General features: G+C 37.0%; 1 protein-coding gene across 1 annotated transcript; it reads left to right on the top strand.

The window, feature by feature from the left end:
* Positions 1-51,909: 51,909 nt before the first annotated feature.
* LOC145099564 (uncharacterized) lies at positions 51,910-52,353 on the top strand. The gene has a single exon (XM_079037121.1). The coding sequence runs from the start codon at positions 51,910-51,912 to the stop codon at positions 52,351-52,353; it is 444 nt and encodes a 147-aa protein (XP_078893247.1).
* The last annotated feature ends 19,736 nt before the right edge of the window (positions 52,354-72,089 follow it).

The following is a 72,089-nucleotide window of genomic DNA, read 5'->3' as shown; positions in this document are numbered from 1 at the left end:
TATGTAATAGCATAGTTTTTCAGTTGAATTGCATTGTAAGGACAAAGTTTTTCTGCAATAAAATAAAATTTGATTTTGTCTTTTTATTTATCCTTGCAATGGCATGTATAAAAAATTGGTGTTTGAATGTTTCTACTATTAGCAATAATGGATTTGATTCTTAATTATGTTATTTGTGGAAATGTTGAGAATTTTCCAAATAAGGAAAAATTCTCATCACCCAAGTTTCAGTTGGACAAAAACTTGGAATCATACAACTTGGTTGTGTGATGAATGAGAAACTTTATATTTGGAAATTAGACTAATTCTTTGACGAAGTGTCAAACTGAAGGACTAGGAGATCAAGTACACTAGGTTGTGCGTTGATCAAGTCCACCACAAGAGTGGTAAAGATATTCGTCATGATTTACTAAAGTTTAGTAAATATGATTATACTTATAAGATTAAGTGTAATTATGAGTTGATTGAAAAGGTTTCAATTAATGGCAGAACGAATAAGAAGAATCAAAAAGGCAGAAAGATAAAAGTTTCTCCATTCTAAGAAGAAGGGAGAGTACCTTTTATTGTGTTTTATGATAAGTATTAATGATTAAGAACCATATCTCAATTGATCCTCTAAGTGAGTCTTAGTACATTTGTATGTCTAAGAAGAGGAATCGGGAATTGTGGAAATGGTTAAATCAAGAAGTCAATAATACTTCGTTCCAATATCGAATCTTAGAGTCATACTCCAAGATTGCGAATTGAGCACGTATTTAGTAGGTTTATAACACTCAACAAATGTGGAATTGGGAAAAGTTTTCTTATTCTTGTACATTTGAAATTGATAAGTTGTGATGTCTTGGATAAGACAAAGACCAACTAGGACCAGTTATGTGAAGTGTTATTCTTGATAAGATTTTGCACTAACTCTTGAATATTTGTTTTGTCAAGGAAAGTTCCTTGACAAGAGAATCATATATGTCAAGAAGTCAGTGGGAGTCTCAATTGTCTTGAAAAGTTCAAGTGCTAATCAAGAATAAACCAATAGTTAATCACTAGCACACGACATGAGGTTGGCGCCCTATCGTGTTGACATAATTTTGTTTATGTGCCATTCTTGATTAAGACAACTATGCAATATGAGTTCTATGAGTTCTCAATTGGATTGCATAAAGGCAAGGCACCCTGATCAATGGAAAGTATATTGATAAAGTAAGGGTGAGCTTGTTAACAACCTGGAAGCAATGATGGGCATTCATGTTGCCATAAGGCGAGCAATCAAGATTGAACAAGTTCAATCCATTTGATTTGGATTTGTCACAAACATTGTATTATGATTGTTGTGATGACAAATTCACAAGGATAGGAACACATACACTTTAAAATCTAAGTGTCATGAGGTTTCCCTCCTTCATGAAAATGATTGTAAGGAAATTCTTTCACTAAGAGAGATTTTAAGAAGATTGCAATTGTGAAAATTGTATTCTCAAATTCGATTATGATTACGGCATCCCTCTTCATAGTTCGAATTGTGAGATTTGGCAATTAGTCTGAACATTTGGGACTCAGTAACATAAGTTCTGAATTTCTTTAGACACACATGTGAGCTTTCTAAGGCAAATGTGTATGAGGTTAAGAAGCTTAGATAAAGGCTTATAAAAGCATCAGGTATTTAGAAATATGAACTTAAGGAATTCAATAAGTATTGTTTTCTGGAAGTTCAGATGTTTTCTAAATATATGTCAAAGCTAGTGGGAGCATAAGTGTTATGCTTGTATGGAAATAATCATTGTATTAGTGGGAGCATGATTATTAATTTAAGTATTGCAAGTTAGCAATATTAATTATAGAAAACAAAGATTCACTTTGCAAAGTCGCATGGGTTGAAATTTTTTTTTGCTATAATTAAGGGAGAGAATATTATACTTCATTTCAAATCTAAAGGCTTAGATTGTGGAATTTTAATCAAATTTAGTCAAATATATATGAATGTTGTGTTGGAATGGTTCAACATGAGGAAATTATATATATGGAAAGGATAATTGCATTCTCAAAATTTGATTATCATTACGGCATCCCTTTTCATAATCAAAATTGTGAGAACATGGCAATTAGAAATATTATAGCAGAAGACTGCTAAAGTATCACGTCTTCATGTGAGACATTATTAACCATGTTCCATACGCTTTGGGTATAGGATCGATTGCATATGCTATAATGTTTGATCATTCTAAAATTTTCCAAATGCCTAGGGAATTAAGAGGGAAAAGGGACTAGAACCAGTTTTGACTAAAAAAAAACAACTATCAAAGGACGATCCAAAGTTCGCTGAAGACTGGTTGCTTGTGAGTAGTTGGAAGTATTGTATTGGATGGACCATATCAAAATTATTATGAATAGATAAGATTCTATTAAGAATGAGTTGTCGTATGGAAAATATGGAAATGTTTCCATATTGGGAGTTGGATATTGAGAGTCTATGGCCAGATTAGAAACTTTCATGCAAGAAGGATGTTCAAAGGAATCTACTTTAAATGTGAGACTTCGCGTCTATGGAATTGTCTTGTAACAATTTCCGATAGAATACCTTGGAATTTCATTAGCCAAGTCTTGGTGACTTTTGTGCTATGACATTATGAAAGGATCGTTGTATAAAATGTTAGAATCTGACATATTCCAAAAGTGGCAAGAATTTGGTATTCTTACACTAATGATGAGGATTGGGAATTGTGAAATGAGTTTCATTGGAAAGGTTTTCAATTGATCTATTTTACAAAGTAAGGATCATAGGTAAAATAGTGTGCATGCTCGGAGCATGGGACAACTATTGTTGTAATTCAAGTAATAAGTTGATTATCCAAAACATTAGATAATGAAAAATAAGTAGTCAATATGGTGTTTAAATAAAAGTGTTTTATTTATGCTCAAAAGTTTTGGGGCCATATAGGATTAAGTATTATCATTGTGTTTCATTTTGCATGTTTTGACTTCCAGAATAACTGGGTTATTCGAACGTCCACAGTCGGTCATACGTTGGAAGTAGGTATGAAGGAAGACTGTCATCAATCTGTCTGAAGATTGTCTAAAGTGTTTAGACATAACACAAGTTTGATGTAGAGTTCATGACTGCTTTGATAAGATTAAAGTATTGGATTAAACCCATGCTCAATTTAATCACTTCATGGATTTATCATGGATGATTAGTGAGATGATAACACTGTATATTATTGAAACCGAGACGTGTGAGTTGTTATTTGCTGGTCGGTTGCACATTGATGATAAGTAAACGCACCAGTAACTTGGTGTTATAAAACTTATTGTTGTGTGTGATTCGATTAGTAGGTGAAAGCAAGCATTTGAGTCAAAGTTTATCCATTCCTTTTACCTAAAGTGGGATAAAAGCGATATCTGTGGGCCCTTTGATGATTTAGTGATGACATCCTAAGCGCTTGGCCAAGTCGGGACTAAGTTGATGTGTTCAATTGTAGTCTGTTGTCAGTCGTCATAAATCAGATGTCGGAAAACAATACATAGATAGAGAGAATGATTTAAATCCATGTCTCGTTTCTATACGGTATCTTGAGATTGGAGGAATATATAATCCCTTATCTAAAGGACACGCGTATCTGATAAGATCAGAGTTGACAGCGGCTTTTGAAAGCTAAGATTGCTGATCATGTTCTGAAGTTATGCAAAATAGTTATTAGACTTATCCAAATGGGAGACTGTTGGATTAGTGTCTAAGTCCATAACTATTTTGGTATGTACTTGACTCGATTATGAGCATGAGCCTTTTGGGTTGCCTTCACCATAGCAATATGTAGGTTGAATTAAGGAGAGAAAGGTCTAATTGCAATTGGGCTATGCATCACCTTGGAATAATAGGTTGGACGAATTCTATGGGGAAGCCCATTAGAAATCGTCCAAGGAATGTTCCAGAAGGGGTCCATGGGCTGCTTAGGGCTTAATTAGTCAAATTAGGGTTTTCTTGTTAGTTAACCCTAATTGCCTACCTATTTAAGGAGCCCCTCAGCCCCAAAAACGTGGCTAACACTTGGATTAGGGTTTCCAGCCGTTTTTGGTGTCTTCTCTCTCTTCTCTACTTCATCCAATTGCTTAGTGGTGTTTGTGACTCCATTAGAGGTGCAACACTTGAGGCGCTAAGCTTTCTAAAGCCAATGATTGATTGTTATTGCTATATAACAATCAAAGGTAAGATCTAAACCATAATTTTAGTTATAGTTTATTAGATCTAGGGTTTATGGCTTTGGATTATCAATTGCATGTTGATTAGACAAACTAGATCAAAAGCTATTAAGGTTTGCATGTACACCATAGGACTGATGTATTGCTCAAAACCTATCAAAAAGTTCATACTTGTATTAAAATTTATTGTGAACTACATAATAAGTTTATTATATTACTTATTTGACATAATCACATGTGATTATGTTGACCTATTTTGACTGGTGTTACATGTTCGACATAACAATCCAAGACATTATCAATCCATCACCATGAGCCTTATCATCATCATCATCATCTACCCAACCAATAAAGTCACTACGTGGTCCCTGTCAATTTCAAAAACCTTAATTAAAATACTCACAAAAGCAAACAATCGCATAGGCCAACTAGGGGTACAATTCCAAAATTTCAACTATAACTTACCTTACCTAGACATGTGTAAAATAATCTTCCTGGATTATTTTAAGTAGTTAAATTCCAAATCACAACATCATGCCTACAATTGCATTTCACCAATTGCGATTTAAGCCCCAGTCGTAAGTGAAGTTGTGAAGAACGCGTAATTGATGAATATGGAGAAATATGAAATGCTAACTGATAAAGGAGTTTTTCAATCCCTTTGCAAATGTATAATGGCAAATATACCCCCAGATTGCAAGGCACGTGGGGTGTCTAACAACTTAAATTGACGGAACATTATAACAGAGACTGTGCATGTTACAAAATAAAAACATGAGGTTGGTCCAAGTTTAAAAAAATAACCAAATGTGCAATTTATACTAAACAACAGAGACCGTTCGTGTAATTTTCTCTAAATTTTACTTTTGAATATGTCAATAATATCATTCTAGCCTTCCACACCACGTATATTAGATCCGACTAGTAGCCCCAAACAAATAAAAGGATGATTCATTAGAAAATAGCTCGTAATGATAGCCAAACATTCAACTTCAGCCTAAGTAACAACTAACAACATCTTTTATTAATCATCTCATTATAAATTTTGAATTTTCCACCTCATATATATCTCATTTTATTTATTTTGGGTTTTCCAACTTCTTTATTTTCAGTCCAAGAATCAATAATAATCTCTTTAAAACCCTCCATCCCCATCCAATAATGTTACATCTTAATTAAAAAGGGGTAGGCTCGTAATCCAAGTTCTCATCTTTAAGAATAATTCGACCATAGACCGGCCACTTTCTATATTGGAGATGATAACAACCCTTTATGTCAAAATGATGACAGATGACAACTCTTCAACTGATTTGATTGACGTCTCTCCCCCCCCCCCCCCCCCCCAACACTTCCTCCTACTAGATCATTACAAACTCATAATCATTTTTATTATCTTAAGGAAGATCATTGTAACATGGTTGTGAATTAAAACATGCATTCTCAATGTCGATATCATTTGTTTGATTTTGATTTTTTATGGATGTTGATCTCCCACCTATAATGTTGACACGTCTACTTTGTCTACTCAGTGTGAACCAAAAAATTACAATGAAGCGGATAAATCAATGAAATGACATGATGTTATGTATGATGAATTAAAGGCCTTAGAATTGAATAACACTTGGAAGATTATTCCACTTGACATTGATTGAAAAGTCTTGGTTGCAAATAGGGATCCCAAATCAAGAGGGTTAATGGCTTGATCATTACAATGTTACAAAGCCCGATTAGTAGTCAAATACTTTAGTTAGCAAGACGGTATTGATCTTCTTGATACTTACTGGTTTAGAAATTGATCCTGTAAAATCGTCACTCACCTTTGCAACTCAAAAAAGTTGGCATTTATTTCAATTAGATGTGAACAAACCATTCCTCAATGATGATCTCAAAAAAGTGTGTATGCAATTACCAAAAGGGTATAACGTTCAAAAGGAAAGTTTTCATAATGGTCCAAAGGTTTTCAAATTTAAAGATCTTTATATGGTTTACAACAAGCATCAAGACAACGGTATGCTAAATTTTCAAGTTTTTTTTTCAACAGTTTTTAAACAATCGAAAGCCGATTAATCGTTATTATATATGTTGGAGTTCCTCTTCTCTCCACAATGATTCTTTTGGAGAGACAATCTTGGGCTCCATATATATTTACATGGTATCAGAGTTGGTGTCCCGCACCCCTATGACTCAACACATCCCTATCCATCCTCATCGAGCCTCCGACTCTGAGGGGAGTGTTAGTGTATCCCACATCGGTGCGGCACGGTCTTATAGGTTACTATATATGTTGGAGTTCCTCTTCTCTATACAAGGGCTCTTTTGGAGAGAAAATATTGGGCTGAACATATATTTACAACTAATACCTAGATTCTTCATTAATTTCATTAATAATGATTGACTATCAAGTAGATTATCTAGTCGAGACACGCGGAGGTGGGACCATTTTGACATATATCATTTCTGAAATCTAACAACCAAACAAATATGCTCATCCTATATACCGTTCTTATAAGTGTACCAATCAAAATTATAACCGAAATTGATGATTAATCGTATACTTTCATAAGAACGGCTATGAATATATTCGGTTATAGTTAAGAGTAAGTGTAACTTACTCGAGTAACGAAATCCAAAAGATTATGAGCATAAATTCGATGCTTAGACTTTTTTCTTAAAATATTCTTCAACGCTTCGTTAGCGACACTAAAGAATGAAGAAATCAAATCACGAGCGACTGAAATCTTGAGGGTTGAGAGAGAAAGACGAAATTAGCAAAGAAACAAGAAAATGTTTGCTTGGTATTATAACTTCCAAAAACTAGGAAATTACCTGGCCCCTTATTTACCTCATAAATGATGTGGTTGGTGGTTTGGTGTTCGATTGATGTGTTAGAAATTGCTATTTTCTCGTTATCTTTATGTAATTGTAACTTTCTCATACAGACTCCGTCAACGTTCTTTATATCCATGCTTTCGTATTTTCATTTACTACAATTTTCCTTTAGATCTCAACAGCTAAATTGTAATATATTATCATGTAATAATTTTATGAACAAGACTCAACGTGCTGTATCTTTGAAAAAAAATCATAACTTCTTCATACAAGTTCTGTTTTCGATGGTCTTTATATCCACAAGTTCGTATTTACGTTTATTACAACTTTCTTTTTAGATCATTTCATCTAAATCATAATATATTTTTGACTTTATATTTTTATAAACAAAATTTTATACTTTATTTATCTTAAAAATAAAAACAGGGTATTACAACACCATTCTGAGTAGTCTGACATTATTTAGATTTAATCGACCGAAGTTTTCTTAAAAACAACGGAATCAAAAAATCAAGCAACTTATTGTAGCCCAACCAGAAAATCAACTTTAAATAACCGTAAAAAACCATGCTGATATTGAAACTCGGAACATTAAGATTGACATTGTCTAACAACTTGAAACTTATACCTGATACACACAACAAAGAATGACACACATTGAGTACTACCCACACAATTGTTGTTAATCCACATAAATAGATTAGCCACCAAGAAAAAAACTATATTACAACATGGATATATCTTTTATCATAATTTGTAATCCTATGAGAAGATGTATATATGATGGTTATAGACAAATACAGAACTACACGATGTGCATAAACTCATAAATATTAATACTAAGCTAAGAAAGCTTTTAGTGTTTATGATAAAACATCAAGTTTAAGGTAATAATAGGATTAAATCAGAAAAGAAACAATGGATCATACTAAATGTGTATAATATGGTTTGTGCTTTTGGACAACGTTGAATTCAAGCTAATGCGAGGAGGCCGACGTCATCGGAGACAAAGAATGGGTTAGGGTGTGAGATGGCGGAGAGGCACACGTTTGTGGAGAGGGCTAAATTCTGAAACGACATGTTTGTGATATCACGGTTGACGGTGATTCTTGAGGCGAGGGACAATATGGTCATTTAATTTATCTTTTAATTATAATGATTGTAAAATATAAATAACATAGTTATAAGATGTTTAAAAGATACTAAAATTAAAGATTTTGGGAAATATGATACTTTGTAAGTTTAAAAAGTGTAACTATGATATTTAGAAAATAGTTGGACAAATATGATATTTTGATGTTTAAAAACAATATATATAAACTTCTTTCATTAGTGGATTAGTTTATAACCGTATTAAAATGAAGTTTTTAAAGAAAATATTTCTAAGCTTTTTGATAATTAATTAAAAAATACTTATTAAAAAAAGTACATGAAATTTTTATAAGTCAGCTTTAAAAATTTATAACCAAACATTTCCTTTAATTATATTGATGATTTCCTAATAAGTTAAAACATTTATCTTTTTAAGCAACCTAACCTAACCAAATTCAAGCGGTCATTTGGATGATTTTTCAAAATAAGTTATTGATTTATTAGTTTTCTAAAAAACAAATAATTCAAAAAAAAAATTGATAGTCTCAAAAGTACTTTTTAAAATGACTTTTTCATTAGCTTTAAAATCCTTTTGTTAAAAGCATATAATTTTTTTTTTAGCTTTTTAACCATAATATCTTTAAATAGAGATTTTATAAGACAAACGTTTTTTTTAAATTATTTACTTATTGATTTTTGCCATCACAAAAGCTAATCCAACCATTTTACAAAAACAAAAACTCATTTCACCACAAGGTTAATAAACATTTTTACCCAAAAACCTTTTAAAGTTCAAAAAACAATCATCTTTTTATCTTTATGTTATCTTGTATTTGTAGTTTTATTGTATCGAACAAGATTGTTTTTGAAAATTTGATGTTTTTATCGTCGATTTTCGTACTTAAACTTCATAAATCACTATATATCGACTAATTTATCATTTTTTCTTCTAAATTACATTGAATCGATGATTTTCTATTATGTTTTCATCTTTCATCGATTTATGATATTTTTGTTTTCAATTGAGGGCAAATCATTTATTCTCTTAAGATTTTTATGAAATAACATTGTTTGATGTTTAATCAATTTACGTTTTATATTTATTGTTTCTTGTTTTAAATTTAAGGTTACTTTCATTGATTTTGTTTTATGGTTTTTATATTTTGGAGATTTTACCATAATATGATTATTATCTAATAATTTTTTTATGATTAATTGATCTTTATTCTTCTTGCTTTGTTTGTTGGGGTTTTAATTTTGTTATATGTTTCAGATTTAAGTTCATTTTATTAATGTTACTTATTAAAATATATTGATTTAGACAATCAATTATGCATAAAACAAGAAAAAACTCTTAAATTGAAACAGTGACATATTCATATGTGAATCAAATATGAATAAAATGAAGCATAAAGTAGTTTCGTTTTAGTATTGTTGCTTATTAAAATATTCTAATTTGGACAATTAAATATGAATAAAACAAGCAACAAAACTAAAATTAAGTTTAATGATATATTCATATATGAATGACATATGAACAAAAGAAGCAAAAAAAAGTTTTATTTTAGTATTGTTACTTATTAAAATAAATTTGTTTAAATAATCACCTAGTTTATATATTTCATCGAAGTTATAAATCCATTTTACAGAGTTTAATCATAAATGATTATAATATAGACATTTTGAAATGCAGAACCAAAGTGAAAACATGCAAGAAATGACTATTTAAATAAGTCCTTAGAGTTCATGGATGATAATAAAGGGATGTTTCATTTTGACTTAATGGGTTAAGCACTTGCCCTGGACAGTTTTACATGCTTGTTTATTTTTTTTCTTAATCTAGAGAAAATGACTTAATAGATTAAACCAAAAAAGCCATGCGTAATGCGTAAGACAAGAACTTTTTGTCTAATTTGCCTTTTTTTCCTCATAACTCCTATCACTTTAAAATTTTAGATATAAGGTAATATATTAAGTTTAAGTTTGCAAGGAAGGTTTAAGGTAATTTTGGTATGATTAGTGTTGTGCATAATTCACAAATATGAAAATCATTTCAGCGCTTATATATCACTACTCATTAGTCATACAATCTCTGAACTTAAAATAAACCTAACTGACTTTTTCCAAGCACTCTTGATTCAAATTGTTGTAATTTATAACTCAAATAAATGATAGTAAAAAGAGTAAAGTATGTTGGTACTTTTCCTAATTTACCCTAAAATACTAAAATCAAAATAAAAGTTTGTTGCTCTTCCAAAACATGATAGAAATAAGTATTAAGCTTTTCCTCCCTGTCATTAATCATATAATAGTTGTTTAGATTTTCAATATTCATATACCTCCATTATTATTTTTTAGATTTAAGGTTAATGTGCATAGAAAATTTATATAAAATAGTTTAAATGAAAATTTTAATATTATGATATTATATTATTATATATTAACATTTGAATCATATCAATGTTATATTCAAATATGATATTAAAAATATATTTCCATAGTATGCGATTTACATATAAATATTTAAAAGAAACTTGTTTTGGATTGTTTTATTGACATGTATTATAGATTATACTATTTTGTTAATTTTATAAATATGTGAATAATACGTAAATAACACAAGCAACAACATTGTAATTAAACATTCACATATCAAGATGTGAAATATATGTCAGTAAAAGAAATAACCAACAGTTCTTTAAAATCAAATATTATTCACATGTGATTAATAAGGAATATTTTTAGAAAATCGTGTGTTCCTATGTTGAATGTTGTATTCACATATAAATGAAATATTAAATCATGTCAATGAAACTGTTATCGCTTAATCTATTAAAATATGATTTATAATAAAATATTTATTAATTAAAAATCTTATTATAATCATATGAATGAAACATCGTGGTTAGTACATAACACATAAATAAAAGATATATTAAAATATGATTGTAAAAGCAAGACCTTTGATAATCATGAAAAATATTTATACTCAATAGTTATATTAGAATTATATTTTTAATTAACATATGAACTTAAAGGGTCACGGTAACAATAACTTGATATAATTGATTATTTATTAGATATTGACTTTAATAAATATTCATAAACTCTTACAATTAAGTGGCAAGTAACATAGTATATCATATGATATGATTTATTAGGTTATGTACAACATTTTAGACTAGAAAGACTATTGTCTTTTAGCTAAAAGTTAAAGTTTATAAAGTATAAACGGTTTGTAAGTATTTTTAAACTTCGATCTCTTTTTCTTTGAATTATCGTGAGCTAGTCAAGGATAAGAGAGAATGGTGTTTTGATTTGTTTAATCAAAATAAAGGCATGAATTAAGAGCATTGGGGAGACATAGGTTTTAGGTTCATGGAGTGCTTAAGGGGTTAAGGACTTATGGGTATTGATTTCACTTTAAAAATGGTTTCACTCCCTCATTCATGCATGCAAGCAAATATCGTATACCTCTCTCTCTCTCTCTCTCTCTCTCTCTCTGTGTCAAATTGCTCTCGAAAAGTGTTAGAGTTCATTTACTTTCTATCTTTAAATCATACGTTGGTTTTGACTTAAAGATTAAGAGTTGTGACTAGCATCATCTTCAAGTTGGATCATTGTTCTAAATCTAAGGAAGAGTTCTACTCCACATTCTACTTCAACTTCCAAGCCTCCTCTTGAGGAACCAAAGAGCTAAAAAGATTGTTATTTTCTTTTCCCATCTTTGGTCGTTCTTTTTTTCTTTCCAACTATTGAAGAAGATCCTTGGTGGGTATGAACTAGTTTATGTTATTTGAAATTTTCAAGTCTTTTGTTGCCAAATCATGAGTTTTTGAAACTAATTTTGAATAAAATCCCAATAATTTATATACTTATTACATATATTTTCTGCCATCTTCTTAACATATACTTTGATGGTATATTTGTGGAAAACTTTGATTTCATTACACATAGTATATGCATGTATAAGATTCCATAATGTTCGAATATCAAGCATATACCTTTAAAGATGTCTTCATTTAACCTGAAAAATATTAGTACAAGTGTGACATCCCCACTTTTATGGTAAAAAAAACCCGTTTATTTATGCTTATTTTAAAATAGAGTATTCTTTATATTGCGAAATTTGTCCCATAAAAGTATTTCCAAATAAATTTTTCGTTGATTATTAAAAACTTGCGATGTCATAACTGATACAAAAAACATAAGCATAAACGTAACCGTTACTAGCCATATAATATCTTATTATACTAATGACCTATATCTCCTTAAATATCTCATCATATCACTATATATGTACCTTCATACTGCTACCCGTGATACAAAGAAACTGAGTGGGTCTTGTTGGGAGACCTGGTAAGATACATAGGGCTTTTAATCCCACAATGTTTTAATAATATATATCTTAAAACATGTAAGATCAACTTTCATCATTAACACAAATATATCTTGTATAAACAATCTACCCATCATGTCAATCCTCACATATTGATCCTATTCAACGACCTAGACCATCTTCCTGGTTGAGTGATGAATGATTATACCTAATCTATACTCTTGAATCAGGAAAGAATGACTAAACCCAATCCATACTTTCAGATCATAAATGAATGACTATACCTAAACTATACTCTCATATCAGTGATGAATGATGATACCTAATCCATACTTTCGAATAAGTGATGAATGACTATTTTAGATCAGTAATGAATAACTGTACCTAATCTATAATCTCGGATCAAGAGTGAATGACTATACCTAATCCATATTCTTAAATCAGGAATGCCAGATTTCTACCCTCCATTCACATATCACACATACTCTTAATAGGATGTTACCCAATATCCAACTTAATTAAACTTAAACCTCTATTACAAGTCTTATCTTATTTCTCGATAAGACTTTAATGCTCAACTCCTAATACCAATCCCGCTTAGGCAATACTATCCTACCTCAGTGTACACAAAGTATTTAGATATAAATATACTTTTATCTTTTTCTCTAATAATACTTCTATTATTATCATCACATACTAATAGATATATATCTTAACTCAAATAAAACCATATATGGTTTTCATATCATATATCATCAAATACATTTCTAATACATATTTCAGGCAATAAGCATATAGTTCACACATAAACTCTTTGACAGATATTTAATTTCACGCCTTCCCCGTATGCTGATGGTACATAGATTACCCAAATCAAAAAGCGTATTGCAAGACTATAGACGAAACCCATCTATCTTCGAGCTGATAGACCTTCCTTGCCTTGATTACTCTATCCTAGGAACACATGCAATTTTTTGGAAACGTCAACTTGATGTTGGTGAGTTCACAATTTTTGAGATAAATGTAATAAACTCTTTTGAAAATTTTTTAGAATATTTTATGATTCTAAAATTCCTGGTTTCCTATCCTTTATTATATTACCTCTTGTCTTAGTCTCTTTTTAAGACATTCTGCTAATCACGTATTATTATCTCTATAGGATGCTTTACCAATCCAAATTTAATATCTTTGTAGGATATTTACCGATCCTATCTTATTATCTTTTAGGATATTACCGATCCAAATTTACTATCTTTTTTTAGGATATTTACCGATCCTATCTTATTATCTTTTAGGATATTACTGATCTTAATTTACTGTCTTTTATAGGATATTTACCGATCCTATCTTATTATCTTTTAGGATATTTTATTAATCCTAACATATTTTATCTACCACTCTAAGATGTCCCTCTTGGTAGTTGGATCTCTAAGGTGTTTGTAATGTATTACTATGAGCCCCCATAATCGATGTTGTTTGACTAGTGATTTCCCTTCCACGCCGCTTCATCGGATGTCGAATAGTGATTAATAAGAAATTTATCTTACTGGGATTGTAGCTAGCGAACGCAGGTGGGTGTGTCAATCCCTATATAGATGTATACATATATTTCTAGTTCTCGCATGATTAACAATTACAGGTTCGGGGTAGCTGAATTTAATCAGGCTAATGATGAATAATATCAGCTCACTAGCACATTAAGCTTAAGTATTTTATCTTTTATCTTTATTTCCTAGTGATTACCTATAACTACCACAATATACACCCCTTTAATTTTATATTTGATAATTATATCTTTTAGATCTCATAATTATCTAGTACATATATATATATACACACACACACACACATATATATATATATATATATATATATATATATATATTATTTGCCATATATATTTACCCAAATTATGGTTAATTTGAAAACTGGATATTTGGGCAAAGTAACAATTAGGTAAAATGCATAACCCTATGTTTGAGCAGCATTACTTCTAGGTACTATGTTATCCTAGGAAATTGACCATTATATGCATAACCCTATGTTTGAGCAGCATTACTTCTAGGTACTATGTTATCCTAGGAAAATGCATAACCCTAGGTACTATGTTATCCTAGGAAATTGACCAATATAAACCCCTTTACTTCTAGGTAAAATGCATAACCCTATGTTTGAGCAGCATTACTTCTAGGTACTATGTTATCCTAGGAAATTGACCATTATAACATCTAGGTAATATCTCTTCCTAGACTATCGGGTATCATAAATATGATGCATAATATCATAGCTTACAACTAGGTATAGTAACTATAATTACATTATCCTAAGGTTTCATGCTTTATAAATCGATTGATATTTATAGATATAAATATATTTTGATAAAGCAGTTTGATAACCATGTATTCCCCCTGTAAAACTTTTAAAATAGTAAAATGGGGCCATGGACTCACTCTAGTAGAATAATCTGAGGCATCCATGCTATTGCAATCGTAGCTTCTTGCCATTAGGAGGACTTCTAAAATACATTGAGAGATAGAGAGTGGGAGTTTTGGGTGTGAAGAAATCAGAAAGTGGGTACCTATATTTATAGTGTTTGTGTGTATGGCGCACTTCACACGCGCCGTGTACTCAACTCATGGCTCCATCCAGAGTTTGCTACATGTCACACTTCTGATGGTCTACGTCTCTCTAATCTCGATGATTTTGGGTGTCAGACGTGCGCATCGAGCATAGCGCATACTTGGCATGCACCTGTAAATATTTTATAAAAATTTATGTCTTCCATATATGAATCTTGTTTCTTACCCTCTTTATATATTTGTATAGCTCTCTTCTAGTACTGCAACTTTCCTTAAGATTGTCTTATCAAATTGTAACTTTTATTTTTAACTTGTATTTTATGTTTTTCTAAAAATCGTATCTCTTTCATACGAACTCCATTTTTGGCCTTTTTTTTCTTTTAAAATTTTTTATTTCTCAGAGTACAACAATTTCCATTTTAGTGACGTTAACCAAAACTTAACCGATTTCTTTATACCTTTTTGATGTTAATAGCATTATTAACGCGGTTGATTTTTTCTTTTTATAAAATCATAAATCCTCCAATCGGAGTTAGATTTTTACAAAGTTTATATCCTTCAGACCAGTTTGTTGTGTACTTCCCAAATACAATGACCATTGTTAAAAGTGGTGTAACTTTTTAGTCACTCATTTTTGACCCTATTATTATTATTATTATTATTATTATTATTATTATTATTATTATTATTATTATTATTATTATCATCATCATCTAACTGATCATATTTTTCCTGAAATATGAAATACTTTATTATCATCATTTATTGATGCTAATCTCTAATGTCGTCCGATGACATGGATTTCCCAATTGTCATATTCTCCCTCTATTTTAGGAATTTCGTCCAAAATTAGGACCTTATGGTAATCTTATTATGGGAGACTGTGTAACGTCCTAAAAGTATGACCCAAACATTTCATTTTTAATTTAATAAAACCAATATCTCAAATACATCATCATATAAATCCAGGTAAAACAAGTGTATCAAACATTACATCATATCAGAGTAAATCACAAAATCCAGAATCGAATGGTGTGTGCTCTGCAATCATCCCGATCTCTTCCTTTTTGATCGTGAAGTACCTGAAACATAAGCTGAAAACCGTAAGCACAAGGCTTAGTGAGCTCCCCAAAATACCGCATACCATACATAATGAACACATACTGGCCCTGCTCGGCATCGAGTCCCACTCGGCCTTGGGCCCCGCCCTACATCGAGCCCCGCTCGGATTACAAATATGTAATTCATTAGGCCCCGCCTGATGTCGGGCCCCACCCTCTACACATATAAACATATAACATATAATCATGCAAACACATGAAATAACCATATAGAGAATAGCATACAATACAGTCATTGGGCCTCGCCCGACATCAAGCCCTGCTCGGTATACATACCGACATTGGTGCCATCAACCCACTAAACCTAATGAGGAAACTCGCCTCACACTGCTGAAACTCACAGAAAAGTCTATGGCTGCTGAACCGCTAAAAATCTCCGCGCTATAATCTGAAAACATCATCCAACAAATAATTTGATCCTGAATCACCCTAAGAGTCCAAACCAGGGTTAAAGACCTTTTGACCCTTTCCCTAATCTATCCCAAGGCCAAGGCCCTATCCAATTAACCAAAAGCCCAAATTCCAAAATAATCTCCCAAAGCCCTAATATGGCCCAATTTTCCAAATTGGGACCAAACCCCTTCATGGGCCTTCAACCAAAAATCGAATAAATATCATTAGCCCAAAAAAAATCATAAGGCCCAACATGGCCCAAAATCTACGGTCCAAACCCCAACAGCGGGTTATCATGTTTTGACCAGACCATGGTCACGTCGTAAGGATTAACTCAACTCAGTCCTGACTCAACGAATCATCTCAACTTATCCAAAAAGATTCCAGTTCCCTTCATGACGCGACCCAACCTTGAGTCACGTTGTAACCTAATCTGCACAAAATAGATGGTGTGGCCAACTTCCTCACGACGTGACAGTCCGAAACCTAACGTCGTGAGATAAGAACTGCCCAGCTTAAAAATCAAGGCTTTTCAGTCATGCATGGAGTCTTCCTTAACCCAAATGAAGATAAAAAATCAAGGCTTTTCAGTCATGCATGTCCAGTGCATGAATCAAACTTTTACTAGACCTAAAACGGAGAAAATGAGATCTAGAATCAAACTTGGAGTCCCAAACTACACCAAAAATCAGATACAACGACTGTGTTGAAGAGAATTAGTCAATGATCCATAAAATTGCCAAATTTATGGACCCCATGCAAGCAACCCAACCCAAACATGAAAAAAGAAACTTATAACTTAGATCTAGAATGAAATAAGTAGAAAGGTCCGAGCTTTAAGACTTACATTAATCCAAAAGCTCCAAGAGATTGCAAGGTGAAAGCCCAAACACCAAGAGGCTACTCAATCAAGGTCATCTTCCACTATAAGAAACAAGAACCCACCAAAGAATGCTTCAAAAATCTCAAAAATGCTTAAAAGCTTCAAGAGGGTCGAGATTAGGGTTTTCTAGAGGCTTAGAGGGTGATAGAGGTTGAGGATGGATAACCCTTGCTTTTCATTCACTTAAATACTCGAAAGTTACGGTTTTGGGTCATTAAGCCACGCTCACATCGTGAGACCTTATGACTCACGCCGTGAGTTTCCAGAAATGCGGGTCAACATGTTAATGGTTCATCACGACGTGATCCCTAAGACCTCACGTCGTGAAGACCCTCATAATGCTAATGAAAGAATGAATTTAGTACCTTAGGGTTCCGATGTTACATTTCTCTCCCACTTGAATAGGACTTCATCCTCGAAGTCTGGTGCACCGAATAATTCCGGATAGTGCTCCCTTGTCTGAATTATGTTGGAAGATCGGTGCACCGAATAATTCCGGAGTTGCACCATTAGCAACTCCACATCCTTTTCCTCAAGGTTTTTGTATTCCAATTAAGAATCGTCACCGATCTTTCAACATAATTCAGACGGTCATCAACTTGAATATCCTCCAACAATACCACAGCAGAATCATCCACTAAGCACTTCCGCAGCTGAGAGACATGGAAAGTACAACGGATCTTGAGCTCATCTGGAAGATCCAAGTGATAAGAAATCCATCCCTCTTGAGCCAAAACCCTAAAAGGACCAATATACTTGGGGCCCAACTTGCCCCTATTCCTAAACTGGATGATACCTTTCTAAGGTGACACCTTCAGGAGAACCATATCCCTCAAATGGAACTCAAAATCTGAATAACGCTTGTCGGCATAACTTTTCTGTAGACTCTGAGTTGTATGGAGTCTACTCTGAACCTGCTGAATCAACTCAGTGGTTTTGAGTACCACCTCAGTACTGTCCATAACTAGCTGACCGATCTCGCACTAACAAATCAGGGTCCTACATTTCCTCCTATAGAGCATCTCAAAAGGAGGTCGATCAAAGTTGGTGTGATAGCTGTTGTTATATCAAAATTCCACTAATGGAAGATATGTATCCCAACTTCCACCAAAATCTAAAACACACGCCCGAGGCATATTTTCTAATGTTTGCATCGTTCGATCGCTCTGACCATTGGTCTGCAGATGTAATGTTGTGCCGAAATGGAGACGAGTACCCAACTCTTCATAGAATCTCTTCAAAAATATAGAAGTAAACCAGACATGTCTATCAGAAACCACTGAAACCAGCACCCCCATGACGTGCTACAACCTCCCTGATACAAATCTCAGTCAATTTCTCTACAAAAATACTCTCCTGAATCGGAATGAAATGCACACTCTGTTGGGTTTTGAGCACTATCACACTCCTATGGTGCACATGCAACCCTAAATGCTTTGGATCTATGTTTTCTCTAATTATACATGCATATTTTCAATTTTTCTAAAGCATTATCTTAACTAGCATACAAATTGCCAAATGAATAATACATCTAGTTAGATGACATACCTTTTAGAAGGACTACTAGTTCTTGACCTTTGAAAGCTTGAGCACCTCAAGTGTGATGCCTCTAATGGTTCACAAACACCAATATGCAAAAGGTGGATTAAGAGAATAATTTACTTAGCTCAAGAGAAGGTGTAACCGATTTTGGTTCATGAGGGTTCTATTTATAGTGTTGCACATGCTAGGGTTACACTTTGTAAACCCTAATGACCCATGACTTTCCACATTCTCATGCTCCATGGATTTAACCTCCGTGTACTATCCATGGATTATCTCATTGGATTAGCCAATTTAAATAATCATGGATCATTGGCCCACACTACAAGAAGCATTGATATACATAATCAATCCCCATATATTTAATTAGTCTCTTTTGACCACAAAATTAATTCCAAATTAATTCTTGATCAATACTAATTAAATAATTTCATATTAATATATTATACTTGTAATATATTAATAAACCATAAATAACCTTATTCTCAAAAGTCCATCCTATCAAATTGCAGTGGTAAAGGCAACCCAAAAGAACCATGCTACAATCAGGTCAAGTAGATCCCAGTAATAGTTATGGGCTTAGACACCGAATCCAAAAGTCTCCCACTTGGATAAGTCCAATAACTATCACTGCTAATGCGACTTCATGATCCGACTTAGCAATCATAAGCTTTCAAAAGCCGCTGTCGAACTCTGACCTAGTCAGTGACGTGTCCTTCAGATAAGGGATCATATATTCCTCTGTTCTTAAGATATCTATGCGGACAAACACATGGAATATTTTCATACTTATTGTCTGGCAATTTGTTCTCCGATTTCCGATTCGTATGACATAGAACATAACTGAACACATCAATTTAGTTCTGACCTAGCTCGACACATGGTTAAAATGGAATCATCGAGGGGCCCAATATATCGCTTTTAATCCTCTTAGGATAAAGGAACATATAAACTTCGACATTATATGCTTGTACTAACTACTCATCAAATCATGCACACCTACATGCTTTATAAGGTCAAGTTACTGATGCGTTTTCGTGCCATCATTGCACAACCAACTCATAGTTAACAACTCATATATCTTGGTTTGAAGACTATATGATATTATCATCTCACGATTACTCGTGATAAATTCCATGAAGTAATTTAGGTGAGCGCGGGTTGAATCCAATACTCAAATCTTATTTCAGGAGCACTCATGAATGGTGTAGCATACTCTTGCTATGTATAACTCCTTAGACAATCTACAAGCCAACTCATGACAATCTTATTTTATACTTACTTCCAACGTATGATCGACTGTGGAGAGTTTGAATAATTATTATTATTCTGGAAGACAAAACATGCAAAGTGAAACAATAGTAAATAATTGACACAAGACAGTAACTTTACTTATAAATAAAACTCCTTTTATTCAATCATCAAATGTCAATTACAATTTAAATATTACAAGTTTCTATTTATCTATCCACTAAAACTAATATTGTCCATTAGCCCAATTCCCCTTACATGCTGCAAGTGCTTAACCCTAGTCAGTCCCTTTGTAAGAGGATCTGCTGGGTTGTCCTCTGATGATATCCCCTTTACCATGAGGCGCCCTTCTTCTACTTGATGTCTTATGAAGTGGCATTGTCTGTTGATATGCTTGGATCTACCATGATCTCTCGGTTCCTTGGTTAAGGCAATCACCCCTTCATTATCATAGAAAATCTCCATAAGCTCTTTTATGAATGGAATGACTCCAAGGTCTCCGATGAAGTTTTTCAACCATATTGCCTCCTTCGATGCTTCGCTTGCTACTATGTACTCTTATTCACACGTTGAATCAACTACAGTCTCCTACTTGGAACTTTTCCATGTCACGGATCCTCCATTCAGGGTAAACACCCAGCCTGACTGAGAAAGGAAATTATCTCTGTCGGTTTGGTATTCGACTCATTTCTACTATCTCAGGCTCTATACCCGGACTCTGAGTCTTACTCAGTTTGGTATTGATTTGGATAGGTAGGTCACCTTTCTTGGAGTTCTCCATGCTGAAACATTTCAACACCTTGTCTAAGTAGGTACTTTGACTAAGTTCTATTAGCCTTTTACTCCTGTCTCTCAATATCCTTATCCCTAGGATATAAGGAGCTTCTCCGAGGTCCTTCATAGTGAAACACTTCCCAAGCCAGGACTTAACCTCCTACAAGGTTGGGATGTCGTTTCCTGTGAGCATTATGTCATCTACATATAATACCAGAAAGCTCACTATACTCCACTAACTTTGACATATACAGGTGACTCATCCTCACTTCTCGAAAATCCAAACTCTTTGACTTTCTCATCAAAACAAAGATTCCATCTGCGAGATGCTTTTTTAATCCATAAATGGATTTCTCAAGCTTACACACTCTATTAGGGTACTTTGCATTGATAAAACCCTCTAACTGACTCATGTAAACATCTTCAACCAACTTTCAATTAAGGAAAGCAGTATTGACATCCATTTGCCATATTTCATAGTCATGAAATGCAGCTATGGCTAGCATAACGCTTATAGATTTAATCTTCGCTACTAGTGAGAAGGTCTCATCATAGTCAATTCCATGAGTTTGAGTAAATCTTTTCGCAACCAGTCGCGCCTTATATGTGTGTACTTTCCGATCCATGTCGGTCTTCTTCTTGAAGATCCACTTGCATCTGACTGTCTTACGACCCGACACATTGTCAACCTAGTTCCAAACTTGATTGTCATACATGGACTGAATATCGCTGTCCATAGCCTCTTTTCCATTTTGCAGACTCGGGGCTTGCCATGGCTTCCTTGTAATTTTTTGGTTCATCCAAATTTACCAGTGTGCTATCACTGATAAATGTATCACCTTCAGTTATTATATGAAAACCATATAACATAGGTGGAACACTAACTCTACTGGAATGCCTCAGAGGTACGGATTCATCAATTGGCTCAACCAGAGTTTCCTCCTCGGGTTGAGTGCTAGTGTTTGAGGTTCCTTTACCGCTTGACTCTTGAAGCTCTTCAAGGTCAATTTGCCTCCCACTTTCCCCTTGGCATATGAGTTCTCTCTCACGAAAGACTCCTATCCTCGTGACGAAGACAACATTGTCACTCGGTCTATAGAAGAGATATCCAACGGATTTCTATGGGTAGCCGATAAAAGCCTATCAACCCCAAAATTTGATGTGGTCTAACGAGGGAACCTTCCCTGTCCAAATGTCATGAGGTGTTTTGGAAACCTTTTTGGTAGGGACTAGATTAAGGATATAGGTGGTAGTCTCTAAGGCATACCACCATAATGAGATAGGTAACGAAGCTCGACTCATCATGGAACGAACCATGTCTAGCAAGGTTCTATTGGGCCTCTCATCCACACCGTTAAGCTATGGTGTCCTAGGTGGCGTCAACTGTGAAACAATTCAACATTCCTTAAGATAGTCAAGGAACTTGATACTATGATACTCTCCTCCTCGATCGGATCGCAACATCTTTATCTTCCTGCCCAATTGATTCTCCACTTCTTGGTTAAACTCTTTGAACCTTTCAATAGTTTCTGAATTATGCTTGATTAAGTAGATATAGACATACCTACTGTAATCATTAGTAAAATTCACATAGAAGTATTTAGCATCCCTTGTGGCGGTTCTGAATGGTCCACATACATCAGTGTGTATGAGATCCAACAGACCTTCACCCCTTTCACAAGTACCAGTGAAGGGTGACTTGGTCATCTTTCCAAGTAAATAAGATTCACAAGTGTCATCCGACTTCAAGTCGAATGACTCCAAAACTCCAGCCTTTTGGAGATGGGCTATGCGCTTCTTGTCGACATGTCCAATACGACAATGCCACAAGCATGCCTTGTCCAAATCAATGGAAGAATCAATGTATAACACATTATTTCCTAAGTTATCTACAATTGAAAAAAGGGATGCCGTAATCCAATTGTAAAATATTTGAAGGTAGGTAAATGATGATTTACCAATTTCCATCATGAAAAACGAAATAGATTATTAAATTTTAATTGGATTGAAATTCCTAGATCCTTTGAGATTCATTGAACTTTTCAATGGCTTGTTTAAATCTCGATTGTGCCCTTCAAGTTTGTGACTGGGATGCCGAGGATCACAAACAAGGAGAGAATAACCATGCAAATTAGCTTGGTACACCCAATGTTACAGATCACCTAATCAATGTGCCGATTAACCACACACGCTCCCTTGATCTATGATTAACATCAAGTTACCCTTTGCCACACATTGTCAGTTCCAGATTAGTGTGACGGTTAACTACACACGCTTCACTAACAACTTAACAAGGGTTCAAAGTGTAATTTCATGGATTAGCGCCATTTTCACATTTTCCTAAACTAACTAAGATTGATAATTTAATAAAAGTTTAGTTACATTATTTTTTATCATTATACTTTTAATGAGGGATAATTAATGTTCTATCCTACCCGTTCGGCTAACGACCCTCCACCAGTCAAGGAAGCGGTGGGTTAGAGTGGACACCCATTAAACCACCATTTTATAGGCAGTAACCTTATACCCCCCCCCCCCCTTTATAGACCGACTTCGTGAATGAGGCCTACTAACGGTAAGACCGACTTGTCTTATACATACATATATATATATATATATATATATATATATATATATATATATATATATACACACACACACACACATATATATATATATATATATTACTATTATTATTATTATTATTATTATTATTATTATTATTAAACTTATACTATTATACAGTATAAGGGTTGAATTTTAACTTTTAAAACTCTAGGGTTTGGAATTAAAGTTTCATTAGCGTGCCTTACAAATTCCAAAACTTGAGGGTATGTTTTGAAACTTGTCAAAACTCTTCACATTCATAACTTATGAGTTTAATTGGATTTTAATGTATGAGACCTTTCATGTTTAATAACTTGAGGACAAGTTATGGAGGTCATTAAAATTCATTTTGATCATTTTCTAACAACAAAAATGATCACATAATTCATGGATGATTTAACCAAACTCATAAACAAGATAATTATAAGTCAACAATTTGCAAGCAACTTTGTTTATCATATAAAACAACAGTTACTTTTTAAATCCTTGACAATTATCTTTTGGTTGGATGAGTACAAGTACTACCATATCATAAAAAACATTTCCAATGATGCAAAACAGTTTGAGGTAGTGTTCCCAATCCAAACCAGGCCAAGAAACTCGAAATTCTGCAAACAAAGCCTTCAACTCGTCGAGTGCATGAACAGACTCGCCGAGTTGCTCTGTTACTGAGTGGACTCATCGAGTATGTTCATGGACTCGGCGAGTACGCCAGTCAGAGGCCAAAATTTTGACTTTTTCAGCTTTGAAAAACGTGTAAGCATCAAATATAATAGAAAACCATGCCAGGCTCTGATACTAATGTTGGGTTTTAGGCACTATAACACTACTATGGTGCAAATACAACCCTACATGCTTTGGATCTACATTTTCTCTAATTATACATGCATATTTTTAATTTTTCCAATCTATTGTCCCAACTAGCATACATATTGCCAAATGAATAATACATCTAGTAAGATGACATACCTTTTAGAAGGATAATTAGTTCTTGACCTTTAAAATCTTGAGCACATCACGTGTGATGCCGCCAATGTTTCATAAACACCAATATGCAAAAGGTGGCTTAAGATAATAAGTTACTTAGCTCAAGAAAAGGTGTAACCGATTTTGGTTCATGAGGGTTCTATTTATAGTGTTGCACATGCTAGGGTTACACTTTGTAAACCCGAATGACCCATTACTTTCCACATTCTCATGCTCCATGGATTTAACCTCCATGGACTATCCATGGATTATCTCATTGGATTAGCCCATCTAAATAATAATGGATCATTGGCCCAAACTACAAGAATCATTTATTTACATAATCAATTCCCATATATTTAATTAGTCTCTTTTGACAATAAAATTAATTCCAAATTAATTCTTGATCAATACTAATTAAATAATTTCATATTAATACATTATACTTGTAATATTTTAATAAACCATAAATAACCTTATTCTCAAAAGTCCATCCTATAAAATTGCACTGGTGAAGGCAACCCAAAAGGACCATGCTAGAATCGGTCAAGTACATCTCAGTAATAGTTATGGGCTCAGACACCAAATCCAACACACTCTTGGTCAACTCATCCATGATGAGCCAGATCCAATCCACTCCATGGGTAGTCTAGGGTAACCTCATGATGAAATCCATAGTAATATCCTCTCATTTCCGTATGGTAATCTCCAACGATTGCATCTTTCCGTGAGGTCACTAGTGCTCTACCTTGTCTTTCCTGCAAGTCAAGCATCGCTTCACGCACCTTGCCACGTCCCACTTCATGCATGGCCACCAATACTCAGGAAGAAGATCCCTATACATCTTCGTCGCCCCGGGATGAATGGAGAACCTAGATTTGTGTGCCACCTCCATCAGAACAAGACGCACATTGCCCCAGTACGAAACCCGAACCCGCCGATGCAGAGTCAACAATCTAAGGGTGTCATAATCGATGGAAACCGCCTAACCCACAATACACTCACTCTTCCGGTGATCTTCGTTCATAGCCTTGACCTAAGCCTTATGAATCCGCTCTAACAGTGGAGTGATCACGATCATGCTCAGACATATGTCCTTGATCAGAGTCGCGACCGCCTTCCGGCTAATAACATCGGCCACCACATTGGCCTTCCTCGGATGATAAAGGATCCCACAATCATAATCCTTCACCACATCCAACCACTGGCGCTGTTTCATATTCAGATACGTCCGGTCCATCAAATACTTCAGGATCTTGTGATCCATGTATATAGTGCAACGAACCCCATAGAGATCATGCTGCCAAATCTTGAGGGCGAAACTACATCTCCCAGCTCCAAATCATGCGTCGGATAATTTGCCTCATGAGGCTTCAACTGCCTTGAAGCGTAAGCGATAACACGACCCATCTGTATCAAAAGTACCCCTAAACCCATGATTGACGCATCACAATAGACCAAAAAGTTCTCAACACCCTCTGGCAGGGTCAGAATCGGTTCCTCAGACAACCATTATCTCACGGTCTGAAAAGTTGCTTGCTACTCGGGCCCCCAATGAAATGTAACCATTTTCTTTGTCAACCGAGTCAATGGATGAACTATCTTGGAGAAATCATAGACAAATCTCCGATAGTAACTGTTGGGTTCTGAGCATTTTAACACTCATAAGGTGTACATGCAACCCTAGAAACCTTGGGTCTATGTTTTACTATGATACATGCAAATTTGATTTTACCAAGGTTCTTCAACTATGGAACATAGCATGGGGAACTTTAAAACATAAATGCTAGAAGAAGAACATACCTTTTGTATTTTGGATTCCTTGAGAAACTTGTGAGCCTAGCACCTCAAGTGGGATGCCTCAAATGTCTCACACAACACTAAAACTCTTGGAATAGACTTGAGAGAAGTTCACTTAACCTCAAAATCGACTAACCCTCTATCTTGTACAAGTAGTCATCAATTTTGCTAGACTAGGGGTCTTTATATAGTTGTGGCATAAGTAGGGTTACACCATGTAAACCTTAATTTTCATGGATTTTCATATTCCATGATCCATGGGTTTGTAACCTTCTTGGACTATCCATGGAGCACCTTATGGATTTAAACCCAATCCATACAAACCATGGATCATTAGCCCACTATATAAAAATAGATTATTTACACAATGAAACTCATATATTTAATTAGTCTCCTTTTGATCACTTAATTAATTCCAGATTAATTCTTTGATCAATACTAATTAAATAATATTATTAATATATTAGAACTTATAATATATTAATAATACTTAAGTGTCCTTTCTCTCATTTAGTCTATCCAAGTGTTGCAATGCCATGCAACCCAAATGGACCATGCCAACCGGGTCGAGTACATGCCAAAAATAGTTATGAACTTAGACACCTAATCCAACAGTCTCCCACTTAGATAAGTCTAATAACTATATCTGCAAGAATAACTTCAGGAACCGATCAGCAATCGTAGCTCTTTCAAGGTCTCGCGGAACTGAGATGATGATGATACGCCATTTTAGATAAGTGATCATATAATCCTCTGTTCTAGATATTAGCCGGAAAAATACATGGAACAATGTCTTACTTATTGTCCAACAGTTTGTTTCCCGATTCTGATTTGTTTGACATAGAACTTAATTGAACAAATAAAATTAGTTCTGACCGGGCCCGGTACATGGGTCATCACAAAATCATCGAGGGGCCTAGATATCGCTTATAATCTAAGAAGGAACAGATAAACTTTGACTCATATGCTTGTTCTACTACTTGTTGAATCATACACAAAGGCACGTTTTATAACATCAAGTTATCAATGCGTTTACGTATAATCAATGAATAATCAACTCATACGCAACAAGTCATATCTCTAGGTTTGAAGACTTATATGATATTACCGTCTCACGATCACTCGAGATAAATTCCATGAAGTGATACAAGTGAGCATGGGTTGAATCCAATACTCAGAACTTATGAGAGCTCATGAGTGTTGTAGCACCACTTTGTCTAACATCTTAGACCTCTACAAGCCAACCCATGGCAATCATGATTCATATCTACTTCCAACATATGACCGAATGTTGATGGTTTGAATAACTTAATCATTCAGGAAGAGCGACTTAGTTATTCTGGAAGTCAAAACATGCAAAGTGAAACACAAGAATAATCGAATCAACTATGGTGTCAGAACTTATGTATATAAATAAAAACACCTTTTATTTATCACCGTATTGATTACACATTATTCATTGTATACTGTTTCAAACTATCAACTTTATACTTGAATTAAAACAATAGCTGTCCCATGTTCCGAGCATGTACACTATGTTTTCTAAACACTAGTCATGTCATACACCAAGGATGCACACTATGTTTTACTAAACATTAGTTATTCCATACACCAAGTATGCACACTAAGTTTGTCTATGATCTTTACTCTGTGAAATAGATCGATTGAACATAATTTCAATGATACTCATTTCACAATCCCAAATCCTTACCGCAAATGCAAGAACTCCAAATTCTTGCCATTTACCTAAATATGTTAGCTTCTAAACTTATATGCATTGGTCCTCTTGTAATGATTATGCACAAAGTCAAAAAGACTTGTCAACATACATTACATAGTATTCCAATGGAGATCAACTACATGGAACCAAATTCTCAAATTCAAATTATATTGCTTTGAACATCCTTCTTGCATAAAGTTCCCTAATCTTACACAAATTTAATCAATAATTTCCACCTATGGGAATATTTCCATATGCCCCTTATGACTATTACTCCTGAACAAGAGTTGCCTCTCTTCAGAGTATGTCAATATGGTCCTTCCAAAATTAACACTATACTTACAACTGTCCCTGAGCAACCAATCTTTGGTAAACCTTAGATTGTCCTCAACATTTGTTAATCAAATTAGTCATATCCAATTCTACTACTTTCTCCTCTTAATGCTCTAGGCATTTTTGGAAAAATTTAGAATAGATGAATGTTATAGCACATGCAATCGATCCTATATCCAAAGCATATGGGACATAATTCATAAAGAGATGATACTAGACCAGTCTTTTGCTATAATATTTCTATTTCTACTTGCCAAGTTCTCATAATTTAGATTATGAAAAGGGATGCCGTAATCATAATCAAATTTTAGAACACAAATAATGGACCTATATATAGAATTTCCTTATGTTGAGCCATTCCAACATGAAATTCATATATATATATATATATATATATATATATATATATATATCCTCGACTAAATATGATTAAATCCTCAATCTAAGGTTTCAGAATTGAAGTAAAGTATAATTTCGTCTCCTTTAATTATAGCAAAACAACTTTTTCCCAATTGAAGCCTTTTGTTTTCTATAACTAACATTGCTAACTTGCAACACTTATTATAATTATTATGCTCCCACTTACATGATGATTATTAGCATGAAGCTTATGATCCCACTAGCTTTGACATGTACTCAGAAATCAGTTGGACTTCTAGAAATCAATACTTTATTGACCTTCTTACCAAAGTTCATATTTCTGATACGAGATGCTTTGATAAAACTTTATCAAAATCATACACCTTTCCTTGGATAGCACACATGTGTGTCTAAACAATTTCATAGCTATGAAAAGGGATGTTGTAATCATAGTCTCAATTGTTTAGACCTTTTCCATTTCTCACAATTCCATGTTAGTGTGTCGGTTAACCACACACACTCCACTAACGACTTTGAGAATGCAAATATCACAATTGCTATCTAGTTAAAATCTACTTAGTGAAAGCGTTTCCTCACCATCATTTTCATGAATCGGAGAGAAACCTTATGACACTTAGATTTTATGGTGTATGTGTTCCTATCCATGTGAATTTGTCAAAATCATAATCACAAGACAAGGTTAGTGACAAATCCAAACTCATATGGATTGAATGTGTGCAGTCTTAACTTCTTGCCACCTGGCAGCACAGGGGCCTACCATTTCTTCCAAGATGCTATGCAACCAATTGAGAACTCTCAGAACTCATATGCAAACCCAACTTTCACTAGAATGGGCACAAAATTAGGAATATGTCAACACGATAGGTTATCAACCTCAAGTTGTGTGCTAGAGATAAACTATAGGTTTTTTTTTCCTTCTTGATTAGATCTGGAAACTTTTTCAAGATCTTTAAGACTCCCACTGTCCTCTTGACTTATAAGACTCACTTTACAAATATTCAAGAGATAGTGCGGATTCTTTATCAAGACAAACACTTCACATAATTGGCCTAAGTTGGTCTTTGTTTTATCCAAAACATCACAACTTACCAATTTCAAATGTACAAGAGTAGGACACTTTTACTCTTACATTTGACAAGTGTTGTAAACCTTTCTTTAGGATATGTCACTCAAGTTACCATCTTGGAGTATGACTCTAAGACTTGTTTTGGAGCGAAGTGTGACTCATCTTCTTTATTTAACCACTTCAACAATTCATGATTCCTCTTCTTAGCCATCAGAATGCACTAAGATGTCCTTAGAGAACCAATTGTGATAAGGTTTATTAATCATTAAGATGATCACTAAACATGATACTAAAGTACTCTCCCATCTTTTCAGATTTGAGAAACTTTTATCTTTCTGCCTAATTTGATTCTTCTCATTCGTCCTGCCATACATAGAAACTTTTCCAACGTTTCATAATTATACTAAAACTTGTAAGTATAACCATATTTACTAAACCTTAGTAAATCATGACGAATAATCTTATCGATCTTTTGTGGTGGACTTGACCAATGCACAAGAATGTGTACTTGATCCCTTAGTCCCTCACTTGACTCATATATACATGTGAACAAAGAATTAGTCTTAATTTTCCAAAGCTGAAAGTTCTCATTCATCATATTATACAACTTGCATGATTCCAAGTTTCGGTCCAATTGAAACTTGGTTGATGAGAATCTTTCCTTATTTGGTAAATTTAGACACTACCACAAATGAAAGAATCTAATTCATATTTCCATTATTGCTAGAAACGTATTAAAATCAATTTTCCTTAAAAGTCATTGCAAGGATATATATAAACTAAAATAAAATCAAAATTTTATTTATTTATATAAATGCGGAAATTTTTTTCCTTACAATGCAGCTTTAAATGAAAACTAAGCTATTACATATTTCCTAGAAATCTATCATAACTCTCTAAGTAGTAGCTCAAGAATCCGATCTTCGAACCATACGATTGAAATCCATCTTCGCGATCAGATTCAACATACTCTTTCTTTAAGTGTCCTTCCCTTTGCTTGATTCTGCCAAACACCAAAATGAAACTGAGTCACATTTTGTATTAAGAATCATCAATAAGGAACTTAACATAGTTAGATAGTGGACTTACCTGAAGCAGAGTCAAATCCTTTTGATTTTTTTCTTCTCTCTTCGATATTTCAGGTAGTTAGGGCAGTTTCGCAATAAGTGCCCCTTCTCTTGACAATGAAAACATATAGACTCTTTGGGAATGGTACACGGGACTATCACAGACTTAGCTTTTCCCTTTACCTTTTGGTCAACCGGGTTGACCAAGGCCGATCCCTTTCCATTGGGAAGAGAAAGCTTTTATGGACTTCCAGTGTTACCATTGTCAATGTCCATGGAATTTTGAGAAATAGACCTTCCACCCATATTTTCTTGACGATTGCGCCACATCATTTCTGACTCAGCAGCAACAAGCAAATAAGATAGATCTATTAGGGTCATGTCGTGATCTATCACATAGTAGTTCTTAACGAACTAACTATAAGATTCAGGAAGTGACTGAAGAACCGAGTCAATAGCCAACATCCTTGGAACAATGACACCGAACATTCTCAACATTCTCAACCATTGCGCCAACATTCTTAACTTATAATATTATAAAGTATAAGGTTTGAATTTTAACTTTTAAAATTCTAGGGATTGGAAGTAAAGTTTTGAAAGTGACTTTACATGTTCCAAAACTTGAGGGTAAGTTTTGTAACTTTTATAACTTTTCATCTTTCATAACTTATGAGTTAATGGTTTAATAAAATGAGTGACTTTTCATTTTATGTAACCTATGTGTTTCTTTAATGGAAATTAAAAGAATGACTTTTGGTAATGCATAACTTGAGGAAAAATTATGGATTCCATTAAAACACATAATGATCAAGAATTAAACTAACAAGTAACTTACAGATAATTCCTATGATCTTCTAAACTCATAAGTTCATGAACATGCATATCAACAATTTCAAGAATAATAAAATTAACCATATAAAACTTGTAATTTTGATAATAGCTATTGAAAATGGATTAGCATAACCATTACACCATATAAAACAAGTTTTATAAGACCAAAACAAGTTTTATAAGACCAACCGCAAAAGTCGAAAAACTGCCTTCTAGGGCTCCTACTCGTCGAGTGCAAGAACCTACTCGACGAGTAGGATGAGTTTATGCATGGACTCATCGAGTACCCCATGGAATAGACGAGTCCACTATCCAGACAACAAGTTTTTCAGCTTTTTTCACAATTTTGCATCAAATATCAAGCAAACAAGCCTAGGCTCTGATACCACTGTTGGGTTTTGAGCATTCTAACACTCCTAAGGTGTACATGAAACCCTAAAAACCTTGGATCTATTTTTTACTATGATACATGCAAATTTGATTTTCCAAGGTTCTTCAACAATCTAACATAGCATGGGGAACTTTAAAACATAAATGCTATAAGAAGAACATACCTTTTGTAGTTTGGATTCCTTGAGAACCTTGCGAGCCTAGCACCTCAAATGTGATGCCTCAAATGTCTCACACAACACTAAAACTCTTGGAATAGACTTGAGAGAAGTTCACTTAACCTCAAAATCGACTAGCCCTCTATCTTGTACAAGTAGTCGTCAATTTTGCTAAACTAGGGGTCTTTATATAGTTGTGGCACAAGTAGGGTGACACCATGTAAAACCTAATTGTCATGGCTTTTCATATTCCATGATCCATGGGTTTGTAACCTCCATGGATTATCCATGGAGCACCTTATGGATTTAAGCCCAATCCATACAAACCAAGGATCATTAGCCCACTATATAAGAATAGATTATTTACACAATCAACCCCGTATATTTAATTAGTCTCCTTTTGATCACTTAATTAATTTATGATTAATTCTTGATCAATACTAATTAAATAATATTATTAATATATTAGAACTTATAATATATTAATAATCCTTAAGTGTCCTTTCTCTCATTTAGTCTATCTAAGTGTTGTAATGCCATGCAACCCAAATGGACCGTGCCAACCGGGTCGAGTACATGCCAAAAATAGTTATGAACTTAGACACCTAATTCAACAATAACCATGAAGACCAAGGAAACTCCAAATCTCAGATGGAGACCTCGAAACCTTCCACATCACGGCCTCAACCTTGGCCGGATCGACCAGAATACCATTCTGGTTGACAAGGTGCCCTAGATACTGCACCACGCCCTACTAGAACTCACACTTGGAGAACTTTTCCAAAATTCTCTCCCTCCTCAACGTCTCCATCACTTCCCTCAAGTGCTCCTCATGCTGCTCTTAAGTCTTGGAATAAACCCAAATATCATCGATTAATAAAATCACAAACTGATCCAGCATCGGTCTGCACACGCGGTTCATGAGATCCATGAATGCGACTGGAGAATTGGTGATCCCAAAAGGCATCACCACGAACTCATAATGACCATAACGAGTCTGAAAAGTTGTCTTCTGTACATCCTCATCCATAAACCTCATATCAGGATAACCTGATCACAAGTTAATCTTGGAAAACCAAGATGCACCATCAAGATGGTCGAAAAGATCATCAATCATCGAGAGTGGATAACGGTTCTTCACCGTTACCATATTTAGCTCCTAGTAGTCAATTTACATACGATGAGACCCATCTTTCTTCTTCAAAAAAAAAAGATCAGTGCTCCCCAAGGCGAAGTGGCCGGTTGAATGAATCCCTTGTCTAACAGTTACTGCAACTGTGTAGACAACTCTTGCATCTTGGTAGGAGCCAACCGATACGGTGCCTTGGCTATCGGTGCCACACCTAGAACCAGATCAATCTTGAAGTCAACCTGTCTCTCCAGAGGCACCCTAGGCAATTCCTCTGGAAACACATAGGGATAATCCCACACAATCGACATATCATCAACGGTCGCCCTACCCTTATCCCAGGTATTCATCACATAAGTGACAAATCCTAAGCAACCCTGCTGAATATAGCGTCTGGCCCTTGCTGATGAACACAAAATCAATCCATACTGAGCTCCTTCTCCATGAACCACTAACTCTCCCCCACTTAGGGTTCGAACCCGGACTAACTACTGCTAACAGTCAATCACCGCCCCATTAGGGCTCAAAACAATCCATGCCCATGATAACCTTGTTCCTACACAAAGGAATGGGAACCAAGTCGACCGGATACTGCTCGCTAATAGCGGAAGATTACAATCTCGATGAACCTTCACAACTCGAACAGATTTATCATCCATGATCTCGACATCTAATGGACAATCCAGCTCCCCCGGAGCTCCAACAAACCTCTTGCTAAGAGCAAGCAATAAAAATGATCGGGTAGCCCCCAAATCAAACAACATCAAAGCAGATATACCATTCACAAGGAATGATCCTAAAATAAAACAGATAAATATAAGTAACAATTCAATATAAATAAAGTGATAAAGAGAAGATACTGTTGGGTTTTAGTATACTACAACATCCTATGGTGCACACACAACCCTAAATACCTTGGATCTATGTTTTCACTAATTATACATGCAAATGGTTTGCAAGGTATTAAGTCTATAACTAGCATGAAATTTGACATAAACAATACAAGATACTACTTAGAGTAGCATACCTTTTATGTGGCTTGAAGTCTTGATGTATTTGGTGTTGCTAGAAAGACTTTGGCCTTTTAGAACTTAGTGCCCCAAGTGTTGCACCTCAAATGGAATCACAACTCACCTAGGACAAAGGTGACTCTTGAGAGAGAATTCAATGCACCAAAACACCTCTATATTTCTCTAAGAAAAGAGAATAACCACAAGTGGCAATTTTAGGCAAAGGAACACATATTTATATGTGGTGGATTCCAAGGGTCATGGGTATAACCCAAATCCATACCCATGGGTTTTATGATCCATGGTTCAGGAGGCCCAACTCTTTATGTATCCATATATAAACTTGGTTCAACATGGATCATAAGTCCAACACATATAAATATAACTAATTACCATAATTAGTCCCCATAGATTTAATTAGTCTCTTTTGATCACAAAATTAGTTCCCAATTAATTTTCGATCAATACTAATTAAAACATATGATTTCCTACTAATATATTAGAACTTATAATATATTAATAAATCATATATAACCTTCTCTCAAGAGTCCATCCTAACAAATTGTCCTGGTGTTTTGCAACCCAAATGGACCATGCTACTCTCAGGTCGAGTACATACCAATAATAGTTATGGTCTTAGACATCTAATCCAACAGTCTCCTACTTGGATAATTCTAAAACTATTATTGAAAGTATGACTCAAAAACCCGACTAGCAATCGTAGCTCTTAAAAGCTGCTGTCGAACTCTAGCCTAGTCAATGACTTGTCCATTATATAATGGATCATATATTCCTGCATTCTAGATATCGTATGGACTGAGACATGGATTATAATCATTCTCTCTGTCCATGTGTTGTTTCCCAATTTCCGATTTATGACGACCGCCTAATTGAACAAATCAAATCAGTCCAGGCCCGGCCGAGCACTTACATTTGTCATCACTAAGTAAATGAGGGCCCCACATATATCGCTTTTATCCTTCCAAGGGTAAAAGGAATGGATAAACTTCGACTCAAATGCTCGCTCGTACATACTCATTAAATTACACACAACGATATGTTTTATAACAACCAAGTTATTGGTTGCGTTTACATATGTCAATGTGCAACCGACGCGCAACTACAACTCACACGTCTTCGTTGGAAGAATATAAGATATTATCGTCTCTTGATCACTCGTGATAAAATCCATGAAGTGATTCAAATGAGCGTGGGTTTAGTCCAATACTCGAATCTTATTCCAGGAGCACTCATGAATGTTGCAACAACTTTTGGTATGTCTAAACACTTTAGACATCTACAAATGATAGTCTTGATTTATACCTACTTCCAAAGTATGATTGGCTGTGGAGAGTTTGAATAACCTAGTTATTCGGGAAGCCAAAACATGAAAAATGAAACACAAGAATAATCGAATCCAATATGGTCTCAGCACTTATGAATATAAATAAAACACATTTTATTTATCACCATATTGGTTACACATTATTCATTGTATAATGTTTCGATTTATCAAGTTAATACTTGAATTAAAACAATAGTCATGCCATGCTCCAAGCATGCACCAAATGTTTGTCCAAACAATAGTTATGCCATACTCCAAGTATACACACTATGTTTGTCTATGATCCTTTGTGAAATAGACCAATTGAACATGATTCCAATGATGCTCATTTCACAATCCCAAATCCTTACCGCAAATGTAAGAACACAAGATTCTTTGTCATTTACCGAAATCTGTTAGATTCTAAACTTATATGCATTAATCCTCTTGTAATGACTATGCACAAAAGTCACGTAATGACTATGCACAAAAGTCACAAAGACTTGGCAACAGACATTACAAATATTCCAATGGAGAGAAATTCCATGGAAACGAAGTCTCAAATTCAAAGTACATTCCTCTGAACATCTTTCTTGCATTAAGTTTTCTAATCTTACACAGATTTAATGAATAACTTCCACCTATGGAAACATTTCCACATTCCCATTTTGACTATCACTTATGAACAAGAGTTGCCTCCTTTCAGAATATGTCAATACGGTCCTTCCAAAATTAAGACTATACTTCCAACTGTCCATGAGCAACTTATCTTTGGTAAACCTCAGATTGTCCTCGACAATTGCTTAATCATTTTAGTCATATCCAATTAAAATATTTTTTCCCTCTTAATGCCTTAGGCATTTTAAAAAATTTAGAACATATGAATATTACATCACATGTAATTGATCCTATATCTGAAGCATATGGGACACGATTCATGATGTCTCACATAAATACATGATACTAGACCAATCTTTTGCTATAATATTTCTATTTCTACTTGCCATGTTCTCGTAATTCAGATTATGAAAGTGATGTTGTAATGATTATTGAATTTTAGAACACAGATAATGTAATTATGACTAAATTTGATTAAAAACTCACAATCTAAGCTTTTGAGAATTGGAATGAAGTATAATTGCCTCTCCCTTAATTATAGAAAAACAACTTTTCAACCCCTGCAACTTTGAAAATTTGAAACCTTGTTTTCTACAATTAAAATTGCTAACTTGCAATACTTAACATAATAATCATTCTCTTATGGAGACGTGTTCTACATGGCCAGGGGCTACATACCAGTACCAATGTGAATCTAAGTCCTTTTCACTGATCATGGTCAAAGGTATTACTTTGCTATTAAAAATAGCGAATAAAAAAAATAAGATTGTAAAAATAACCTGAAATAAAAACACTGAAAAACACATTGCACATATAACACATAACATACAATTGTTCCTATATATTAAACTCACCTTGAAATAAGCGAGGGTTAAAATAGTAATTTGTGCAGCACTTCGTTACAATAATAGGGTTTCGTCGTTGAAAATTGGGAGATTTATTGAAAAATGGGCCTTGCGAGGGTAGAGCTTCAAACCAAAAAGATAAATTTCTCGGGCTTCTCGGGCGCTTCGGGGCGTGTTTTGGGTGTTGGAAATGATTATGGGGCTTCGTGGGAAGTCAGTATAATAACAATATTGAAAAATGGGTGAAAAATGGCAATTTCTCCAAATTACTCGAGAAATCTCGCAGGCCTCCCTTTTATAGGGCCGAAGCTTGGACCGGAGAGGACAGATGGCAGCAGCAGCGAAGCTGGATCGGACGCCAAACATCAGATTCGTGGGGTGGCCAGGTGGCTCGTCCGAGACTTGGACACGCGTCAAACCGAGGTGGGACCAACACTTCGGACGCGACGAACAGCGACACGCATCAACTGTTGCGCGGATGACTCATTGATGTCGAACACGCGGCGAAATCCGGAGAGGGTGACGTGGCCAGTTCCGGATAACACGAAATTTCTCGGATTTTGTGCCCTAATCTTCTAAAATCCATAACTTTTGCATACGTGCTCGGTTTTTAACGTTCTTTATATGCACACATAGGTAAAATTATGCTCTACAACTTTCGTTTGGACTCCTTTGGCTAATTTTGAATTATTTTTAATATTATTATTTTTAACAGACCGAGACAGGAAAATCCGTTAAAAATTCATAACTTCTTCATCCAACGTCCGTTTTGTCAGTCTTTTTTCCTTTGTACTACTATTGACGAGACCTTAGATTATCGTTTAGGTTGTTTTGGCTAAATATCGCTCGATCTTTATTTCGAGTTTTTAGCTGTCTACCGCTATACCGAAACTTAGAAAAATCATAACTTTCTCATACGAAATCAGATTCTGACGTTCTTTTTATGAAAATTTTTGGTTTAAAGAATACTACAATTTTCATTTAGATCACTTAGGCTAAAATGTAGTTTATCAAAAACTCATTTTTTATCATTTGGTGTCGTGCCGGTTTTGTCACGGATCTTCGATTGGTCATAACTTCTTCGTTATAACTCGGATTTTGACGAGGTTTTCGCCTACATGTTTCTAACGAGATTATCTACAATTTTCAATAATAAAATTTTACTTATTTCAAATTTTATATTTTCGCTAAATTTCACTATTTGGCTTTTAATTTGAATCTAATAAGACTTCCAATATTTTCTGAGTGATTCTAAACATAGTTTTACTTCGTTTTTAGTAAAAATATCTGTTAGAACTCAACACTCAATTTCACATAATATTTATTAATATTATTATCTTTTATAATTTACAATACAGGATTTCAAAACGTGTATGTTACAATACCTCCTCCTTTTGGGGATTTCGTCCCCGAAATCACAACATTTATAACAAATGGGGATACTTCGCTCTTATTTCATTCTTATTCTCCCAAGTATAATTTGGGCCTCGATGGTGGTTCCACTTGACAAGCACCAACTGCACTTCTTTATTACGTATATTAGTCGTTCATTCATTTACGATCTTTTCAGTTTTTTTTTTTTTTTTTTTTTTTTTTTTTTTTTTTTTTTTACATATCTTAACTTATTATCCAATTTCTCTTAGGATAACGAAATCGTTACATCATATACGCTCAAGCATTTGCACAGATAACTCACATGAAATACATCATGAATACCTGCCAAATCCTCAGCCAATTCCAAGCGGTATTCTTGTTTACCAATCCTTTGGATGATTTTGAAAGGACCAACAAATCTAGGACTTAGTTTTCCTTTCTTTCTCAAATTTCATAATACCCTTCCACGGGGTTACCTTCACTATCACCCACTTGGAATTTTATGGATCGTCTCCTCCATTTCTACACAGGTCTTTTGTCGATCCTAGGCTGATTTCATTCTTTCTCATACAATTTGATTCTTGTCGGTGGTATCTTGAATCATTTCAAGGCCTCCAAGGATCTTCTGTCCTATATCTTGCCAACATAACGGCGTATGACATTTACGACCATATAATGCTTCATATGGTGGCATTTTGATTAAAGTGTGGTAACTGTTATTGTATGGAAATTCTACCAGAACAAGTACTTGTCCCAGTTACCACCGAATTCCAAAACACATGTACGAAGCATATATTCTACGGTTTGGATTGCTCTCTCTGTCTGACCATCTGTCTGGGGATGATAAGTTGTGTTGAGAACAACTCGAGATCCCAATTCACGTTGCATACTCGCCCAAAAATGAGAAGTGAAACGAGTATCACGATCTGGAATAATCTTTTGTGGCACACCATGTCTCGCCATAATTTCATCTAACTAAACTTGTGCGTATTTCTCCATTAAAACCGTTGTACGTATGGCGAGAAAATATGCACTCTTAGTTAGCTGGCCAACAATTATCCAAATGTTATCATACTATATAGCAGTCTTTAGCAATTAGAGTAGCACCAGACAAAAGGTCAATTCGGAATTCTACTTGCCTGTGCGGGGTAGTCCAGGCAATTCGTCGGGAAGATCATCGAGATTTTCATTAATAATGGAAACATCATTTACAATTTTCTTCCCCTCTCTTGAGATATCAACTGCATTAGCCGGATAAGTAGAATATCCCTTCGATATAAATTTACTAGTTTTTAAGAAAGAAGTTATTATTTTCAACATAGACATAAATAGATTCCTCTTATTCGATAGGGATGCATACTATCTCTTCGTAGCACAAGAGTTTTGCATGGTTCTTTGACAACAATCCATGCTGAGAATAATATAAAAGTTGGTCAAGGAGATAACAATTAGGTTAGCAAGAAGATTATAACCTTTAATTCCTATGACACTATCCCTATAGACTTTAGCAGCAAGTAATGATATACTTCCTATGTTATCTATATGAATTGATTGGACAATTGCATAACAAGCAATTTAAAAAGACTATGTGAATTTATAAGGCACGAAAGAATCTGAGGTATCAAAAACAAATAACATGTGAGCAGATCTAGAGTTTACGAGAAAATTACTAGTCCCAACATTCGAGTCCTAACTTACTTCCTCTGTGATAATCTAAAATATACGATATTTAACTTTTTGTTTGCCAAACAATTGTCAAACTCTTCAAACTTCTTAGTTACTAGCGGTGCTCAAACCTGCACCAAATCATCATTCTCTATTGTGCCTTCAATCCTACTCTTTGAGTTAAAACTCAATTCTCATTGCAGACTCCTGCTCCTTCTTGGTTTATAGACTAAACCCAAGATAATTTCTTTGCTTTTGCTATAACAACTCGAATGGTCATATTCTAATGACCTTTGATTTTATAATACACAAGACACATAACGAACCAAACTCTTGTATTAGAATCAGATCGAATAAATCGAGCTGATGGAATAGAGAAAACAAAGAGAGTTTGATTAACATGTGGATGCTTCGGAACAGAAAGAATAGCACTGCGTATTTCTAATTCATGCTCGTTCTTTCGGGTATACACATTAGTTTTGTCAAATGACATAATATTTCGATTGATTAGGAAATCACAAATTTCATATTGTAATCCTTCCATGAATAACTAAGTTCTTCATCGTCTTCGTAACAGGTAACATTTCTAGTTAATGGTTGCTCAATTGTTTAATGAAGATCGTGATATTTCTATCGACCATCTCGACCATCTCCTTCTTGACTGAAGTTTCGTCATTACTGAAGACATGGTTTTCTAAACCAATCTACTCCCTCTTTGTAGATTTATATTAATCGGACTCAATTCTTTAAGATTTTTACAAAATCATCTTCTTAGTCATTACCGAAATGAAGGTAACGACACACATGAATAAAACGGAATCATTTACTAACTTCTTGGTAACCTTGTGACTTTACCTGATCCAAGCGTGAGTCATGTGCTTCCGATAGTACAAGCCTTTACTACCATTCACACCTACTCATACTCGTCCCAAGTATTGTCTCGTAGTTTTTTTTTCCAAGTCACCATTCAAAATCACAAAGCAACTTATCACACAGGAATGTGTTCAAACAAATACATACAACAATTTCTCCTAGACTCAACAATGGTTTTCGCGTTTCTATCAAACATATCTTGGATTACTTATACTCGTCTTTTAAAATTCTCCTTACGCATATGCTTGATATAGCATATTATAATACTTTTTCATAGGTCGATAGGGATTTTAGTTCCAAATCCTCACATAAGTTCTTTCTCGGGTAGTGTCTACTTTCCAAGACAAACGGTTTCCAACTACTTGCATCATCTTCTAACTCATGTAATTCACCATGCACATTTGTTCATCTCATTATCCTTCCATGAAATCATCATTCCTGTACATGAGTAAGTCTTCTTCTCAAGGGTGTATCTTTTAAGTCTACTTCATAGGAGTCTATCCTAGGAAGTCCGCATTATAACTGCATCTAAGCATAATCTACTAGCTTCAACTTGGTTCACTGTCATTCCTAACTACAAGATCTCTTCTCGTACAATACCATGGGTGTATTGCTTCTTCAACTAAGCATTCTACCTTAATTAAACAAGTAAGTTACTTAACCTTTTATTACTAAATGACTTAATTCACCATCCTAATCATGTATGTTAAAGTCGGCTTAACACACAATGGAACTTCCATAAGGATGTGATAGAAGTAAATCATCACTCAGTATTATTAAATACTATGTCTGAGCATCTTGTATAATGTTACTACTTGAACTACATACTACATCACAAAGTCTTGGCCTATTGAGTCTGAAAAACTTCATTAGCCTTTCCTTCGATCTTCATTTAATTCTTCTAAATCTTGTACCACATTAATTTCAATACTGTCGAAGTATTTATCACCAGCTTCGGTTCGTTCGACTCTATAACCAATCAGTGCGTCAATCTGGACAACGGTGGAACAACTTCATAGATTGCACCAAAACATTCATCTCATCCAAATGTACTTTGAACCCATAATATTCCTAAAAAGGTGTTATTATTTCATCAAATATAGTTTGAATGTACAATACCATTAATACACTATTTACGGTATCACTTAATAGATTTTATTTTATGATATCCTTTGACTGTTTATCGATGTCAGCTATCGTAAGTCACCTTATCAGTTTGAAAGTTTCATGTCAATTCTAATATGGAAACTCTTAGAATCTGGAATACATAAAATTTCTCCTTCCAGACCAAGGTCGGCAATAGACCTTAAACTTTCTCAAATAATAGCAATATAGGCATGCTATATTCATTTATCATTTAGCACATATTAGAATATAAGGAATATCTCCTCTTAAATATTCTAGTGCTTTTGTCCATTTAGGTATTAAACCTAAAATATACTAGATATGCATGGTATCGTCATTACTTACCAATTTAAGTTTAAGCCTAGAAATCCTTACCATTTCTAGTTCGCTTAAACTAATGCTCTAAAAATTTTGAAGTAGCTTAGTACTTAAAATATTAAGATTTATCATTATCTAATACTCCCCTTAATTATTTCTTATGGTTTGTATCCATATACTCCTAATGATTCCGTTCATATATTGAACTTCCAATAGTTTAAGTCTAAATACTAATCCGTGGTATTTAGTTCACTTAAACCACTGCTCTGATACCATGATTGAAAGGCCTACACTTTCATAATTGAAACTGTTATTATTCCAAAACATGCTACATGTATATTTATAAAATAATATTTTACATTGATAAAGTGATTACAAAATATTGGATACAAACCGACTATGTTTTAATATTTTACATAACTACCCAGGATATTGTAATTTTACACATACATAAACTGAAGTACAAAAGTAATAGTAAAATTTATTCTAGATCTTCCGACAGTATATAACCATACTGATCACTTATCTCCTGCAATTGTTAAACATTGAGAGGGTAAGCGATGACGCTTTGTGAGTTCAATAATAGATACAATATAACGTTATGTCATATATATACTTCAATATGACAGAAGCAAAGAGGAACAAGGAACAACAAGGGCATATGTGAATCACGTGACAAACTTTCCATATCAATCATTGATTTGATTCAAAGATATACAATCAGCGAGACATAACAATTTCCATACTTGATATACATTAATAAAGCTTTGACCCAAATGGCACAAAAGACATATAACTTCGGATTAACATTTTGGTAGATTTCAAGCTTATAGCCCTGTCTAACCTTCTGCTAATACCATAGAATAGAAATCATTCTCTTACGGAGACATGTTCTACTTGGCCAGAGGCTACATACCAGTACCAATGTGAATCTAAGTCCTTTCACTGATCACATGGTCAAAGGTATTACTTTGCTATTAAAACTAGCGAATAAAAAAATAACACTGGAAAAATAACCCGAAGTAAAAACACTGAAAAACATATAGCACATATAACACATAACATACAATTGTTCCTATATATTAAACTCACCTTGAAATAACCGGGGGTTAAAATAGTAATTTGTGCAGCACTTCGTTACAATAATAGGGTTTCGTTGTTGAAAATCGGGAGATTTATTGAAAAATGGGCCTTGCGAGGGTAGAGCTTCAAACCGAAAAGATAAATTTCTCGGGCACTTCGGGGCGAGTTTCGGGTGTTGGAAATGATTATGGGGCTTTGGGGGAAGTCAATATAATAACAATATTAAAAAATGGGTGAAAATGGCAATTTCTCCAAATTACCCAAGAAATCTCACAGGCCTCCCTTTTATAGGGCCAAAGCTCGGACCGGAGATGACAGATGGCAGCAACAGCGAAGCCAGATCGGACGCCAAACATCGGATGCGAAGGGGGGCCAGGTGCCTCGTGCGAGACTCGGACACGCGAAGGGCACGCGTCGAACCGAGGTTGGACCAGCGCTTCGGACGCGAGGATAAGCGACACTCGTCGGCTACTGTGCGGATGACTCATTGATGTCGGACACGCAGCGAAATCCGGAGAGGGTGACGTGGCCGGTTTCAGATGACGCGAAATTTCTCGGATTTTGTGCCCAAATTTTCTAAGATCCATAACTTTTGCATACGGGCTCCGTTTTTTACGTTCTTTATATGCACGCATAGGTAAAATTATGCTCTACAACTTTTGTTTAGACTCCTTTGGCTAATTTTGAATTTATTTTTAATAGTATTATTTTTAATAGACCAAGACAGGAAAATCCGTTAAAAATTTATAACTTCATCATCCGACGTCCGTTTTCGTCAGTCTTTTTACCGTTGTACTACTATTGACGAGACCTTCGATTCTCGTTTAGGTTGTTTCGCCTAACTATCGTTCGATCTTTATTTCAAGTTTTTAGCTGTCTACCACTATACTAAAACTTAGAAAAATCATAACTCCCTCATACAAAGTCAGATTTTGGCGTTCTTTTTATGAAAATTATTGGTTTATAGAATACTACGACTTTCATTTAGATCACTTAGGCTAAAATGTATTTTATCAAAAACTCACTTTTTATGTCATTCGGCGTCGTGCCGGTTTTGTCACGGATCTTCGAGTGGTCATAACTTCTTCGTTATAACACGGATTTCGACAAGGTTTTCACGTACACGTTTCTAACGAGATTAGCTACAACTTTCAATAATAAAATTTTACTTATTCAAATTTTATATTTTCGCTAAATTTCACTATTTGGCTTTTAATTGGAATCTAATAAGACTTCCAATATTTTCTGAGTGATTCTAAACATAGTTTTACTTGATTTCTAGTAAAAACTATCTATTAGATCTCAACACTCAATTTCACATAATATTTCATAATATTATTCTCTTTATAATATACAATACACAATTTCAAAACGTGTATGTTACACGCGTAGACTTGCAGGTCCCACTGTAGCTACCAGCAGGGTGTAGGATTTTCAATCCCGTATAGATCTATACACAAATTCATGCTCTCCCTCCAGGAGACTCTAGTTACAAAACGTGACACAACAGTATATTGCCATCCCATGAAGTAGTGGCTCATATTAATGTTTTAGTATTCTTGTGTTTGTATAATATGTTCTAGTGTATTGTATGTTTTCTCTGTTCTAGTATATAGTATGTTCCTCCATGTTTCTCTTTATAGTATGTTCTTCCTATTTCTCGTTATAGTATGTTATTTTTGTTTCTTGTTATAGTATGTTTGAACTGACTCATGTATGACATGTATGAACTGACTCTTGTATATTTCATTGTACTAGAAATAGTGAGTAGTAATCCTCTAAACTATACATAGTATAGTTTACTAGTAATGTTGTTTTAATGACTGAACATGTTTGTACACCTTTGCTACCCAAAGGTGTTGAACTGATGCAAGAAATTTTATATCTATACACATATACATAATATATAACTAAGATCCAAACGACACTCGGACAAAAAACCGATGCCCTAAGTCCACTACGAAACAAGGAACAAAAAATAAAGCGAGTTATCAGTCCTAAGCCCTTTCAATCTTATTTATATAACTATATCTATATAGACATGATTTTGACAATATATAAGTTTAAACGAGTTTGATAAAGAGTTTAGCATATAAAAGAGTTTTAACCTATACAGGAATTTTAACCATTTGAATTGTTATAGATGACTTGATGTCATTTTATAAAACGTTTTGAAATAGTTTGTTTGATAACACAGCTTTGAAGTATAAGAAATCCACTTGTTTGATAGTTATTAATCACATGTGATTGATACAATACCTATTATGTTTTCTACTTGTATTCCCCCCCCCCCCCCCTAATAAAAGTATTTAAAAATCATTTAAAAGATAAGTTAGGGGTATGAACTCACCTGTAGAGGGTGATTCGAATGTAAGATCGATATAGGATGCTAAGTCTCAAGTGAAGTCTCGAGCACAAACGGATCATATTAAGCAAATAATGACACATATATGTATATAATTAGTGTATAGACAACTAATAATGAAAGGGAACCACCTTAGGGACTAGGAAACACTTGAATTGAAGTGTTAAAATCACATATGATTGTTCTAAAGGTGTTCACGGCTACACAATAGGGTGTTTACGGCCAAGGTGTTTACGACCATGGGTGTTTACGGCCAAAGATGTTTACGGCCAACACAAGAAGAAGCTAGGGTTTACGGCCAAGGATGTTCTTGAGAACGGTTTACGGCCAAGGGAGAAGTTATAGCCATAAACTGCTGATGTTCTCGATGAAATGGTTGATTCTTGGATGTATTTCCAGAGATTCAAAAGGATAACTAGTATATGGAAAGGATACTTACGATTTGGAAGCTTGAAGGGGTGTTCACTGCCCAAAGAACTAGTTTGTGTTTTTGGTGTTCTTGGTGTTCTTGAAGATCTAAGTCAAAAAGAGATGATTTCAGGGATGAAATCAAGGGGTTTTTCTAGATTAAGAAAGATATCAACTAATAAATAGAAGAATCACTTACAAATATGTCGAGAAATAGAAGCGTTCTTGATGATACTTGAGAGAGAAATGAGTGTTCTTGAGTTGGAAGTGTGAGAAGTGAAGAAAAGTGAAGGAATATCTTACATATGGAAGGAGTTCATGGCCATACAAGAGATTACGGCTGTAATCTGTAGTTTACAGCCATAAACTCCAAGTGTTGGAGTTTTCCGGCTTGAATGTTGCACACTGAACTCAAGTAGATACTTTCTAACACTCAATCCTTGAATGTACTAGGCTTAGAACTCAAGTAGATACTTTCTAACACTCAATCCGGCTTGACCGTCGTGCATCACATAATGATTTTCCGCATATGAGATATTTGGGAGTTGTACAATTATTTTTCTTTGCTATGACATGTTTTGGTTATTGACATATTGGTTTGGATTATGATATGGGTTGGCACTATTGATGTTTTCAGACTACTGGTTTTTCTTATAATTACTTATTTAAAAACAAAACTTTTAGTTCTGAATTTTGGTACGTACAAGTTGGTATAATTGCCTTGGTTTGTGGGACTCGGACACACTTTTAGGGTGTCTGGACTCTAATCAAGGGTTTGAGAGGTTTTTACAAGAAAAAAAAAATTTCTAAAATTTAAGATTTAGGGTTTCGATAAAGAACAAGGAGTGTGATGCGCGCAATCGACCGAGCTCAAGTAAGTTTCCCCAAGATACCATACATGTTTGTTATGATATATGATATGATTATGAGAATTGCATGCTAGATTAGGGCTAAGGATCTAGGAAGTATGCCTTGTATTCCTACGGTATGTGTATGAGAATTGCATGCTAGATTAGGTCTAAGGATCTAGGAGTAATGCCTTGTATGCCTGTTGTATGTGCGTATTGAATTACATGCTAGTACTGATTGGTCAGCGATATGATGGCCTGATTAGGATATGCTTGATTTTGGTTACTCAATGCTTAAATGTTGCTTGCTTTGTACTTTTAGGAGTTCAAGTTATCTTTAACTAACTAGTAAACGAATACGCTAAGTTACATATTACTAGGACTAAATAATTCCAGAAGGTTAGCCTTAGCCCTATTTCGTAGCTCTCGTTTGAGTCTAACCGCTGTAGGGAGAGACCTCTCATTTGAAGAATTATATGGTCTTAGTGATATGTAATGGTATTCGAGAGCTGGTTAAGGAGAGGTAGCAGGGACTTCTTATGCAGCTGATGGTTGTGAGTGGGACGGAGATTACCCTAGGGTGAGCCTAGGATGAGATTATTGACATGAGTTATTTGATTACGAATTGCATGAATGGATAGGGAATAGATTTGGTGACCCAAGGTAAACCAGGAGGAGAATACGGATAGATGTGGAAGGTAGTATGGTCCCATACTACTGGAAGTAGAGGATCCATACTTGACTCTTGGGGAATTACGGGGAACCAGGAGTGGCAGAGTGTGAGATCTCTCGATGTTTATGTATGACCCTCCCGATTGTGTGGATTGTTTCATAATGGTGGTGACACGTGACAGAGCAGGGGGCTCAGGATCTAGGTCTAGTTCGGGTACGGGTTCAAAACCAATTCATGATGGATTGCGTGAGTTCATTGCATACGAGATTACGAGAGACATCCTTGAGTTAACCCCAATGATTTTTGGGTCGATTAAGGAGGGTATCATTGAGTTGATGGAGGGTCCCCTTAGGGCATTCAGGAGTGAAATGGCACCTGGTCAGTTTGGAACTCGTACGCTCTCCTTCAAGTATTTCAGGAGATGCGGAGCTCGAGACTTCTGTGGGGTGAAGGAGCCCATTATAGCTAGGAGGTGGATTGCAAACATTGCGTCTGCACAGATGATGAGCTTCTTCCATGAGGGGTCGAAGGCCAGGTTTGTTGTTGGTTGTTTGAGGGAGAGAGCTATAGATTGGTGGGAGGCAGTTAGTGACACTTTGGGAGCTCCAACCATTAAGGCCATGACCTAGTCGGATTTTGTGTCCATGTTCCGGGCGTAGCTTGCACCAGCTGTGGAGGTTCAACAGTTAGCCAGGGAGTTTTTAGACACGAGACAGACTATGGAGACAGTGTATGAGATTACCGCCAAATTCAGGGAGACAACCTTGTTGGTACCTCAGTACACGGGAGATGAGGAGATGAAGAAAACCCGATACCATGATATGCTGAGGGCGGACATTATAAAGTATGTTAGCTATTCGGCGTGCCTGACTTTGGATGATATGATAGCCAAGGAACGAGAGAGGGAGATTGATATAGAGCACCTTAGGAAGAGGAAGGCGGAGACAGGGCAGATGACTGGAGTTCCATCGACCTGCCGAATCATAAATGGCCGTCAGGGCAAGTTTATTGCTATTGTAGTGAGGAGCCGAGCCTTCCACTTAACCGTCGAGGAGGCGCATGTCGCACCAGATGTGGTGACGGGTACGGTTCTTCCCCCTAACTTTTACTATATGCCAGTTTGGTATATATATTCCATGTATTTTGTTTTAGGTTTGTTTCATGTGAACGGTTTCCCGATGTTGGTATTATTCATCTCGGGGGCTACCCGATCTTTCGTATCTCTTGCTCTCAGCAAGAAGTTTTCCGAGTCTACGAGCATGTTGGACTGTGCTTTATAGGTCGAGATTGCAGACAATCGATCCGTACGAGCTTCGAAGGTTTTTAGTGAATGTGTTCTGAGGATGTGTGACGAGTGTTATCTCGTGGATTTGGTTCCCATTCCTTTTCATGGGAACAGGGTCATCATAGGTATGGATTGGTTGAGCCCCAATGGGGGCAGTGATCGACTACGAGCGGCAGTTGGTTCGGGTTAGGACCCCAAGTGGGGGAGAGCTGCTAATTCAGGGTGAGAGACCGCAGTGTGGGCCGATCATGTGTTATGCAGCGAGAGATAGATGCTACCTTCATCAGGGATGCGCGAGTTTTGTCGCCTATGTTATGGATACTAGAGAGAAGGGTAAGGCGACCATGGATGAGGTACCGGTTATGCGGGAGTATCTGGACGTGTTCCCAAAGGATTTTTCTGGGGTACCTCCAGAGAGACAGGTGGAGTTCAGGATTGACTTAGTTCCAAGTGCGGCTCTGATAGACAAGACCCCTTATCGGTTGGATCCTCCCGAGATGCAGGAGTTGTCTACACAGCTACGGGAGCTATTAGACAAGGGATTTATTAGGCCGAGCAGTTCCCCTTAGGGAAAACTCGATTTTGTTTGTGAAGAAGAAGGAAGGGTCCCATAGGATGTGTATAAACTAGCAGGAGTTGAATAAGGTAACGTTGAAAAACCGTTATCTCCTCCTGAGGATTGATGATTTATTTGACCAGCTACAGGGTGCATCTTGGTTCTCCCATATTGATCTTTGATGGGGGGTATCACCAGATGAGAGTCAGGTACAAAGGTGTGTAGAAGACAACCTTTCAGACTCGATATGGCCATTACAAGTTCGTGGTGATGTCGTTTGGGCTCACCAATGCTCCTGTCACATTCATGGACCTCATGAACTGCATGTGCAGACCGATGTTGGATCGTTCTATGATAGTCTTTATCGATGACATCCTAGTTTACTCAAAGACTCAGGAGCAGCACGAGGAGCACTTGAGGGAGGTGCTGGAGACATCGAGGAGCGAGTGACTTTTCACAAAGTTCTATAAGTGCGAGTTTTGGTTGCGTGTGGTGCTGTTTTTGGGGCACCTTGTCAAGCCGAATGATATTCTGGTTGACTCGGCCAAGGTTGAGGTCGTGATGAGGTGGAAGGTTCTGAGTCTCCATCTGAGATTCGGAGCTTTCATCGTTTGGCGGGTTATTATCGGAGATTCATACAGGATTTCTCCAAGATTGTTGTTTCGTTGACCCGACTAACCAAGAAGTCGGTGACATTTTGTTGGGGGCCTGAGCAGTAGGCATCATTTGAGACTTTGATACAGAGGATGTGCGAGGCACCGATATAGACCCGGCCAGAGGGAGTTGAGGATTTCGTAGTGTATTGTGACGCGTCTATCACGGGTTTAGGCGCAATGTTGATGCAGAGAGGGTGCCCCATCGCTTTCACATCGAGGCAGTTGAAGCCTCATGAGGCAAATTACCTGACACACGTTCTGGAGTTGGGGGTAGTTGTTTTTGCCCTCAAGATTTGGCGACACTACCTCTATGGGGTCTGCAATACTATTTACACGGATCACAAGAGCCTGAGGTACTTGATAGATCAGCCAAATCTGAACATGCGGTAGTGACGGTGGTTGGACGTGGTAAAGGATTACGACTGCGAGATCCTCTACCACCCAGGAAAGGCCAATGTTTTGGCTGATGCACTTAGCCGCAAGGCATTCGTGGCCCCGATCAGAGACATCCGTCTGAGGATGATAATGGTTACTCCATTGCTGGAACGAATTCGGGAGGCACAGGTAGAGGCTATGAAGGAAGAGCACCGAAAAAGTGAGCGAATTGTAGGGAAGGTGGCTTCCTTTGATTACGATAGCAGCGAATTATTCACACTTCATCAGAGAGTGTGGGTTCCATATCTTGGAGGTGTGTCCTAGTTTCTAATGGAGGAGGCGCACAAATCTTGATTGTATATCCATCATGGGGCGACGAAGATGTATAGCGATCTTCGTCTAGACTATGGGTGGCCCTGCATGAAGCGGGATGTAGCCTGGTACATTGAGATATGCTTGACTTGCAGGAAAGTCAAAGCAGAGCACCAAAGACCACACAACAAAATGCAGCCGTTGGATATTCCTGTGTGGAAGTGGGAGGAGATCACGATGGACTTCATTACGAAGTTACCTCGAACGACGCACGAAGTTGACGCGATATGGGTCATCGTGGATCGATTGACCAAGAGTGCCCATTTATACTGATGCAAGGGAGTATTTTGGCCGAGAAGCTGGCAGACATCTACATCAGGGAGGTAGTAGGTCGGCATGGGATGCCAGTTTCTGTGATTTCTGACAGGGATGTGAGGTTCACTTCCACATCCTGGAAGAAATTTCATGACGACTTGGGTACTCGTCTACACTTCAGCACGACTTTCCACCCATAGACGGATGGTCAGAGTGAGCGGACCATCCATACCTTGTAGGATATGTTGTGGGCGTGTGTTCTAGATTTCGGTGGTAGTTGGGATACCTACCTTCCATTGATAGACTTTTCCTATAATAATAGTACCACGCCAGTATCGACCAGCCTCCATTCGAGATGCTTTATGGAAGGAAGTGCCGAACTATGATGCGTTGGGGTGAGGTTGGCCAGAGGGTCGTAGGGAGTATCGAAGTGGTACTCAAGATGACTGAGATGATCCAGCAGGTTTGTAGCAGATTCCAGACGGCTCAGGGTCGGCAGAAGAGCTACGCCGATAGACGCCGATTGGACTTGGAGTTTCAGGTCAGGGATACGGTCCTTCTAAAGGTGTCACCTTGGAAAGGTGTCATCTGCTTCAGAAAGCGAGGCAAGCTGGGGCCCAGGTTTATCGGCCCTTTCAAGGTTATAAACCGAGTGGGCAAGGTGGCGTATCGGATGGATCACCTAGAGAAGCTTAGCCAGATCGACACCACTTTTCATGTTTTGCAGCTGCAGCAATATATAGCTGATGAATCCACGGTGATTCCTTTGGAGGAAATTCAGGTGGATGACCGCCTGAACTACATTAAGAGGCCAGTAGTCATTCTCGACAAGAAGACGAAGGATCTAAGGAAAAAGAGGGTAGAGTTGATGAAGGTGCAGTGGTAACACCGTAAGGGCTCAGAATGGACGTGGGAGCCAGAGGACGAGATGAGGGAGCACTACCCGGAGCTTTTTTCCAGCAGCAGCAGACTTCGAGATGAGGGACGGGGCATAAGCTGGGCGTACAAGGTGTACGCATGGCGTACATATGTGCGGCGCGAAGCAGGAAATCCCCATGCGTATGCTGGGCATATGTGGGTCAGATGAAAACCTATTTAAGCAACTTACCGTCCAAGACCTTATCATCTTAGCCTCCCTTGTCCTCTCAGTGCCCAACTTGAACCCTAACCCTCTTGCTTGTATTTTGAGCTTACTTTAAGTTTTTGGTGTAATTTTGGTGGTTTAAAGAAGAAGGAGCTTGAAGTAGGAGCATGAGCTTGGAAAGGCTTGTAGATCTAGAAGGTTGGCATCATTTCGGAGCCATTGGAGGTATAAATCTTTCAACATGGATAGTGCATGCTTAGATTTGGTTTTTGGGTGTTTTATGTCACATTTTGGTCCCATACTTGAGGTCCTTTGAGTTTTGGTAGAATCTGTCCATAAGAGTTGTCCTTTTGAGCTCTTGGAAGCATTTAGAACCATAAAAATCGAACCTGGATGGTTAAGCCACAACCATGCCAGTGTTATATGGCCACAAAGTGTATTAATGGACTTAATGGGTGTCTTAATCCCCATCCACACATGCAAACAAATAAAGTTCATAACTTTATGGTTAAGGACGTTGTTAGGAGCCTAGATATATGTTCTGGATGTTGGGACTTAATGGATTAAGTCAAAAGAAGGATCTTAGGGTGGCTGGCAAGAACGTTGGGCGTACCCCCTAGTACACGTTCCGGGTCAGTTTCCCGCTTCTGGTTAAGGCTAGCGTACTCTAGGCGTAGGTGCTAGGTACGCTGCACATACGCATGCATTGTGATCAAGTGGTTTGTGTGCCTTAGGATGTTGGGCCTTAATTTGTTGGGCCTCATGACCCACTGTGGAGTAAGGCCTCTAGGCCTAGGAGTGGGATTTATGGTGTTGGGCCTTTTTGAACCTTAAAGCTTAAAGGAATGGATTTGGGCCTTAATTTGATTATGGGTTGGGCCTTGAGAGAGAGAGGCCCAATAGGGAAAGAATTAGGGGACCTTGCCTTGGGACATGAACTAGAAGTTGGGCCATTAGGGAGTCATACTTGGACCCAATAACTAAGTAGGGGATTTATTATGCTATAGGGAGAGGAGTCCCGATCCATCAGAGGAGTATGATTTTGGCACACACAGTTGAGGTGAGTTACCTTCTTTGTATGAGTGGGTCGAAGGCACCAATGTTGACCTACTAGTAGTTGTTTATAGTAGAGATGATTGTCTTTCTGATAATTGTCTGGTAAGCTACTATATGTTATGATTTATGTGTTTATTTGTTATGTTATTCTGTGGTGGTGGTAGGGGTGAAATAGACCCAGTATCCGGTTGAAATATACCGAAAGGGAGTCCAACACCCAGATATGCTCATGTGACATCCCCATTTTCACGGCCAGAAAAGACCGATTTTGTTTATGCTTTGTTTGAAAATCGGAGTAACATTTTAAATAAAAGTGTTGTAGAATTTGTCCCAAAACAAAATATGATAAAGATTTATCAAAAGCATTTCCAAAGAAATGTATTTCATTAAAAGACTTGGGATGTCAAGTTCGATACAAATCAAAATCATAAACAGTACAATATAAACCTTACTACATTATTTCGTATCTACAGACCAATATCCGTAATCCCTCATCCAAAACATCACATCTATGCTCATGCGCTACTACCTGTAATACAAGAAACTGAGTGGGTCAAGCCGGGGAGCCTGCTGAGCACATAGGGTTTTCATCCCACAATAAATAAGTTTATCAATTTCATCAATCAACAATAACCCGATAACCCGTTCCCATTATCCTCACTTTACGTCCCTAAACACCTATCATAAGGGACCTAGCCTAAGGATCATCATCGGGATGGACACTACTACTAAGGGGATTCCTCAGCAATAAATGTCCTTAAGGCAACCATGTGGGGGGATGGAGTACACCGGTGAACACATCGTTCACAAACACCTACAGGTTGCGAGCCTGCTAGTGTTCCACTGGACTGTCTAGAAGAGTCTGTGGTCGTCATCCATACTCCGTTAGATGATAGAATCAACAACATCAACATCGAGGCCTCTCATCATTTTATCACACATCACCTATTACATCTACCCATGTTTTACCCCAACATTTTCGTAGATATAAAATACATATACAATTTAAATCATTGAAAACATGTATAAAAATGTTCATCCAGCATAGATAGCAGGTATTCAAATAATATGCACACATAGCACGTAATTTATATAAAATACTTCATATCTATGTGTAAGCTGAAAGTAACTATGCACTCACCTGAAAGGTGGTGACTCGGCACTCAGACAGCGCTTCGATACTCTTAAAACAATTTTCCTTCGATAAAACCTAGTATCAATACCACTAGGGTTTAGTCTAACATCAACCGCAACTAATTAATAGTCTAGCTATTATTATTATTATTATATAAGCATTAAATAACACTCAATATAACTCATAATAATAGCCCAAATAATTATTTTAAAGACCTAATAACATTACTATAATTATTTGAAACCTATATTAAAAATTGTGTAAGCGTAGCTTACTTACAACGGATTTTAAAGAAAACCGGAACTTTATTTGGAGCAGCGTTTCGAAACCGAAAGACACTTTTTCTCGGGACTCTGGGAGCCTCGGGGCTTCCCTCGGGAGCTAAGGGGGTTTACCAAGGGTTTTGGGAGGCTTGGGGAACTTAGAGAGAGAAAGATTGTAGAGAGAGAAGTGCAAAATGGGTGAAGAATGAGGCTGCCCTCGGCCCCCTTTTATAGCTGCAAAGCCTCGGACGTACGCTGGGCGTAGTCCTCGGCTACGCGGGGCGTAGTCATCGGATAAGCATGCCAACGAGCCTCCAGTTGTCTTACACTTAGAGCAGATTAGAGCGAGGGTATGCGGGGCGTACCGGCTTCGGGCGCTGGGCGTAATGCGAGGACAGGTGTCAAGATCTGAAGCGAGGACCGTGGGGAGCAAGGTACGGCTGGGATCACGCCACGTCATCAATCTCGCACCATGTTTCGCATTTTCGAGCCCCAACTTCAAAAATTCGTATCTTACACATATGAGCTCCATTTTTGACGTTCTTTATATCCACGCGAAGGCGGGAATGTACTCTACAACTTTCGCTTAGCCTCCGTCGGCTAATTTTGACTCTATTTTAAAAGTTATATTATTAACAGGTCGGGACATGATTGGTCCGTTAAATTCACATTTCTTCATCCGACGTCCGTTTTCGCCCATCTTTTTCTCGGTTTGCTACTCTTAACGAGATCTTCGATTCTCGTTTAGGTTGTGTCGGCTAAAAACTGCTCGATCTAATATTCGAATTTCGGGCTGTACATTGCTAAGCCGAAACTTCGAAAAATCATAACTTCTTTATACAAAGTTAGATTTGGGAGTTCTTTTTATCGACGCTCTTAGTTTAACATATTTTACGACTTTCGTTTAGATTGCTAAGGCTAAATCTCGCTCTATCGTAAATTCACTATTTACACTTCCCGATATCGTGCCGGTTCCGTCGCGAAACTTCAACGGGTCATAACTTCTTCGTTATAACTCGGATTCCGGCGTTCTTTATATCCTCGAAATCCTTGTTTTGGCCAATACAACTTTATTTAATGATATCAGGCTTATCTCACACTTTAATTTTGATGCTTATTTTTATTCTTTATTTATAATTAAATAATAAGCACATAAATACACATAATTCGCATAATACTCAAATATTTCATCTTTATTACTTCAAAAAGAGTTACAAGAGTTGACCTAGACTATTAAATTGTCTAAAAATGCTTAGCCCTGAAACCCGGGCGTTACAACTTGGCAGTATCCAGTTGAAATATACCGAAGGGGAGGCCAACACCCATATATGCTTGACAATATCCGGTTAAAATAGACCGAAGGGGAGGCCAGCACCCAGATATGTTCGACAATATCTGGTTAAAATAGACCGAATGGGAGGCCAGCACCCATATATGATCGACAATATTCGGTTGAAATACACTGAAGGGGAGGCCAACACTCAAATATGCTCGACAGTATCCGGTTGAAATAGACTGAAGGGGAGGCCAACACCCAGATATGCTTGGCAATGTATTTGGTGTATGGTATGTGGTATGTTGGGGGAACTCACTAAGCCTTGTGCTTATAGTTTACAATTTTGGTTTCTGGTACTTCTTCTTCGAAAGGAAAGAAGTTGGCATGATCGTATAGAATCACACAATAATTTTCCGTATATGAGATCTTTGGGAGTTGTACTATGATTTTACTTTGCTATGACATGTTTGGGTTATTGACATATTGGTTTGGATTATGATATGGATTGGCACTATTGATGTTTTTAGGCTACTGGTTTTTCTTATAATTACTTATTTAAAAACAAAATTTTTTGTTCTAAATTTTGGGACGTTACACCAAAGCTGGAATCCTAGTCCGATTGTCCAACAGCCAGGGTAAATTCCATTTTACACTTTCCTTACTCGGACCAATATCCAAGATCCAAACCAATAGTACCAAAAATTCTAATATGGACCAATTTCCTAATTAGGCCCAAAGCCCATCTTAGGCCTAATCCAAGAAGGCCCAAAAATAGAAAACAAGGTCCCAACAAGGCCCAAAAGCCCAAAATCACATCTCATGTGGTGACCAGTCCTTGGTCACGTCGTGGGAGCTCACCCGATTTGATCCCAACTCACCACAACTCAACCTAGCCAAGTCGGTCGTGAGACCTTGTGTCTCACGTTGTGAGAACCGTCTAAGGCCAAAAATCCGACTTTTATGTCCTTAATCCATTAACCCTTGAACTCTAACTTTCCATAAGGTCTTATAACCTCTTAATACACTAGAAAGTCATCAGTAAAAGTCACATAGAAGCGGTTAGCATCCCTTGTGGCGGTTCTGAAGGGTCCACACACATCTTTGTGTACGAGATCCAACAAACCTTCACCCCTAGCACAGGTACCAGTAAAGGGTGAGTTTGTCATTTTTCCAAGTAAACAAGATTCACAAATATTATCTGGCTTTAGGTCAAATGACTCCAAGACTCCATCCTTTTGGAGTTGGCCTATGCGTTTCTTGCTAACATGTCCAAGACGATAATTTCATAATGATGCTTTATCCAAGCTAGTGGAAGAATAAATACACAATACATTATTTCCTAGGTTATCTACAACCAACACAGTTTCATATACACCATCACAAGGTAATGCTTTAAAATAAAAAACATTATCATAAAAAGCATTAATACCACCACATTCATTATCAAATGAAAAAGTAATTCCTTGTTTGTACAAACCGTGAAAGGAAATAATATTTCTCTCCATTTCAGACGACTAACAACATTTATTCAAATCTAATCTTAACCCACTACTTAGCAAGAAAGAATAAACTCCAATATTGGTGACTAGTGAAGCTTTCCTATTCCCCATGATCAAGTTTATCTTCTCGTGCTCCACATTCTCACTTCTTTTTAGTCCCTGCAAATCAGAACATATGTGAATATCACAACCTGTATCAAGGACCCAAAAATTAGAATATCGTGAGTTATTAGACAATATATTGTAAATACGTGCATGGTTGGGTTTCACTTTCCAATCCTTAACATCTTGCAAGTACTTTGATCAGTTTCGCTTCCAGTGCACCTTTTCATGGCAATAGAAGCATTCAGCCTCTTTAGGGTTGGTAGAAGGAGTGCCATAACCACCTTTGGTTCTACTTGAAGAGGAGCCATCAAGAGACTTTCCCTTGGTACCCTTCGCAGGGGTCTTCCTCTTCTTCCCTTTACCTTTCCCGATGGCCAGAACAGGGGCGGTGGTAGGAGTAGGAGTGGTATCAACCGATTTACCTTTAAGACCACTTTCAACGGTCTTCAAAAGTCCTTGAAGTTTGCTGAGTGTGACCTCCTCCTTGTTAATATGATAGGTCATTCGGAACTGATCATAACAAGTAGGTAAGGAGTGAAATATGATGTCAATATCCAAACCTTTTCATTTTTTGCATGTGGCCCGTGATGCATTCACCATCCTTCATTTGGGTTATTATCATGGAGGAGATTATTTCATATCCCTCTTGACAAGCACTCTGATGGTATCTTTCCATCAAATCCTGGTGCATCTCAAAAGGATAAAAGTCCTCATAGGAGTAGAAGAAGACTCATCAAGTTCCTTCAGCTCCTTGTCAAGGACATATTCCTTGTCCTCATAGCGAGTGACCATCCTTATATTCCTAATCCAATCATTGAAATTAGTCCCATCAAAGATGACTCTCCTACAAAGATTCATGAGAGAGAAAACATTGGTAGGGTTTGAGCCAGAGGCAACATTCTTGGAAGACATCTAAAAACGAAGAAAGACAAGTTTAGATTAAATATGTAGTCCTTAATAAGACACCCAAATGTAATATTAAGGCTAGGATCCAACATAATATTTTATAACTTAGAAGAGGGATGCCGTAATCCAAGCTAGAAAATATTTGAAGGTAGGTGAATGACGATTCACCAATTTCCACCATGAAAACGAAATGTATTATTAGGTTTTAATTGGTTTTTAGAAACTCCTAGATTCTTTTGAGATTCATTGAACTTTTTAATGGCATGTTTCAATCTCAATTGTGCCCTTCAAGTTTTGTGACTGGGGTGCCGAGGATCACAAAACAAGGTGTGAATAACCATGCAAATTAACTTGGTACTCTTAATTTTATCACCTAATCGATGTACTGGTTAACCACACGTGCTCCACCGATCTATGATAAACCTTAAGCCACCCCTTTCCAACCTTGTTAAATCTAAGTTAGTGTGCCGGTTAACCACACACGCTCCACTAACGACTTAAGCAAGGTGCAAAGTGTAATTTCATGGGTTAGCACCAAATTCACATTTTCCTAAAGTAACTAAGATTGAGAATTTATAAAATATTTATTTACTTTATAATAATAATAATTATACTATTAATGAAAATTAAAGTTATTTTTTTCTACTCGTTCGACTAACGACCCTCCACCAGTCAAGGAAGCAGTGGGTGAGAGTGGACACCCATTAAGCTACCATTTTATAGGCAACAACCTTATACCTCCCTTATAGACCGGCTTCATGAATGAGGCCTACTAACGGTAAAACGACTTGATCTTACACACACACACACACATATATATATATATATATATATATATATATTATTAACTTATAATACTATAAAGTATAAGGGTTGATTTTAACTTTAAAAATTCTAGGGGTTGGAACTAAAGTTTTCTAAAGTGAATTTACAAGTTCCAAAACTTGAGGTCAAGTTTTGTAACTATTCAAAACTTTTCAACTTCATAACTTATGAGTTAATGGTTTATTAAAATGAAGCCTATTCATTTTATGTAACCTATGTGCTCTTTAATGGACTTTAAAAGCAAAGACTTTTAGTAATACCTAACTTGAGGACAAATTATGGATTCCATTAAAACATTTAGATCAAAAATTAAACCAAAAAACAATTGCAAATAATTCCTATGATCTAAGAAACTCATAAGTGTATGAACATTTATATCAACAATTTCAAGAATCATATAAACACATATAAAAATTCAAATTTTGATAATAACCATTGAAAATGGATTAGCATAATCATTACCACACCAAAAACTGGTTTTACAAATCCAAAACAGCTTAGGGTAATGATTCTAGTCCATTTCCAGCAGCAAAACTCGAAAATTTGCACATAGGGCCTCCTACTCGCCGAGTGCAAGAATCTACTCGACGAGTAGGATGAGTTTACACTTGGACTCATTGAGTCCCCCCATGAACTCGGCGAGTCCACTGATCAGTGAACAAAATTTCCGAATTTCTTAAGCATTTTGCATCAAGTATGAAGAAACCAAACCTGGCTTTGATACCACTGAAGGGTTTTGAGCATTCTAACATTCCTATGGTGTACATGCAACCCTAGAAACATTGGATCTATGTTTTACTAAGATACATGCAAATTTGATTTTCCAAGGCTCTTATCCTAACTAGCATGGCATGGGGTACTTGTAATATAAAAGCTAGTAGAATAACATACCTTTCTTGTTTCATGGATTCCTTAAGAACTTTGTGAGCCTAGAACCCCAAATGTGATGCCTCAAATGTTTCACACAACACCACAACTCTTGGAATAACTTGAGAGAAGCACACTATCACTCAAAATCGGCTAGCCCTTCTTGTTCTTATCTATGTACCGATTTTGCTAGCCTATGGGATCTTTATATAGTGTGTCACAAGTAGGGTTACACCATGTAAACCCTAATTGACATGGCTTTTCATTTCCTCCATGATTCATGGGTTTTAACCTCCATGGATCATCCATGGAGCACCCTATGGGTTTTAGCCCAATCCAATGAACCATGGATCATAAGCCCACTATATAAGAATGGATGATTTACACAATCAATCCCCATAAATTTAACTAGTCTCCTTTTTTTATCACAAAATTAATTCCAAATTAATTCTTGATCAATACTAATTATATAATATGATTTCATATTAATATATTATAACTTATATGTTGGGCTGAAGATTATTTTAAAGATTGCGTCTTTTGGGCTCGATAGTTTAGTTATTTTATTTACACTCCGTTTTGGGCCTGTCTAACCGAGAGCCTTTTATGTTTAATATAAAAGTATATGCTTGCATGAATATTAGGTTAACGATTGATAAGGATTAGAACGATAGATCAGAGCATAACGATAGTATTACAGTTTTCTTTAATCGTTCTTGTAACCTTCTAATCCTCTACAGTTGATGTTCTTAATCGAGCTCTTCTGAGGATTTTATTTAATCATTCGACTCGTTTGATTCAATCTTGTCTCGTTCTTATTATTGTGATTATTTTGAAGATTGCGTCCTTTGGGCTCGATAGTTTAGTTATTTTATTTACACTCCGTTTTGGGCCTGTCCAACCGAGAGCCTTTTATGTTTAATATAAAAGTATATGCTTGCATGAATATTAGGTTAACGATTGATAAGGATTAGAACGATAGATCAGAGCATAACGATAGTATTACAGTTTTCTTTAATCGTTCTTGTAACCTTCTAATCCTCTACAGTTGATGTTCTTAATCGAGCTCTTCTGAGGATTTTATTTAATCATTCGACTCGTTTGATTCAATCTTGTCTCGTTCTTATTATTGTGTTCTTACAGTTTTATATTTACATACTTGTTCAAGATCTAATCGATCTTCATAGATTAAAGATTTTTAATCTCATCAATTGGTATCAGAGCAGGAGGCTGTGTAATCAATACACATCTTTTCTGTGAAAAGGTTTCTATTAGGGTTTTTCCGCAATTATTAATATTTATTGAGCCGTCATCTCATTATTGACGTATCTTGATATTTATTGTTTTGCCCTAATCTGCTTTATTACAAGTCTGATCTTTGAACAGGTTTTTTCGATCATAATGGACGAGTCGCAATCAAACCCTATTAATATTTCCAACAGCATCGGTTCGACGACAAAGATTCCAATCCTATATACCCATGACTATGAAGTATGGGCGCATCACTTCAAAGACTATGTGATTGGATCTGAGGATAATGGATACCTCATATGGGAAGCTATCATTAATGGACCATTTTCTCATTCTGCAACGTCCAGGACTATTAAGACACAAAAGGAGTACAATGATCTGCTGAAGGATGTTAAGGATATTGCACAAGACGAGAAGGACAAACTCCAGTGCAATATCAAGGCGTTAAGGTTAATCAGATTCGCCCTTCAATCCGACACCTTTAGGTTGGTCAGCTCATGCACGACGGCGAAGGAAGTTTGGGATAGACTTCGCGAACTGTATTCTACAGACGAGGATCTTGTACATTCTATCCAAACCTTGCTCTTATCTGAGTTTGGAGAATTCAGGCAAGGAGCCGAAGAAACAGTGACCCAGACGTTCGATCGCTTCAATCATCTTCTCAGCAAGATGATCAAACACGATATTGAAAGGAAGCTTATCGAGCAGAAGGTTACTTTCTTAAATGGACTAAGGTCTGAATGGAGAGCAGTGGTTTCTACAGTCAAAGCCCATGAGCAGTTTAAATCATACTCTTTGGCGAAACTGGTGGGTATTCTCAAGTCCCAAGAAAAGATTGTGCTGCAAGAGAAGAACGTCGTTTCAAGCCTTGGTTCGTTGGCCCTCCTATCAAAAAGTAAAGTTGTGATGGAGGATGAAGACCACAACTTGGAGGAGTATGACCTCACGTCTGAGGATTATGCCATGATGGTGTCCAATCCCAAGAGGTTCATAAAGAAGAGATTCCCCAACAATAAAAACCGAAACTGGCAGGGGAGTTACAGCTCAGAAAAGGTGAACAATGAACCGAAGGTTGAGGAGCCCAAGAAGGAACCGATGGTGGATGGCGATTCCGGAGTAAGCTGTTACTACTGTGGTGGGAAAAACCACTATACTAAGGATTGTGTCCTTAAGAAGATGGCTGAAAAGGATGATGGAAAGGATGAGGAAGCTGTGTTGCAGAAGAGGCTGGATGAGTTGAGAAAGAAGAAGTCTACCGCTAACCCTTCTATTAATGCTCTTATTGTGCAGGGTTCGGTTGCTGATGACGAGTTCGGTAGCACGGAAGTTTGGTCTACCGACTCAGAAGACGATGAAGTGAGGAAGCCTACTTATGGAAAGGCTTATGTGGCAAAGGAGGAGAGCAGTGGAGGAAGATGCTTCATGGTGTCTGACGTATCTCAAATGAGGGGATACAACACCGATGGTGGAAGCGATGGACCGAAGGTGCAGGAGGACATGTGCTTTACGGCCAAACCACTCAGCCAGCAGTTCAATGAGCTCGATGAACTGATAAAGAAGGTACAATTGGTTTTTATTTCATCTAAAGTACCACCATCCTCATATGAGAAAGAACTAAAAAACGTTAATACAAGAATTTCTCATCTAGATAGTAGCTTAACTCAAACTCGAGTCACCAATTCTAACCTAACTGATCAATTAACCAGGGTGGTGTCGAAGAGTGAGGAGCGGCGAATGTGGATCGAGTTGAAGGAGTCTGAATTAGTTAAAGTTAAAGACGAAAACATTTATTTGCAAAGAGATAATTTAAAATTGTTAAAACAGCGAAATGTTTTTTGTTTAATTGCAAAACGTCTATATTCTAATATTACTCAGCTTCACTTGGACTGTGAAATAGGACAAAAGATCCATCGCATGATTTTGCCCTTCCTTGAGTTTAAGGAGGATGAAATCGATGCCGAAGCCTATAATTGTGAGAGTGTGATATCGTCTGATGATGTCAATCCGACCTACATGTATGGACTGGACAAAATTGAGTCCTTCATTAAATCCAAGGACCACAAGGACATGCTTAAAAATCTTTTGGATGAAAATGATAGACTTAAACTGAGAACCGAAACCATACAAAAATTTGACTCTTTAAACGCCAATGTAAGCTCAGAAAACAAAATTGATGTTGAAAATGCATCTGAGCTTAATGAGGACGACAACATGAGTGAAATTTCTGTAGAGGACACGGTTGACTGCTCAGAATTTGTTAAAAGCGAACCTGAAAACCACAAAAATCTTATTTCTGAAAATTCAGCGGAGTTCGCTCGATTGTCCCAACAAAAGTCCCCGATCTTAGCAGAGAAAGCAGTTGTGTATCAAAAGGTCAGGACTACTCCGAATCAAGTATACAAGGTGACTGGAGTAACCGAACATCAAACAGCTGAACTCACAGCTATTGTTAACGAAGACAATGCTGATGGCTGTGATGAGTACTTCTGGTCTGCTCCAATAGATAATGCAAACGAAACGGTTGGCTTATCTGAAAGAACCTCCTGGATGAGTAAAGGTAGATACATACCTGAACCCTTGAATAAACCGGATAATTTCGATGAGCCAAGCACCAGTTGTACGAAAGATATTCCTCAGGAGGATGAAAGTTCAGCAAAAGAAGACATTCCCTCTACTCCCTCAGCTCAAAGTGAAACTCCTTCAGACATTCCCTCTACTCCCTCAGCTCAAAGTAAAATTCCTTCAGTTCAAAAGGAACCAGCCAAGGAGAAACCGAAAACGAAAGCTAATGTTCATCATCAACCAAAGCAGATGAGGAATAAGAAGAGAGAAAGGAACCAAAGATACAGGAAGAATCTCTCTGAAAGGAGACAATTCTGGCAATCCCAGAATGCATACTTCTCACATCAAGACAAGAATCTGAAGTATGAAAACAATCATGTCGAAAAGTCTGAAAGTCACAACAACCGAAAGCAAAGGTTCGGTTCTGAGAAAGACTTCAACCGAAAGCCAAGGTTCGGTTCACAAGACGATTCCAGCCGAAAGCAAAGGTTCGGTTCTGAAGTCAAAAGAGAACAAAACTCTAAGGTTTGTCCCTCCAATGATCAAAAGCAAAAGGGTCATCTAGAGTCTCCAGCCATGAAGTCCTCTCAATCCAAACCCACTCATTCTATTTCTTCTACTTCTTCTAATTATTCTACCAATTCATCTCCATCTTGCTCTAAAGCTAATTCTGTTCGTTCTCAAAAATCTCATCCATCAGCTGAACAAAAGGGCAAGCAGAAGGTCAATGAATCCAAACCAGAGTCCAAACCGAACGCACCAAATCCTAATAAGATAAAAGTTTTTACCATTAAAAAGAAAGATGAAACAACACTCATAAAACGAACATATCTGGTTGGCATCTCTCTTACTGTTCCTGTTCCCATGAAAAGCTCACGTGGACCCAAGAAACTTTGGGTTCCTAAATCTGCTTAATTTTTGCAGGTTATAAGTGACGAGCAGTTCGACGAAGAATGGTACATCGATAGTGGCTGCTCACGTCACATGACAGGGAGGAAAGAGGAGCTCAGGGAATACAGATCTCTTGCAAATGGTGGCAACGTCAAGTTTGGAAATAATTCTTTCGGCACCATAAAGGGATTCGGAATGATAACAAATGGGGACTTTACTATAAGGAAGGTGGTTTATGTGGAAGGACTCCAACACAACCTCATCAGTGTATCTCAGCTTGTTGGAGGTACAGGTCTAAAAGTCTCATTCGATGATGAAGGTTCTGAAATTATTGAGAAAAAGACAAAGAAGGTGATTCTCAAGTCGGAGCGAAAGGGTGAAATGTTTCCTCTGAATCTTAAACCCATCAAAGGGAACCCAGCTATATGCCTGCTATCAAAAGCTCAATCTGACGAAAGCTGGTTGTGGCACCGAAGACTCTCTCATCTCACTTTTAAAGATATCAACCGACTTGTCACTGGAGGTCATGTCAGGGGTCTTCCATTGCTCAAGTTCGACAGAGATCATTTGTGTGCTGCATGCGAAATGGGGAAGCAGAGTCGTCAAAGTCATCCATCTATAATCAACACAAAAGTTGTTGAACCACTCGAATTACTTCATATCGATTTGTGTGGTCCTTCATCTATCGAAAGCATCGGTGGTAGCAAGTATATTCTTGTTATTGTTGATGACTTTTCACGATTTACATGGGTGTTCTTTCTAAAGCTCAAATCTGAAGCGACTCATAAGCTGAAAGTGTTCATCAAGCAGATTGAAGTACAGCTCAAGAAGGTCGTTCGAAACATCAGAAGCGACAATGGTCTTGAATTCAAGAACAGGGAGTTTGAAGAGTTTCTTGCAGAAAAGGGAATTAATCACAACTTCTCAGCTCCCTACACACCACAACAGAACGGAATTGTCGAAAGACGAAACCGATCTTTGTGTGAAGCTGCCCGAACTATGCTAAGTTTCGCTTCCTTACCTCTTTATTTTTGGGCTGACGCTATTTCTGTTGCTTGTTTTACACAGAACAGGTCTTATCTCAACAAGAGATTCACGCTCACACCATACGAGATTCTCAATAACAGAAAGCCCAATGTGAAATTTTTCCACGTGTTCGGCTCACGGTGTTTCATCTTTAATTCTAAAGAACACCGCAACAAGTTCGATGTCAAAGCCGACGAGGGAATCTTTCTAGGTTACTCTCTCACATCCAAGGCGTACAGGGTCCTAAACAAGCGTTCGAGAAAAATTGAAGAGACATACTATGTGACCTTTGACGATAGCTATGTCAAAAAGCTACAGGCCAAAGAAGATATCGCTGGGGAAATCTTTCCTCAAACTGGCCATGTCACAGTCTCGATCGCTAACTTATATGATAAATTTCTGGAACTCTTTGACGAACCAGAGAAAGCTTCTCTCTCAGAAGCAGGAGCCGCAGACAACAAGGTTGATCACATGAAGCGGATTGTCGAAGATGCTGCAAGGAGAATGCATGAAGGAGGATCGACTACTGATGACCTTCCATCCCATAATGCTTCAGTCGAAGGGGAGCCAAGCTCAAATATCGAGGGGGAGCCAAGTTCTACAACTCCAACCGAAGGTACTTTTTCAACCGAAGGTGCCTCTCCAACCGAAGGTACTTCTCCAACCGAAGGTGCCTCTCCAAACGAAGGTGCTTCAACGCCCGAAAGTCCAGCACCACAAGAAACCCCTGAACCTCAAGTTTCTCATAACTCATCAATCGAGGGGGAGCATGATGATATGATGCTTGATTACGATAGCCAATCTGAGCCAGAAGAAATGATCAATGCTGAACTAGATCCAACCTTTGATCCGAATTACCCTCCTTTTACCAAATGGACCAGAGATCATCCTATCTCTCAAGTAGTTGGTGATGTATCTGAAAAGGTTCTGACCCGATCACAACTGAAGGCAAAACAAACATCCTTATTTTCAAAGGTTGAGTTTTGTATGTTTAACTCATTCGTATCAAAAGTTCAACCGAAGACAGTTAACACTGCCCTCGATCACTCTGATTGGGTTCAATCAATGCAAGACGAACTGAATGAATTTGAAAGGAACAAAGTCTGGCGCCTCATTCCAACTCCTCCAGAAGCTTCGGTTGTTGGTCTCAAATGGTTTTTTAGGAACAAAATGGACAAGGAAGGTAATGTTATAAGGAACAAGGCTCGTCTGGTGGTAAAAGGATACTGTCAGGAGGAAGGGATAGACTATGAAGAAACTTTTGCTCTGGTAGCTAGGCTAGAATCTGTCAGAATATTTCTGGCTTATGCTGCTCACAAAAACTTTGAAGTTTTCCAAATGGACGTCAAGTGTGCATTTCTCAATGGAGAACTTGAAGAAACTGTATATGTGGAGCAACCTCCTGGGTTCGTGAACGAAAAGTATCCAAACCATTGCTATATTCTGGATAAAGCTGTGTACGGCCTCAAACAAGCTCCGAGAGCCTGGTATGAAACGCTAACTAAATTTTTAAAGATGTCTAAATTCAAACAAGGTTCGGTTGACCCAACCTTCTTTCGCAAAAAGGAAGGTAATCACCTTATGATAGTTCAAATTTATGTCGATGACATCATCTTTGGCTCTACGAATCCCAGCTTAACAACTGAATTCAGAAAGTTGATGGAGACTAAGTTTGAAATGAGCTCAATGGGTCCTATTAACTTTTTCCTTGGTTTAAATATTAGACAGGGACCTGAAGGCATCTTTATCAATCAGGAAGCTTACACGAAGACTCTCCTAGCAAAGTTTGGCATGATGGGAGACTCAAAAGTCAAAGTCCCAATGGCATTCGACACCAAGTTAACTCCATCTCTTGACAAACCAGCTGTCGATATCACGCTCTATCGTCAAATGATAGGCTCACTAATGTATCTTACTGCTAGCAGGCCTGATATCATGTTTTCTGTGTGTTATTGTGCTCGATTTCAGGCAAACCCACGCGAACCTCACATGCTTGCAGTGAAGAACATCCTATGCTATCTAAAGCGAACCACCTCCTTAGGTCTATGGTATCCTTCCAACTCAGGCTTCTTCGTTCAAGCCTATTATGATGCTGACCTTGGAGGATGTGGACTCGACAGAAAAAGCACAACTGGTGGCTGTCAATTCCTTGACGGGAAGTTGGTCAGCTGGCAATCCAAGAAACAAACGTGTGTGTCGTTGTCTACTGCCGAAGCGGAATACATTGCCGCTGCATCCTGCACATCACAAGTGATTTAGATCCAGAGTCAACTTCGAGACTATGGACTCAATATGAAGAAGATCCCACTATATTGTGACTCTGAAAGTGCAATTAGGATCTGTCATAACCCAGTGCAACACTCTAAAACCAAACACATAGCACTGAGGTATCACTTCATCAAAGATCATGTGGAAGATGGAAACGTCGAAGTTCACTTCGTAAGAACCACTGATCAACTGGCTGACGTCTTTACCAAAGCTCTTCCTGAAGCATCTTTCAACAAAATATTGCAAGGGCTAGGTATGATGGAATCAGAGTCAGTACCTCACACTACCTCTCCACCTCAAACGTAAGAAGCGAAACCAACCGAACGTTTGGGTTCGGTTAAACCATCTGACTCGCCCATCACCTCAAAGGTAGTTTTTCTTTGTTGTATATCACTTGTACATAAGTGTGTTTCTGTGTGTTAAAAGTATTTTCCAATTACATGTCTATATTCCTTGGTTTCTCAAAATTTTCCAAAACCGAAACCTACTGAAGGTTCGGGTTCGGTTTTTCAAAATTTTGTTGAACCGACACCAACCGAACGCTCGGGTTCGGTTTTACAAAATTTTCTGGAACCGAAACCAACCGAACGCTCGGGTTCGGTTTTTCAACTTTTTCCCAACCGAAACCAACCGAACGTTCGGGTTCGGTTTTTCATATTTTTTTCCAAGTTTTTTTTAAGTCGTATTTTTTTCTTACAAATTTTTTTTAACTTATTTTTTTATTTTATTTTATTTTTCTTTCAATAAATCTTAAAAACACCAAAAATATTTTTCTCTTTTATTTTTTTCTTGTGTGTTCGTTCGTTTATGGGGATATAATTGATGACTTACTTAAGTGTCCCTAGAAGCATGTTGCTGTATGTGTCCCAAGCCTCATAAGATTTTGAATAATAGCCTTTATGACCTGGTATACACAAACCTTATCTTCCCAATAAGGCTAACATATTTATTCTAATCGTGAGCTACCTCACTCTCTTCTCACATGAGTTAAGAGTTTACTGCTTGGTCCTTATTTTCGCAGCAGAGGTACTATGTTTTCTCATACCATCTCCATAACTCTTCTCCACTACATTCGTTTCATCAATGTAACCCTTGAGACTCTCAGAAATTACCACTGAGGTTTATGGTTACACAACATCTGTGTTTATGATCTTAGTTTCGTCTCACTACGAGCTGAGTGAAACCCAAAATTCAACACCTAATGAATTGACGGTGAACAATTAATTTGCTCAAGTTTTCACCAAAGGATTGACGAATGTACCCTAATGAAATCTCAAATTTTCTTTTGTGTGATTCCTACGAAATTGTTAAACACCATAACATTTCCTCCCTTGGGATCCAATTTTTATTTTTTCTGAGATTTTATAATTTTCCAAGCCAATTTAAAATAAATTCGTACCTACTTGTTCAACAGACTACACCGGTCTCACAAGTACTTTGTTCCCTTTCTTTCTTATATCAAGAATAGAATTGCTGAATCAAAGCGAAAGCCACCCTTATTTAGCTTAATTAAAAGAAGCCTTTCAACATTTATTAATAAGTGTTTGATCGTAATTCAACGGGAATCCACACTAACACTTTAAGGTCTCTCTTGACCTTGAAGGAAGAGATTCGTGCCCGGGATCATCAGTTTCGTGTCGTTATTGACATCACAGAATATCCTTAAAAGAGTTGCTTTATTTCTTTTTCTTTTACACTCCTTTCACGAAAATCTTTGATTTTCCAAAATTCCGTTACTAATTATTTACAGGCTGTATTATTACTTGGTGGTTAGTTATGGAGTTGTGGTCTACAACAATCCACGTGGGCATTCAATTCAAAGGAGCCATTTAAAAGGATAAGACGAAAGGTTGCTGACTCGGCGGGAGTTAAAAGGATTGAAATTCAAACGACGGATTAAGATTGGGCGCGTGTGAATTTGAAACGGCCATGCTTTTACTGACATTGTGGACGCGTGTGCGAAATCCAAGCGTCATCACTCTGGCAATTAAAGGCGCGTGAGGAATTGGAACGGTTTTCTCTCTGAAACGGCGCTTGTTGGGCGACGTGATCCTAGGATTCTGACACTCTCTCTCCTACGTGATCATCGCACGCCTCAACTGTCATCCATCTGTCACTCAGGAAACCTTTTCGTATTTCCATAGAAGATTTGAACCGATCTTTCTCTCTCCTATGACCCACTATAAAAGGCCGTCTACACCACCTTTTACCTCTTTACTGCCTCCGAAATTTCCAAAGCACAAATACTCACAAATAGCTTCACTGTTCATCATCTTCTTCATACCTTCAACAATGGTTGAATCCTCTTCCGTCCATGCTACTTCACAGATCCTACCCATCCATCCACAACAATGTCTGGTGATTGATCTTAACCCACTGGCGTACGACTCCTACATGTCGCCGATAATCGAGTGCCTCAAGTACTCTCAAATTGCCACCACTCTCTCCAGGATCGAGTCTGTTCCCATGGTGGCCCTATCGCAGGTTTATGCGACTGCCTATTACGACAAGGCAGTCGAACGGGTGTTCTTCGAAATTGCTGAACACAAGACATCCGTTTCTCGACAACGTTTCTGCACCATGCTTGGGTTAGCTGTTGACCCATCGAGAATAAATCCGGAGACAATTCCGGTTGGGCATCTGTTTAACATGTTTTACAACATGGGGTACACGGAGGTCCTCACCTCCGTCGCTAAGTTCAAAAAGTCCTGCCTGCCACCACAGTGGAACGGCATGTTCATAGTCCTCTTCAAGGGCTTGTCTGAAAGGAGCTCAGGATCTGACGGTGCTAGTCGACTTTTCTTGTCGATCATGTATGCTGTCTACAATGGGGTAATTTTGGACTTTGGGATGGTCCTCTGGCAACAGCTCGTCCAGAGCCTTTCTTCATCATCACGACACTCTGAGGTGTCGTTGGCCCGGTTCTAGATTTTGATTACAAAGTGGGCAATGGACAAGTTCGAAATTCCCACTGCTGCCGGTGCATCAATGTCTTCCGTTGGTACGTTTCATACCAAGAAGATCATCGTCTCAGATGCATCGAAATTTTCCTTCATTGGCTCCATCCCGGAGTCAATGTATGGCGGCGTTCCCTCTGACAGCAGATTGATTCGGACGATCAAGGAGTTCAGGCCAACTGGTCCTAGGGAACTGACACCGGATATGCTCAGGTCTATCCATGATGTAGACAAACCGGTAACCAGGGGCAAAAAGGCTGAAAAAGGGAAGCAAGCGACCAAAGCTCCTAAGGGTCCTTCTCCCAAGAAGAGGAAACAGACAAAGGCTGCATAGTCCCCACAGCCGAAGAGGAGGAAGACACAACCGAAGCACAAGCTTGTTATTCCCTCTTCTTCAAGTGATTCTGAGGGCGAGAGTTCGGGTTCGGATGGCTCTCAAGGAGGCGAAACCCCTCAACGAGGCAACACACCACCTCGGTCCCCTACCCCAGAAATGGAACTTCATAATTCCCCAGTTCCTTCCCATCCTCCAACCATTCCTACTTCCATTCCGACCATAATCCCCACTACCACTATTCCACCAACATCTTTCCCTATACCACCACCCGTTTTCACCACTGCAACCGAAACACCACCACTTACCGAAACCCC

The sequence above is a fragment of the Lactuca serriola genome, chromosome 4 (assembly GCF_051521515.1).
Source record: "Lactuca serriola cultivar US96UC23 chromosome 4, Lser_US96UC23_V15, whole genome shotgun sequence".
NCBI classification, from domain to species: domain Eukaryota; kingdom Viridiplantae; phylum Streptophyta; class Magnoliopsida; order Asterales; family Asteraceae; genus Lactuca; species Lactuca serriola.
The sequence above is the reverse complement of the archived record's forward strand: the minus strand, read 5'-3'. Positions and strand labels throughout refer to the sequence as shown.

Bases quoted from the DNA above. Each gene is read 5' to 3' on its own strand.
- LOC145099564 (XM_079037121.1), top strand. From the start codon at position 51,910: ATGACTGAGATGATCCAGCAGGTTTGTAGCAGATTCCAGACGGCTCAG.